This window comes from Ovis aries, chromosome 11 (genome assembly GCF_016772045.2).
Source record: "Ovis aries strain OAR_USU_Benz2616 breed Rambouillet chromosome 11, ARS-UI_Ramb_v3.0, whole genome shotgun sequence".
NCBI lineage: Eukaryota > Metazoa > Chordata > Mammalia > Artiodactyla > Bovidae > Ovis > Ovis aries.
The window spans coordinates 23,877,880-23,949,651 of record NC_056064.1 but is presented as its reverse complement, the minus strand read 5'-3'; the positions used below and the strand labels follow the sequence as shown (position 1 = coordinate 23,949,651).

The following is a 71,772-nucleotide window of genomic DNA, read 5'->3' as shown; positions in this document are numbered from 1 at the left end:
CATTGCAGGTGGATTCTTTACCACTGAGCCATCAGGGAAGTCCCCAGACCCAATACTCTGATACAGATATGCTAGTTGCTCAATTGTGTCTGGCTCTTTGCGAGCCCATGGACTGTAGCCTACCAGGCTCCTCTGTCCATGGGATCTTCCAGGCAAGAATACTGGAGTGGGTTGCCATTCCTTCTCCAGGGGATCTTCCCAACCCAGGAATCGAACCTGGGTCTCCTGCATTGCAGCCAGACCCACCATCTGAGCCACTTTACCACCTGAGCCACTAGGGAAGCCCAAAGATACAAACATATCTTATCTTAAAAAGGTGAGGGCAAACATTTTAATTAATATTTTTAATGTATTTCAACTGAACAGTCATTGAATTTTAAAAATACAACATAATCTATTTGTGTCCCACTTCCTGACCCATAGTATAATTTTCTCCCATTTATCCTTTAAAAACATATTGACATATTTATTTGGATGTGCTGGCTCTTACTTGCAGGATCTTTGATCTTCATTGCAGCAGGCAGGATCTTTAGTTGGGACTTGTGAACTCTTATTTGCAGCATGTGGGATCTAGTTCTCTGACCAGGGATTGAACCCAGGCCTCTTGCACTGGAAACATGAAGTCTTAGCCACTGGGCCACCAGGAAAGTCCCTTCTCCCATCTGTCTCTAATCCATCTTTCATCAGTTATTTAGATACTCTCTTCTCTAAGCTTTAGCCTTTCTCCCCAGTTCATGGCAAACCACATTCTACCATGGCCTGAGTTACCTACTTTCCTTCTTAGTCCACCCTTGAATATCCTCCTGCCCACAACTAAGCCTTCAGCACAAGAAAGCAGGGAGTTGCCCAAGGAGGGAGAGGCATCTTGACACCCCTGCCTTCTCACTCGGGGGGCTGCTTCCCCGTCAGCAACCTCTTCAGGGCACCCTGCACATCCGGGTTCCGGAGGCTGTAGATGAGTGGATTCAGCATGGGGCTGACGACAGTGTTGAGGATGCCAATGCCCTTGTCCTTGTCTGAGGCAGACACGGAGCCCAGGCGCATGTAGCTGAAGAAGCCGGTTCCATAAAAGATGCAGACCACGGTGAGGTGGGAGCCACACGTGGAGAAGGCTTTCTTCCTGCCCTCCACCGAGCGGATCCGCAGGACTGCGGCTGCCACGTGGGCATAGGACACCGAGATGAAGATCAGGGGGACCACCCCCATGAAGGTGGCCCCCACAAAAAGAAGCTGCCCATTCAGGTGGATGCTGGAGCAAGAGAGCTGGAAAAGGGGCGGGAGGTCACAGTAGAAGTGGTTGACCACGTTAGGGCCGCAGAAGTCCAGCACAGACACAGCCACTGTGTGGGTCAGAGCGTTGATGAAGGAGATGGAGCAGCAGACGGCCACCAGGGCTCCCTGGACGTCATGGCTCATGCGGATGCTATAGGTGAGGGGCTGGCAAATGGCCAGGTAGCGGTCGTAGGCCATGGCTGTCAGGAGGTGACAGTCCACTCCAGCCAGGAGGTGGAAAAAGAAGAGCTGTGAGATGCAGGCTGCATAGGGAACTCGGCATTGGTGGGTTAGGAGACAGACCAGCATGGGAGGAACGGTGACAGTGATGCACCCAATGTCCAGCAGAGAAAGGTTCCCCAGGAAGTAGTACATGGGGGTGTGGAGTTTGGGCTCCACAAAGATGGCGGCCAGGATACTCAAGTTGCCCCCAACTGTGATCACATAGGCAAAGAGGAAGATGGCGAAAAGGATGGGTTGCAGTTCGATGTTCTCTGTTAGGCCAAGAAGGATGAATTCAGTGACCACAGTCTTGTTGCCCCAGGCACCTGGCTCCATAGGCCACTGCTGAGAGACGTAGAGTGAGAAAATGTGGGCCTGCTTAAAGGGGAAGCTGCTGCTGATGCTGCTAAGCTGCTAAGTCACTTCAGTAGTGTCCAACTCTGTGCGACCCCATAGACGGCAGCCCACTACTTAATCTGTGTCTGCTGGATGCTAGGGATAATGGGGCATGTACATTTATTGATGGAATGGATACTGATTAGAGCTTGAGCAGGATCCCCATGGCCCTTACAATGCTAGACATTAACTCTTGAATTTCCAGCTCAGGTTGAGATCCAGAGGATCCCAAGAAAGGGGCTGGAACAGAGGAAACTGCTCTGGGTACCCAGGACAGTGGCTGTCGATCAAAATAAGATGGAAGGGTTTCACTATTTTGACAGCTATGAAGGTTGTATCAGTGTAGAGTGACTGACCTTAGGAAATGTCATCATAGGCAGATTTTCCTAAGTTAACATTAAGGCACGCCCAATCTGGGTATGAATCAACAGCAGTGACACAGTACAGTGTCTCATGACACAGTGATAAGAGTTTAGCCTTGCTCTGAGCAGAGGTTCATCTCTCTCCTGAATGCATCTGTCTACTCCCACTTCTCCAGTCATCCCCACCCTGCCTGTCCATGCAAGCTGCAGTGTGCCTCGGGTCCTGTGGTCCAATTTGCCTTAAGTAGTTCTTTCTCTACGCAAAGACGTTCACAGTCTCTCTCTCTTTCTTTCTCCTTCCCTCCCTTCCTCCCCCCTCCTCTCCTTCCTTCTGTCTCTCTCTCCCTTTCTTTCTCCTGGTATATAAGGACAACTCAGCACAGTGGAAAGAGCTGTGGAGTTAAGAGTCTAGATGCTTGTGTTATAAACAAGCTTCTACTACTAGCATCAGGACATTGGAAAAAGGATAACAGAAGGGGAAAAGAAGATAAAAGGAAGGGAGGAAGGAGACAAAGAAAGGAGGAAAAAATAGGAAGCCAACATTTACTTGAATATAAACTTTTTGTGAAATATTTTACTCCATTTAAATTTCACAGAAATTCTTGAAGATAGCTAATCATTTTAAAATGAGAAAAGGAAAGCTCAAAAAAAGATATCCTGTTTTAAGTTCACATGTGTAAGAGTTTGTTCTGGAGAACTTGTATTTTGTGCTTTTATTTTTGCCAACCCCTTTGCCAATATCTCAGTATCTATCATCTATCTATATGTCCATCCATTTTCCCTTCTGCAATATGAAAGGCTATATTGTATTATCTCTAGGTTTACTTAGAGGTATTTGTTGTTCAGTCACTAAGTCGTGTCCAACTCTTTGTGACCTCATGAACTGCAGTACGCCAGGCTTCTCCGTCTTTCACTATCTCCCAGAGTTTGGTCAAACTCATGACCATTGAATCAGTGATGCCATCCAACCACATCATCTTCTATTGCTCCCTTCTCCTCCTGCCTTCAATCTTTCCCAGCATCAAGGTCTTTTCCAATGAGTCTGCTCATCGCCAAAGTATTGGAGCTTCAGCTTTAGCTTCAGTCCCTCCAATGAATATTCAGGATTGATTTCTGTTAGGATTGACTGGTTTGATCTCCTTGCTGTCCAAAGGACTCTCAAGAGTCCTCTCAAGCATCACAATTTGAAACCATCAATTCTTTGACACACAGCCTTCTTAATGGTCCAGCTCTCACATTCATACAAATACTGGAAAAACCATACTTTGACCAGACAGACTTTTGCTGGCAAAATGATGTCTCTGTTTTTTAATATGCTGTAAGACACTATAAATATTTATTTCTCTGCCCTGATCAACCTAAATACCCACCCTTGCCTCTCCCCAGACTTTTCATTTCCCCATTCTTGACCCTAATCTCTTCCCTCTAACTTCCTCTACTTGCCAGCTCTGACCTTCATCCTTCTTGTCACTAAGAGTAGAGAACGCCACCGTTGCATTTCACTGCCACCCCCTGAATCCGATGATGGCTCAGTCCTTTATTCTCTAGCACCAAGGGAAAAGCTACCTGAAGATCATGTGGGCTCTTCATCCACACTTACTCACGAAGGATGGAAATTAGCAGTCCTGGTGCAGAGACACTTACCTTTCTACTCCGAGTTCCCAGATGGCGGTTCTTGTAGAGAGGGGAGTGAGTGCCAAGCTGACCCAAAGTGGCCCGTCTCCAGATGCCTTATAGAGAAAGTGGCGCCTGGAATGGCAGAGTGTGTCTTGGTGTTCTCTCTGTATTTGGGAGCTAACAAGCCCGTAGGGGCCCTAAAAATGACACACTCCCCAGGGATTGCACCAGAAGCCAGAGGCAGACAAACAATCTCAGTCCTTCAGTCCTTAAGGGTTTCTCTCATCTGCCTAGCATTTTGGACTTTATTAAAGGAACATTAGAGTCACAACTTCATTCCAGGCTCCTAATGCTCCTGAGAAAGGATACAGGTTCCATATTACTGATGGGAAAAATAAGAACTAGAGGGCTCAGTTGACTTGGCAAAGCCAGAGAGGGTGTCCCTAGTGGAGCTCAGGCTGGTTTCCAGATTCACTGATTCTGGTACTGTTTCTCTCATTTATTTTCTACGCTGGGTTTTTTAAGGTACAGCTTTTAAAAGTTTAGGGTCAATATGTACACACTGCTTATTTAAAATAGATAACCAACAAGGACCTACTGTACAACACAAGGAACTCTGGCCAATGTCGTGTGGCAGGCTAGATGGGAGGGGAGTTTGAGGGGAGAATGGATACATGGCTGGGCCACTTTGCCATGCACCGGAAACTATCACAACATTTTTAATTGGCTATATTCCAATATAAAATAAAAAGTTAACAAAATCATACAAACATAAAGAAGCAATTACAAAATTACAGAGCTGAAAAAAAAGTTAACTAAAGTATAGCTTTAATTGTGAAGTCTGATGAGCTTTGATAAAATATATAGTCATGTGTCTACCACCTCCATCAATATATGGAACACTTCAACTGCTCCAAAAACTTCCCTTCTGCACCTTTGCAGGCAATCCCCTCTCCACATCATAGCAATGGCAACCTCTGATCTGATTTCTTTCCCTGTGGTTTTGGTTTTTACATAGTGTCACATAAATGAAATCACACATTATGTAGACTTTTTAAATAATTGGATTCATTCTATTAGCATGATCCTTCGGAGATTCATGCCTGTTGGTTGTAGTAGTACATTTCAGCAAGTCATATTCCACGTACTGCAATTTGCTAAGGTATTTATCAGTTAATGAATATTTGGACTGTTTCCAGATTTTAGCCATTACAAATAAAGATACAACTATGTTCAGACAATTCTTTGTGTGGAGACATGTTTTCATTTCTCCTTGGAATATGCCTTGGAGTATAACTGCTGCTGCTGCTGCTAAGTCGCTTCAGTCGTGTCTGACTCTGTGCGACCCCATAGATGGCAGCCCACCAGGCTCCCCAGTCCCTGGGATTCTCCAGGCAAGAACACGAGTGAGTTGCCATTTCCTTCTCCAGTGCATGAAAATGAAAAGTGAAAGTGAAGTCGCTCAGTCATGTCCGACTCTTAGCTACCCCATGGACTGCAGCCCACCAGGCTCCTCCATCCATGGGATTTTCCATGCAAGAGTACTGTAGTGGAGTGGGGTGCCATTGCCTTCTCCAATAACTGCTGAAACCTACTTAAGTGGATGTTTAATTTTAAATGAAACTGTCAAACTGTTTTCCAAAGTGGCTGTACCATTTTGAATTCCTCCCAGCAATGAATGAGATTGCCAGTTGTTCATCAACACTTAATATCATCAGTCTTTTTAATATTAAACCTCTCTATTAGGTGTGCAATAGTATCTCATTGTGGTTTAACTTTGTATTTCCTTAATGATATTCAGCATCTTTTCATGTGCTTATTTACCATCTGTATGTCATTGATCAAGTATTTAAATAATTTGCTCCCCCTCAATAGAAATTAGTTGTTTTTCTACTTCTTATTTTAAAAAATATATTTTATTAAATATAAAGGATACTAGCCTTTAATCCATGTTTTGCAAATAGTTCCCCAGTCTGTGACTTATATTTTCATAAACAGTATCCTTTGAATAATGGACATTTAAATTTTTGATGATATCCAATTCATCAATTTTTTCTTTTATGATTCATGACTTTTGTATCTTATCTATGAAATTTTTGTGTTGGTTTGCAAACTGGCGCCACACAGAGAAGGCAAGCAGAGACCAGAGAAAGAGGCAGACCACTCCGGATTGGCAGGTAGTGTTTTTCCTGCTACATTTTAGGTACTCTATGAAAGTTTTTGGAATCAATTAATACTTTAACAAAATTATACTTTTATGGACATAGGTCAGGTTTTGTTTAGTGTCAGGTCCAATTTAGTGACAAGTCTGTGCCTCTTTTCTTCTCCCTAGATAGTGCCTAACTGTTGAGACCATCTTCCCTAAAATAAGACAATGTGTGTGTGTGTGTGTGTGTGTGTGTGTGTGTGTGTGTGTGTGTGCGCGAGCGCGCGCGTGTGTACTCAGTCGCTCAGTTATGCCTAGCTCTTTGTGACCCCATGGACTGTAGTGTAGCCCATCAGGCTCCCCTGTCCATGGGATTTTCCAGGCAGGAATACTGGAGTGGGTTGCATTTCCTTCTTCAGGGTTTTTTTCCCAACCCAGGGATCGAATCCACTTCTCTCGTGTCTCCTGCATTGGCAGGCAGATTCTTTACCACTGAGCCACCTGGGGAACCCCCCAGATTAGACAGTGATTCATCCTATTGATAATACTTGAGTGCCTTATGTGCTAGTAGAATTTCCTATAAGTTGAGGGTTCAGAAAGAATCAGAAAATTCTAGGAAACACACATACATTGCAGATCAAAGCTTTTTTCAGCAGTGACGAAAGCAGAACATCAAATGTCTGGATCAGGGATAACAAACTGCTGTGCCTACAAGGGCAAGACAAAGGGTGTGGTGAGTTGGAAGCCTGGCAAATTGGAGGTACTGGCCCTCTCTAATGAGGTGTATAGAAATTTAGCCCTAGATGATTGCTGACAAAGAAGGATGTGGGTCCACTGTTGACAAATTTCATTCTGTAAGAGCTGAAAAGCATGTGTTCTTAGTTGCTCAGTCATGTCTGACTCTGTGTGACCCCATGGGCTGTAGCCTGCCAGGCTCCTCTGTCCCTGGGGATTCTCCAGGCAAGAATATGGAGTGGGGTGCCATGCCCTCCTCCAGGGGATCTTCCGAACCCAGGGACTGAATCCAGGTCTCCCTTATTGCAGGCGGCTTCCCTTATTGCAGGCAGCCCCCAGGGAAGCCTCCTGATTACTTTCAAGTCTTATAAACTACATGTCTGTGCTTCAGGTACAGCTGGGAGTCTAAAAACCGGCGAACTCAATAAAGCACACAAAAATGTTTCCTTTCCATTACTTTTCTAAGTGTAAATATTCCTGACTATCAGAATAATAAATTCACATAGAACCTTTTTCCCAAGGTTCCAAGTGGTGTGTGTAAGTATCAGCGACTCTCCAGAGCCAGCTGCAGTAATTTGAGCATACACTCACTAACCCCTATCTGTGGGACATGCCTCTTTGGCCTCCTGAAGCACTCTGGACAAATCTGCCTCCTGGCAAGGGAAATTTAGCTTTCTGTTTCACACAATTCTATTATTAAAAAAAAAAAAACAAAACACTCTTAAGCTATAAAATAAGACTTTAGTAATTAAAGCAATATACCTTGTTCCAGATTAGGAAAATCAGTAATACAAAGGTGTCAGTTCTTCCTAAATTTATACATTGACACTCTGTTAGTAGAAATTTACAGATTTTCAAAATTAATTGGAAGAATGATTATAAGTAGTTGCAAGAATGAGTATGGCAAAGACAGACCAACGCCAGGGAAATGAAAGTAATAAGAAATACCTTAACAACTACATATTAACTTGTGTTTTAATACCATAATGATTAAGAAAAGCAAAGGAGAGTCTAACAACAGACCCCAAACTAGAAGGATATTAGGTCGATAGTGAAAGGGTGATTTTATATCAGCGGGGAAAGAATCAATGAATTTATTCCTTTGAAAATTAAATAAAGGTTCTTTCTAGGTTCATTGCAGCACTCCATCCAACAAGATTATTTCAACCAAAGCACATTCACTAAGAGAAAGTTGTAAAGTCCATTTTATTCTATCCATTCAAAGGAATGCTATGCAATCTAGAAAAAAATGAGTAAGATCTCTATTGAATGTCATGGAAAGATATCCATCTATGTTATTCTTTTATTAATATGTTATCACTATGTTATTAAGTGAAAAAAGCAGGTTATTCTATTTTTACAAATATAGATTAGGTACAAGCTTTTTAAACAATTATAGACTAAATATCAAAGTGATTATCTCTGAAATGAACTTATGAGTAATTTTATTCTTTTCATACTTCCTAATTTTTTATTAAGCATGCATTTTTATTGCATTATATAAAAAGATATTTAAAGCTATAAATGGAATAAATGAAGTGGTTTTCTCCTTTTAGCAATGCAGAAGGAGAGTTTGGTTCTGGTTTATGTCCAAGAAAGCAAAGGTCTGCAGTCAGTCGGTCAGGGAGACTTTTTCAGGTGAGCTGAAACTCTTTAATTAGTGTTATTACACATATTTTTTGTTATTGTCAGCCCAATATTCTACCTCATCTCTATGGTTTTTCTAAACAATGCCTTGCCCCTTGGATTTTGGTTTTAAACTTTGTTCTCTTTGTGTTGGTTTATTTGCTAAAGTCAATCTCCAGCAATTCCTCTACCAGCCTCTTCCAGCTGCTGTGGAACAAACTGTAAATTTATTAAAGAAACAAAACTTCTTACTCCATGTTTTTATTTTCTAAAAAATATTTTTCCTATAACACTGACCTTCCTTTTCTTTTATCCCTTCTTTCTTGTCTGTCCCATCCATCCCACTTTACAGATACCCTTCTTCTTTGGAATGATGTATTACTTTTAAGAGGCAGTAGAGACAGTGCCCACCTAGATTTAAATCACAGCTCTGACATTCTTTAGCTGTGTGACTTTGGGCAAGGTACTTAACCTCTCGGAGGTTCGGTTTCCTAATCTGTAATTTGTAAATCTGTGCCTGCTTCATAGGGTTGTTCTGAGGGTTAAATGGCTTAATAGCTGTCAGTCACTTAGAAGAGTGGCCTGGCGCATGGTAATCATGATACAAGTAACAGCTACTGTTGTTTTTATTGTACTTTCCTTCCTAAGCCAGATTCTGATTTGATTTCACCATGTTCACATTCCATTTGCACTAATCGCAGTACCTCTTGGAAGCAGTTAGTGGAGCCATGATATTCTTTAAAGCCAGAGCAAGAAATCTCATGTGGGGGGTTGTCTCCCTGTGAACACCCGTCTCAGGGCGCCCTGCACGTCGGGGTTTCGGAGGCTATAGATGACAGGGTTCAGCATGGGGCTGATGACCGTGTTGAGGATGCCAATGCCCTTGTCCTTGTCTGAAGCCTCCCCCGAGCCCAGCCGCATGTAGCTGAAGACACCTGTGCCATAGAAGATGCCCACCACGGTGAGGTGGGAGCCACACGTGGAGAAGGCTTTCTTCCTGCCCTCCGCGGAGCGGATCCGCAGGACTGCAGCTGCCACGTGTCCATAGGACACAGTGATGAGGACCAAGGGGGCCACACCCATGAAGGCTGCTGCTACAAAGAGCAACTGCTCGTTGAGCTGGATGCTGGAGCAGGAGAGCCGGAAGAGCTGCGGGAGGTCACAGTAGAAGTGGTTGATCACATTGGGACCGCAGAAGTTGAGAGTAGATACAGCAACAGTTTGAGTCAGCGCGTTGGTGAAGGAAAAGACACAGGACATGCTGGCCAGGGCTCGCTGGATTCCCCAGCTCATGCGGGTGCTGTAGGTGAGGGGCTGGCAGATGGCCAGGTAGCGGTCGTAGGCCATGACGGTCAGCAGGAAGCAGTCCACTCCAGCCAGGAGGTGGAAGAAGAAGAGCTGGGAGAGGCAGGACCGATAGAGAATGCTTCTGTTATTGGACAAGAAATGCCCCAGCATGGCAGGGACAGTGACACTGATGCACCCGACATCCAGCAGGGACAAGTTCCCCAGGAAGAAGTACATGGGGGTGTGGAGTTTGGGTTCAGCGAGGATGGCAGCCAGGATGCTGAAATTGCCCCCCACAGTAGCTACATAAGCGAGAAGGAAGATGACGAAGAGGATGGGCCGTAGAGCTGGGGTCGTCGTGAGGCCCAGCAGGACAAACTCAGTGACAACGGAATCATTTCCTGAGGTTTCCGGATCCATGACTCTCTCCTACTGGCAGTAGAACCAAGTAAAGCTAGACGGTGCCGATGGTGACAAATGGAGAATCAGACTTTTTTTTTTTTTAAACTGGAGTATAATTGCTTTACAATGTGGTGTAAGTTTCTGCTGCACAACGAAGTGAATCAGCTGTATGTATACACATATCCCCTCTCTCTGGAGTCTCCCTCCCACTCCACCCCCCACCCACCCCTCTAGGTCATCACAGAGCACCAAGTTTGGGCTCCAAAGTATTGACCTTCTACGGAATAAGAAAAATGTAAAAGCAGCCTTTGAGCAGCATAAGTTTCCAGGCTTCAGATCCAGGTCGGGTGAGTGGATACCCAACTCAGCCGCCTCCCTGGATGCCCAGTTGAGCTCTCAGGCCAGAGAAGCAGACACCAAGACTCCAAATTCTCTTCTCCAACTCCACTGCCACTTGGCTTCTTGCTCTTCTGTCTCCTGGTTCTAACTGCATATCATCCAACACACACACTGTCGTGGACCTGGTGGCCACATGAGGCTAAAGACTTATGGTGCTGTGCCCTGCCCGCATGCTTGATCACTGACATAATGTCTTCCTTTCCCCACCCCTGGGTGGTCACACTAATAACACAGAGTGATCCACCACAACCTCTGGCTCAAGGATGGATACTGAAGTCACTCACATGAAGTCTACTTCAAATGGGAAGAGGCTGGAGTTGGAGCTTCCTGAGCCAGGGGTGGGGGGTAAGATGGGGGTGGGAGGTGGGCCAAAGGCATAAGGCATGAGCAGAGGAAAATGTTTTCTAATGATTAACGTTGAGAATAAAGTCAAGTCCACAACGGATCAACCTCCGTCTAATGATCTGACCTTTTCTGCATGGACGTGTTCTGACCATCAGCTCCATCTCTCCAGAAAGGAACTGGTTTTCATTCTAAATCTGCTCTGGACTTAACTATCTGGTAACAGCCTTGCTCCCCTCCAAGTTAGTGAGGCTTTAAACCTTGGTTAAAACTGACTTCTCCCTGTCTCTAACCTTTACATTCTAGGGACTGAGTCCCACTGGTTTTTTTCAGGAGAAGGGAGAAGCTATTATTTGGCCTGTATGAAATCCAAGTTGGCAGCATGCAGTGAGGGGTCTTGGCACCCACCCAGTCAAGGGGATGAACACATCCTGGGCAAACAGCAGGGGACAGTCATGCTGGCCCAAAGACCTCCAAGTGGGGATAGCTTATGAAGGACACAGAGACAAGGAGGTAAACAACTCACGTGACATCACCCTCACAGTGGGATTTTTCTCCTCCCAATTGTTACTCTGGAGGCGTCAGAAATTAGACTCTCCAGGGGGAGCCAAAGCTGGATAAACAGACATAATGATCTCTAGTATCTTTAAAACGTTTTGAACTTTTCTGAAAATGTTTCCAAGTATGACCTTCATGGACGTGGCAACACTCATTCGTTTAACAAAAATATTTTTGAGCAATTACTGTGAACTGACATTCTTTTTAAGTCTCCCCCTTTTTGGTAAATTTTAAACTTTTAATTTTATATTGGAATACAGCCAACTGACAATGTTGTCATAGTCTTAGGTTCACAGCAAAGTGACCCAGCCATATCCATTCTCCCCCAAAACTTCCCTCCCATCCAGCTTGCCACATGACGTTGAGCGGAGTTCCCTGTACTATATAGTAGGCCCTTGTTTTGTTGCCATTTTAAATATAGTAGTGGGTATGTGTTGATCCCAAACTTCTGCTTATCCTTTCCCCCCATCCTTCTCCCCCTTGTAACCATCTCAGTACTTCATGGAGTTAAAATAAATCTCAGAGAGTCTTAAAAGGCAGTTAAGCTTACACTGCGCTGGAGGTGGAGTTGGGACTTTGGATTTCTGATTTAGTCCAGCCTATCATCTTGGGAGAGGGAGAGCAGTGACTTGTGACATCCTAGCCTTGCCTGCCACGTGGGGCTGGGGGCGGGGGTAGTTGGAGCAGGATTTGCTCCTATCTCATCCCCTCCATCATTTCAAAGGTTGCCTCACACATCCTGTCACTACTGCCATCCTCAAACCCGGCTCTTCCTCTAGTCTCAAACAAATATCTTGCCCTTCCTCCACTCCTGTACCTTACTCCAGACCCTCCACTGTCCTGACCCTAAACGTTTTCTAGCTTTGTGCCCTCAACCTCATGAGTGAAGATAAAGGTTTGGAGTATCTTCTAGACCAGGACCACTCTACTTTTGCTCCTAAAGTGGCTTGAGGTATTTAAAAAATATTAATGATTCCTGATAATGTCAGAGTCACTTCTTTCTCGGTGAGCTATTGGAGATATTTAACTTCCCAAGGAGCACTCTGGTGTGGTGGACCAGCCCTCTTCTTGCTATGTCTCAGCAGTTTAGGACATCATTTTCACTTCAGTTACTTCTAATGCCAGCTGGCTGTTGAGTCTGACTTCATTAGACCACTTTGGTGATGAAATAAAGTGATCTGGATCTCAATTTTGACTCAGAAAAAAAAAAAAAGAAAAGAAAGAAAGAAAGAAAAAAAAAGAGAGAGAGAGAATGCTTTCCCACTGGCTCTCATTAGCGAGTTTGAGAGAAGTTCTTTGCAGGATCAACGGAAGAGCCTCGCAGTGACTCAGGACTGCCAGAGGCCAAGGAGACATTGACAGGGAATTAGAATGAGTTGACATCTCTGCTGACAGCTGACAACAGAAGGGAACTTCAAGATTCCAGGACCCAAACTGAACCTTTTACTGCCCATTACTATCTTGCTACAAGTCTAGACTTCAGCTCCCAACTAGATAAAAAATGCTATAATGTCTCTCTTTCTGATTATTTTTTTATTTCATTAATAATACTTTGGGCATTCATTTTTATTTTTAACATGTTTCATAAATAAAATGCTTATATAACAATGTTGCATAAGCAGTGGTATTCTCAGTTTGAGAATGAGTTATTTCACCTTAGAAGTTAGACAAATATGGCAATGACGGAAGGTCTTACTGAGGTCAGTTTGCATGAGGGATGGAAGAGCCTCCCAGAAGAGGGTGCAGGGCATTGACATGTCCAAGTCTAAGCATAACGGGTAGGATATCAGTGGAAGTGTGTGCAGGCTCAGTTGTGTCCAACTCTGCAACCCCATGCACTGTAGCCCACCAGGCTCTTCTGTGCCTAGAAGTTTCCAGGCAAAAATGCTGCAGTGAGTAGTCATTTCTTACTCCAGGCCATCTTCCTGACTAGGACTGAACCCTCATCTCCTATGTCTATTGCTTTGGCAGGCAGATTCTTTATCACTGTGCCACCTGGGAAGCCCCTTAGAATATCAGAAGGAACCTCATCTCCTGATGCCATTTCCTCCCTAGCGTCACCTCCAGACGCACACTGGGTCAAGGAAGAGCATTTCAATCAATAAAGGGATGGTGAATATAAAATTTTCTTGATTATTCCCTTATGGTTAGATAAGTTAAAATTTCCCCTTATTATGGCTTTTGTACACTTAGAACAGATTCCTAGAAGTAGTTTGAAAAGTAATAAAAACTTGTATATTTGATAGCAAGATATTTAGCCAGATCTTCTCTTTAATGACAGACTGGGACATCCCTGGTGGTCCAGGGGTTAAGACTCCACTTTCTAGTGCAGGGGGTGAGGGTTCAGTCCCTGACTGGGGAGCAGAGAGCCCACATGCCTTTCGGCCAAAAGCCAGAACAAAAACAGAAGCCATTTTGTAACAAATTCAATTAAGACTTTGAAAATGGTCCACATTAAAAAAAAAAGATCTTTAAAAAAATGACTGTTTTCCCCTAATATTTTATTATAAACATTTTAGAGCACATTGTAAAGTTTAAAAATTATACAGTGAACACCAATATCATCTAGACTTTACCATTATATTTGGTCTTTATATAAATGGGGTCCTTCAATAGTTATTCTTCTTTGACTTGTTTATTTCACTATTATGTTTGTATGATTCTCATGTTAGTGTCTACAACTATTGCTCATTTATTTTTTTAAGGCTGTATAGCATTGTAGGCTATTAATACACCAAAGGTTATAATTTCTTTCCTGTTTCAAGGTATTTGCTTCTGTGAACACTGTTGTGTATATTTCTTGGTGCATACATGCAAGAACTTCTCTATGATTGTTAATTAGAAATAGAGTTTGTGCATCTTCAGATTTAAAGGATAAATTCAAATTGTTTCCCAAAGGACTTATACCACTTTAGGGTCTTAGCAGTTGTATATAAGATTTTTTAAAATTCTATATTCTCATTAAAACTTGCCGTTATCTCATTTCTTTATTTAGACTGATACAGTGTGAAATGGTGTCTCAACTGTGATTTTAATCTGCTTTTGGTAGATCACAAATAAGGCTGAACTTCCTTTCCCTGGCTATTTGTGTTTCCTCTTTTGTTCATATCCTTTGTTTTCTATCAGATCCATTGTATTTTTTTTATTGAGTGCAGAAGTCTGGAAATATTTTGGATACTCTAGGAGAGTTATATACGTATTGCAAGTCTCTTTTACTTTTTAAAACATTTTTATGTATGTATTTATTTTTGGCTGTGCTGGGTCTTTGTTGCTGTGTGGGCTTTTATTTGGTTGCCGCTAGCTGGGGCTACTGGCAGTAGCTGCTCATTGTGGTGGCTTCTCTTGCTGCAGAGCATGGGCTCTAGGGCACCTGGGCTTTAGTAGTTGGTGTATATGGGTTTAGTTGCCCTGAGGCATGTGGAATCTTCCCAGACCAGGGATCGAACCCATGTCCCCTGAATTGGCAGGCGAATTCTTAACCTCTGGACCACCAGGGAAGTCTACAAGTCTCTTTTAATTTGTAACGGTATTTTCACTTTTAAAAAGTTATCCTGTGATGTGTAGGGATTTTTACATTTTAATGCAGGCAAATCTCTCAGTCTTTATCCCAAAGAAAGGCAATGCCAAAGAATGCTCAAACTACCACACAGTTGCACTTATCTCACATGCTAGTAAAGTAATGCTCAAAATTCTCCAAGCCAGGCTTCAGCAATACGTGAACTGTGAACTTCCTGATGTTCAAGCTGGTTTTAGAAAAGGCAGAGGAACCAGAGATCAAATTGCCAACATCCACTGGATCATGGAAAAAGCAAGAGAGTTCCAGAAAAACATCTATTTCTGCTTTATTGACTATGCCAAAGCCTTTGACTGTGTGGGTCACAATAAACTGTGGAAAATTCTGCAAGAGATGGGAATACCAGACCACCTAACCTGCCTCTTGAGAAATCTGTATGCAGGCCAGGAAGCAAGAGTTAGAACTGGATATGGAACAACAGACTGGTTCTAAATAGGAAAAGGAGTACGTCAAGGCTGTATATTGTCATCCTGCTTATTTAACTTCTATGCAGAGTACATCATGAGAAATGCTGGACTGGAAGAAGCACAAGCTGGAATCAAGATTGCCAGGAGAAATATCAATCACCTCAGATATGCAGATGACACCACCCTTATGGCAGAAAGTGAAGAGGAACTAAAGAGCCTCTTGATGAAAGTGAAAGAGGAGAGTGAAAAAATTTGACTTAAAGCTCAACATTCAGAAAACGAAGATCATGGCATCTGGTCCCAACACTCCATGGGAAATAGATGGAGAAACAGTGGAAATGGTGTCAGACTTTATTTTTGGGGGCTCCAAAATCACTGCAGATGGTAATTGCTGCCATGAAATTAAAAGACGCTTACTCCTTGGAAGAAAAGTTATGACCAACCTAGATAGCATATTCAAAAGCAGAGACATTACTTTGCCGATTAAGGTCCGTCTAGTCAAGGCTATGGTTTTTCCAGTAGTCATGTATGGATGTGAGAGTTGGACTATAAAGGAAGCTGAGCACCAAAGAATTGATCCTTTTGAACTGTGGTGTTGGAGAAGACTCTTGAGAGTCCCTTGGACTGCAAGGAGATCCAACCAGTCCATTCTGAAGGAGATCAGCCCTGGGATTTCTTTGGGAGGAATGATGCTGAAGCTGAAGCTCCAGTACTCTGGACACCTCATGCGAAGAGTTGACTCATTGGAAAAGACTCTGATGCTAGGAGGGATTGGGGGCAGGAGGAGAAGGGAACGATCCAGGATAAGATGGCTGGATTGCATCACTGACTCAATAGATGTGAATCTGAGTGAACTCAGGGAGTTGGTGACAGACAGGGAGGCCTGGCGTGCTGTGATTCATGGAGTTGCAAAGAGTCGGACACAACTAAGCAACTGAAGTGAACTGAACTGAAAGTTTTTTGGAATTCTTTCTTTAAAATCTTCTTTTTTAAAATTATTTTTTGGCCATACCATGCAGCATTTGGTATCTTAGTTCCCAGACCAGGGACTGAACCTGCATCCCCTGCATTGGAAGTGTGGAGTCTTAACCACTAGACTGCCATGGAAGGCCCTTTTGAACTTCTTTAAGAATGACTGAACTCCTAGAAGAGCATGAATGTATTCCATTGACTATTTTTACAATTTGAACATCTTTAATCTTCAATATAAGAATCTCATCCTCCTGAAACTAAGGAGTAAAGACAGAAAGACAGTAATGTCATTTTTCCTGTGGCTATCTGATTACCCCAGCATCATTTATTGAAAGGCATGTCCTTTTCCTGCTGCTCTGTTGGCTGCCCACGTCACATACCAAACCCCCACATATTATTTTCAGACTCTCTAATTTGTTCTTTTGCTTCATTTCTCTGATGTGCTTGGTTGGCTCAGTCATGTTTGACTCTTCTGTGATTCTTTGGACCATAGCCCGCCAGGCTCCTCTGTCCATGGGATTTCCCAAACAAGAATACTGGAGTGGGTTACCATTTCCTTCTCCAGGAGATCTTCCTGACCCAAGGATTGAATCTCTGTTCATCTACTGCCTTGTAGGCAGATTCTTTACCTACTGAGCCATCAGGGAAGCCAATTCTCTTGTTTTGCTCAGATACGGCACAATCTTCATTATTGTACCTTAAAAAACATGTTGAGATGCCTTGTAGGGCAGGCAGGAGCAGTTTAGTATGACAGTAAGAGAGTCATACCATGGCTGGCAGCAGCTTTTAGCTAGAATTAGGGGCCAGAGTTGAGAACAGGGGTTGGGCAAAAAGAGCACAGCTTGGACAGAAAGCCTCAAGCTCATCCATGGCGTGACAGGTACCAGGCAATTGTGAGATGGACAGCAAGCATCGGAAAATGAAATATGCCCACAAACACTTGCAAATGGCTAATATCCTGTAAGCAGAGGCATCATGTACAGTTGACCATGAAGGAGCTGAAAAAGGTTGGCACCAACATAAGGGTCCCTCTCGGCAGCAGAGACAGAGTCAACGGGGCATATGACAAGGCGGTAGGTGATTTTTGAAGAAGTTGGGAGAAGAGAGGGCTTCCCTGGTAGCTCAGCTGGTAAAGAACCTGCCTGCCAATGCAGGCAATACAGAGACATGGGTTCAACCCCTGGATCAGGAAGATCCTCTGAAGAAGGAAATGGCAACCCACTCCAGTAAGGATGGAAAGTTTTCTAGAAAGTTGTTAAAACCATATTATGGGGTTTGAGATCCAGCTCTGTTACATCCTAGTTGTGTATAGCATCGAGCAAATTACTAAACCTCACTGAGCCTAAGTCTCCTCCTCTGCATTGTGAGGCAAACAACAAAGTTACATCAGAGTTATTGGGAGGATTAAGGGAGATAACACATTAAAATGTAGAAAATATTAGTGATTGCTATTATTATTATTATTATTACTTGATCCCCAGGTTCCCCAGGGAATTTAATTACATTAATTTCATTTAATTCTCAGACTAGCCCTCCCTCAGTGGTCAAGATATTGTCCTCATTTTACAGATGAGGAAACTTCAGAGTTCTTCAGCAGCTAGTCCTAAGTCATACCATTAAGAACTGGAGAAGTGAGTCCATAGACCACATCCATGCTTTTCATGCTGCATCAGGTTGCCCTGGGAAAGCATGAGGACCAGGGGTTCTACAGTTAAACCAGTGCAAGCTCTCCATTATGGTGGGCATGAAGAAAGAAAAGTGAAAGTGCTAGTTGCTCAGTCATGTCTGACTCTTTGTAACCCCATAGACTGTAGCCCACCAGGCTCCTCTGTCCATGGGATTTCCCTTCTCCGATGTATCTTCCCAGCCCAGGGATCAAGCCTGGGTCTCCGACATTGCAGAGAGATTCTTTACCGTCTGAGTCAAGGGTGGGCATAATACAACTCAGTTTTTCTATTGCTACTTCCAGAATCATTATGGGACCCTCCAAGATGCAATCCTAGTGGCCTCCACTAACAAGTCTTGAGGGAGAAGGCAGTGCATTCCTGAGGACTCTTTAGGAAACTGAGTTTGCAGAAGGCTTCTCTCCTTTGCCTCCTTTCTTGTGCTTCTTCTCATCCCCAAGTCAAGGCAAGCCTGGGAAGTCGGCTGCACTCTGCTCAAAGCTCTCCTTCTGGGAGAGCAAGTCTCTCAGTCTGGACTCTGGTTTCATGCCAGCTCTACCATTAGCTCCATGGGTGACTTTGGAAACCTCTTTGGACTCCAGTGTCCTTGAGTGATAAATAGGATTAATAACATTCCCCAGTCACCCCATGGCAGCCACATGAGAGGTGGAGCAAGGAATCAGATGGGAGATCATTTTGAGGAAATCAGAAGCATCACAAAGTTGTAAAGCATCATTACTGGGCTCAGCAGAGACTTGGGTTGCTTATTGGTCTGTGGCTCCCCAAACCCCAAACCTTCCTGGGAGGGCTAATTTCTGAGGGCCCCAGGGGTGATACGCAGTGGGTAGCACCTCACAACACAGGTGATCTCATCTCTCCTTCACCTGTTTTCTTATATATGGCCCTTTCCTTGCTCTCCGGGGCCAGGGCCTGCACAGTGCTGCCCCCTCTTCACCAGGAACCTCCCTGGCTTCTGTACCTGTAACAAGGTAAGTATTCTCCAGGGTTCCCCTCTGCTCCCTAGTAATGGAGAAGGCACTTGAGTTGTTATCAAGCAAGTCAGATCTCTTTCACAGAGGATTCAGTAGAGAAAGAATCTTAACTCTGGGTAACACATCAGGGGAGGGGAAGAGCTGGCACTTCCCATTCCAGGCCACTTTGCCAATGCTTGTCATTCTTGGATGAAGCCAGCTTTCTGTTTTCATTGGAGTGAGCAGGAGGGCATTCATCAAATCCAATTTTCCTGCTGGACCCATTCATCAGGCAACCATGGACCAGACCCCTCCATCAGAGGGCCTGATTGAGCCTTCCTTATCAGATGCATAAAGGGTTTAGTTGGAACATCATAGCAGGGAGCCATAAACACTCAGTATGGACAGACTGGGGCTCACTTTGAAGACCTGAGAGTCATAATCTAGGAGAACCTCTTCAGTTAAGGTCATCATGGTGATCTTGTTTAAGATGGACTCCTTAGATGAACAGCCCAGTGACCATCCTGAAATCTTGGTAGCAGTAAGTAAGCTTCACCACTAAGAGTGAGGATTCCATGGCATCTCTGTGAGGTATACTCTACTCCTCCTCCAGGGGATCTTCCTGACCCAGGGATCAAACCTGCATATCTTACATCTCCTGCACTGGCAGGCAGGTTCTTTATCACTAGCACCACCTGGGAAGCATGCTTTTTGTCTAGCCTTATTTATTCACCGGGTCTGACCCTCCTGATTTTGGGGCTATTTCAAGAAAAGATATGTGTCAGTGACCAGGATTGTTTTAACTACTGCTTAACTGACTTCCCTGGTGGTTCAGATGGTAAAGCGTCTGCCTACAATGCAGGAGACCCATATTTGATCCCTGGGTTGGGAAGATCCTCTGGAGAAGGTCTGACGCGACTGAGCGACTTCACTTTCACTTTAATTGTTCCTGATGTCCAATCTAGCTAAAGAATTGGCAATTCCCACAGTAGTATTGCTCTGCCTTTCACTAAAATCCATATCTCTTTCAAATCATATCAACCTTTCATTTTCTTGCATAAATTCCAGCTCATTCAGAAATCCTTTCCCAACTCCTTGGTGTTGGTTGCCAAATTCATTTATTTACTTATTTCAGAAATGTTAAGCATCTACTGAATGCAAAGTGTGATGATAGGCACTGAGAATACAAAGCTGAGTCAGGCCTAAATCTGTCCTGAAGCCATTTATAGTGAATAGAATAGTGGAACGCTCTGTAGAGAAATGACCACGCAGGAGGATAACAGAGTTAACCTCCAACACTACAGTTCAGAAGCATCAATTTTTTGGCACTCAGCTTGCTTTATATTCCAACTCTCACATCTATAAACGACTACTGGAAAAACCATAGCTTTGACTAGACAGATCTTTGTTGGAAAAGCAATGTCTCTGCTTTTTAATATGCTGTGTAGCTTTTCATAGCTTTTCTTCCAAGGAGAAATCATCTTTTAATTTCATGGCTGCAGTCACCATCTGCAGTGATCTTGGAACCCAGAAAAATAAAATCTGTCACTGTTTCCACTGTTTCCCCATCTATTTGCCGTGAAGTGATGGGACTGGATGCCATGACCTTAGTTTTCTGTTGAGTTTTAAGCCAACTTTTTCACTCTCCTCTTTCACTTTCATCAAGAGGCGCTTTAGTTCTTCTTCACTTTCTGCCGTAAGGGTGGTGTCATCTGCATATCTGAGGTTATTGATATTTCTCCTGGCATTCTTGATTCCAGCTTGTGCTTCATCCACCAGGCATTTTGCATATAAGTTAAATAAGCAATATACAGCCTTGATGTACTCCTTTCTCGATTTGGAACCAGTCTGTTGTTCCATGTCCAGTTCTAACTGTTGCTTCTTGACCTGCATACAGACTTCTCAAGAGACAGGTAAGGTGGCCTGGTATTCCCATCTCTAAGAATTTTCCACAGTTTGTTGTGACCCACACAGTCAAAGGCTTTGGCATAGTCAATAAAGCAGAAGTAGATGTTTTTCTGGAACTCTTTAGCTTTCTCCATGATTCAACGGATGTTGGCAATTTGATCTCTTGTTCCTCTGCCTTTTCTAAATCCAATTTGAACATCTGGTAATTCACAGTTCACCTTCTGTTGAAGCCTGGCTTGCAGAATTTTGAGCATTACTTTGCTAGCATGTGAGATGAGTGCAATTGTGTGGTAGTTTGAACATTCTTTGGCATTGCCTTTCTTTGGGATTGAAATGAAAACTGACCTTTTCCAGTCCTGTGGCCACTGCTGAGTTTTCCAAATTTGTTGGCATATTGAGTGCAGCACTTTCACAGCATCACCTTTTAGGATTTCAAATAGCTCACCTGGAATTCCATCACATCCACTAACTTTGTTCGCAATGATGTTTCCTAAGGCCCACTTGATGTCACATTCCAGGATGTCTGGCTCTAGGTAAATGATCACACCATCGTGATTACGTGGGTCATGAAGATCTTTTTTGTATAGTTCTCCTGTGTGTTCTCGCCACCTCTTCTTAACCTCTTCTTCTGCTTCTGTTGCATTATAGCTATATATTTTCCTTTGACAAAGAGAAGCTGGCCCTTTTAACTAAAAATTTCCTCCTGGTAAGATTACCTTGGTACAGTTTAAAAAGTTGTAAACAGTTGGCTCTTAGTATCCATGGATGCAGAACCCATGGACACAGAGGGCTGACTGTGCTAAGTCATTTTATATAAGGGACTTGAGCACCTTGAACCTGGTGGAAATATGATGGGAGGAACTACTGAGCTACTACTGCTGGCCTTTAAAGATCTCTGGAATTTAGATAAATAGAACATTGAAAGATACATTATTATGAAAGTAATCTGATTCATTTTGTAAGATTTCACCCTACAATTAAACTTTTGAGTTTTATAGCTGACTATTGTTGGCATGTGGGCTTCTCTGTTGGCTCAGGTGGTAAAGAATCTGCCTGCAGTGCAGGAGACCCAGGTTCAATCCCTGGGGTCAGGAAGATCCCCTGGAGAAGGGAATGGCAACCCATCCCAGTATTCTTGACAGGAGAATTCCATGGACAGAGGAGCCTGACAGGCTGCAGTCCATGGGGTCACAAGGAGTCAAACATGACTGAGCAACTAACCCTGACTGACTTTTGTTGGTGTGTAAGGAATCTATTGACTTGTGTATAATTATTTTTTATTTAACTTGCTAATATCTTAATAAATCCACAAGTTTCCAAGTTTTTTCTTTCTTCTATTGAGGCAATATTATTGTTCTCAACTTACTCTTTTCTTTTTTGTTTTTATTACCTAAGCATTTTATTTTCCTTTGCCCAAAACTTTTAGAATGAGAAATATTTGAAGTAGCAAAGGCCATAGCTTTACTTGCTCCTGATTTTAATACAAATGTCACTACTACTCTGCCATTATGAATGATTCAGATTTGCAATAGATATGCTCTATAACATAAAGTGATATATTTTCATTTCAAGTAACTACAAGTGTGTTTTTCTCTTTTTTTTCTTTTCTCTATATATCCAGTATATGTGTGTTTAAGAATTGCCTCTATAAAATTTTCCTCTTTTTAAGCCAATTAATATGCTATAATATATTAATAGATTTACCAATATTAAACCATCCTCTGCTATGAAATCTACTAGATAATGGTGGATTCATGTATTGTACTTAAGGTTTTTACATACATAGTATTAAACAAGGGTAGTGTAGAATAATTCCTTTTTTGCTGCCATTGTTACATTTTAATATCAGGATTTGCTAACTTTAAAAATATAAATTTGGAAGGCTTTCATATTTTGTAATTTAAGAACAGTTTATATTATAAGTATTAAAAAAATAATTGGTCCAAGAAGCATATGAGCCTGGAGCCTACACATGGAAGTACATTATCAATCACTTTTTCCATTTTTCGGTTGGTTTATTTGGTTTAGGGACTACTCTTGAATTGATTGTTCAAACTTAGGAACAAATAGTGTTCCATTTCTATTTTATTTATTTTTGGCCCTTTTAACTCCTAATTTTGTGTACCTTTATATTTTTCTCTTTTAGATGTTGGCCAGATATTTATTTCTTTGTAATATATTTATAAGGGCAATTATAAATTATAAAGTCCTTATAAATATGGTCAATTCTGGCTTCCCTGGTGACTCAGTGGTAAAGATCCCCCCAGGGAAGAGGGTTCAGTCCCTGGATTAGGAAGATCTAGAGAAGGCAATGTCAACCCACTCCAGTATTCTTGCCTAGGAAATCCCACGGACAGAGGCTGGCGGGCCACAGTCCATGGGGTTGCAAAAGAGTCAGATGTGACTTAGCAACTAAACAACAACAACAACATGATCAGTTCTGTTCCTTTCTATTTTACTGTCTGTTTACTATCTATTTTACTATCTGCTCAATTTTACTTCAGCATTATGTTTTCCCCAAATCTTCTCATATGGGTTGTTGGTGGTGGGAGGGCCTCCTTCCTTGGTTCTAGGGATCCAAGGAAGAAAGAGATTTTTATATTTCACGAGGACGAGGTGAAGACCAATGTAGTTATGGCAGCGGGTGACTCACCTGGACGCTGGGTAAGAACACTGAGATGAAGACAGAGAAGGTTAATGAGTGAGGTGTGGCCTGAAAGAGAAAATACCCACTAGGACACTTGGGAATTAACTCTGAGGCGTGACATCTGAAAGCGAGTCAATATATTTCTACTGATCAACTAACTTGGAAAGACTGATCCCTTCCCCTGTGGGATATCTTCCTACAGGAACTCATGGAACCAGCATCTGGGGTCAATGGAACAACTGTTACTGAATTCATCCTGCTGGGGTTGGTGGAGACGCCAGGGCTGCGGCCAGCTGTCTTTGTACTCTTCCTTCTTGCCTACCTTGTCACTGTCGGGGGCAATCTCAGCATCCTGGCAGCCATCTTGGTGGAACCCAAACTCCACACCCCATGTACTTCTTCCTGGGGAACCTATCAGTGCTGGACATTGGGTGCATCACCGTCACCGTTCCCTCGATGCTGGGTCGTCTCTTGTCCCACAAGCGCACAGTTCCCTATGCGGCCTGCCTCTCACAGCTTTTCTTCTTCCATCAGCTGGCTGGGGTGGACTGCTTCTTGTTGACAGCCATGGCCTATGACCGATTCCTGGCCATCTGCCGACCGCTCACTTACAGCACCCGCATGAGCCCGACAGTCCAGAGGATACTGGTGGCTGTGTCCTGGGCTTGTGCCTTCTCAAATGCACTGACCCACACTATAGCCATATCCACACTCAATTTCTGTGGTCCCAGTGTGATCAACCACTTCTACTGTGACCTCCCGCAGCTCTTCCAGCTCTCCTGCTCCAGCACCCAGCTCAACGAGCTGCTGCTCTTTGGTCTGGGTGTCCTCATGGCAGGTGCACCTGTGATTCTCATTGTCACCTCCTACATCCATGTGGCAGCTGCAGTCCTGCGGATCCGCTCAGCAGAGGGCAGGAAGAAAGCCTTCTCCACATGTGGCTCCCACCTCACCGTGGTGGGCATCTTCTATGGCACAGGCGTCTTCAGCTACATGCGGCTAGGCTCAGTGGAGGCTTCCGACAAGGACAAGGGGGTTGGCATCCTCAACACCATCATCAGTCCCATGCTGAACCCACTCATCTACAGCCTCCGGAACCCTGATGTGCAGGGTGCCCTAAGGAGGGTGCTCACGGGGAAGCGAGCCTTTGCATGAGGGATGTCTCAAGAGGGTGAAACTGTAGCAAGTGTCCCTGTCCTTCCTAGATCTTGAGCAAGTTGACTTTTGTTAGGAAGTGAGGCTTCTTGTTCCTCAAGGAGGTTCGAGCTGATAATAGATGTGTAGGTTCTGTAGACCAGAGCCCTTGACTAGTTGCCATTTGGTCCTAGCTACCCTTCACACTCCAGATGGACATGGAACCCAGGTAGTTCTATATTCTGGAAGGCTCATGACCCTATAGGAAGAACCTTTAGTTTTTTCCTGCTGGGGTTCCCCAAAATACTCCAGCAGAGATTCTATCTAGACTGGAATATGGAAAGTCACAGCCTGGTGCCAAGTATTAGCACATCCTCCTGTCAGGCTTGCTCTGAAAGCAGCATTCCCAACCTGCTTTTACACAAGGATCCAGACCTAGTACAGTATAATTTGAGACCCTGATTCCCAGTACCCTGCCTATACTTCAAGATTCTAGGGTTTTTAACAGTGGAGAATTTATATTTCCTTTGGCATTTCTTTCTATTTTTCTAAAATAGAAATATCCATTGATTTAAAATTTTTCTTAGAAATCATGTTTATAGAAACAAAAACAAAATTTTATGAGTGTAAAATCAGAACCTTTATCCTCTCTGTCCTCACTCTTCATAATGCAGTTTTCCAGAAGAAACTACTGTTAAGAATTTGGTACTTACCTTTTTAGTTTTTTTATACATTCATAAATATATTTATGTATTTTTATATCAACATAAACATAGTTATCTATATTCATATCAGTAGAGGCATATATGCCATGTTTTATGTTTACACATTACACAGTAGACTTTTCTACATGCTAAATATCTGAAAACTTACTTAATCCATTGTAATGACTGCCTAATGTTAATTTATCAGCTAATCATAATTTGCTTAACCATATTCCTTTTGATGGAGTTTAGATTGTTTCTAGATTTACTGCAATTACAATCAATGATGTAAAAACTATTCTTTACAGATGAGTTTCTATTATCCTCTAACATTTCCACAAGTTCTAATTAATAAAATTCCTGAGTTGACTAAAATAAAATTTTAGATTTTTTCTATGTATTTCACTGTTGTTCTACAAAATATTTGCACTATCCTGTTATTCCAATAGTGAGTGAAATCACTTCATCCTCATAACTTTGTCAACTGCTATAAATAAATGCTTCTAATTTATCACAATATAAAGGTTGACAATTACCAATGAGTGTTTCAATATTCATCTCTTTGATGTTCACATTAAATTGAATATATTTTCAAATGTTTAATATCCATGATGTGGACTGAATTGTGTCTCACCAAAATTCATCTGTTGAAGCCCTAAAACTCCCAATGTGCCTGTATCTGGTGATAAGGTCTCTAGAAAGTAATTAAGGTTGAAGTGAAGTGAAGAAGTGAAGTCGCTCAGTCATGTCCAACTCTTTGCGACCCCATGGATTGTAGCCCACTAGGCTCCTCAGTCCATAGCATTTTCCAGGCATGAATACTGCAGTGGGTTGCCATTTCCTTCTCCAGGGGATCTTCCTGACCCAAGAATCGAACCTGGGTCTCCCGCGTTGTAGGCAGACGCTTTACTGTCTGAGCTACCAGGGAAGCCCACAATTTAGGTTAAATGAGATTAATTAGGGCTTCCCAGGTAGCACTAGTGGTAAAGAATCTGCCTGCCAATGCAGGAGATGCAGGTTTGATCCCTGGGTTGGGAAGATCCCCTGGAGAAGGGATTGGCGACCCACTCCTGTATTCTTGCCTGGAGAAGTCCATGGACAGCAGAGCTTGCCCTCAAATTCTACCCATTTTGTTACAAGTGACAGGCATTCCTTCCTTTTCGTGGTGGAATGATACTCCTCTGTGTACATTTTCTTTATCCAATTATCTGCTGAAGAACATTTAGGTTGTTTCCGTATCTTGACTATTATGAATACTGCTGCAGTGAACATGGGAGCACAGGTATCTCTTTACTAATGATTTCATTCCCTTTGGGTGTGTAACTTGGCTTCCCAGGTGGTGCTAGTGGTAAGATACCTGCCTGCCAGTGCAAGAGACATAAGAGACTCAGGTTCGATTCCTGGCTGGGGAAGATCCCCTGAAGAAGGAAATGGCAACCCTCTCCAGTATTCTTGCCTGGAGAATCCCATGGACAAAGGATCTAGACCATATGGCAGTTCTACTTTTAATTTTTTGAGGAAACTCCATACTGTTTCCCATATGGCTATACCAATTTATATTCTCACCAACAGTGTGTGAGGGCTCCCTTCTCTTCACATCCTCACCAACATTTGTTATTTCTTGTCTTTTTGACAGTAGCCATACTAACAGGTATGAAGTGATACCACTGTGGTTTTGACTTGCAGTTCCCTGATGACTAGTGATGTTGAACACCTTTCCATGTACTTGTTGATCATCTGGATGTCTTCTCTGGAAAAATGTTTCTATTGAGGTCTGTTGCCCATTTTCAAAATTGGACTTTTTGCTTTTACTTGGTATTGTGTTGTATGTGATCTTTATAGATTTGGGGTATTAACCTTTTATCAGATACATGGGCTTAGTTGCTCAGTTGTGTCTGACTCTTTGTCACCCTCATGGACTATAGCCCACCAAGCTCCTCTGTCTGTGGAATTCTTCAGGCAATAATACTGGAATGGGTTGCCATTTCCATCTCCAGGGGATCATCCTGACCCAAGAAGCGAGCCCTCGTCTTCTGTGTCTCCTGCATTGCAGATGGATTCTTTACCCACTGAGCCATCTGGGAAGCCACCAAATATGGTTTTGCAAACATTTTCTCCCATTCTGTAGGTTGCCTTTGATTAATTACTTCCTTTGCTGTGCAGAAGCACATTAGTTGGCGTAGCTTGTCCTACTGAAGTCAATGTTGGCAAAAACTGTGGAGGTCTTTGGTAGCCAAAACTGTGGGAGCCCTATAGGTGACCATAGTAGCCTATCGGGGTCCTGGGTGCAAAGGCTGCAAGTATCCTCCTGTTCCGTTTTGCCCGTAGGGGGAAGCTGTAGCTGAGGGGATCCCTCTTGGCACCAGGTCTGGTGGGCTGACACTCAGTGTGGGAGAGAAGCCGGGGCCCTGGGGTAAGGTGCACTTGTTGTTATTGGATTGGAAGAATCGATATTGTAAAAGTGACTGTTCTACCCAAGGCAGTCTACAGATTCAATGCAATCCCTATCAAATTACCAATGGCACTTTTCACAGAACCAGAACAAAAAATTTTTCAATTGTTATCTCATAGGATTGTTGTAAGAGTTGGTTGAGATTCCGTGTATATAAAGCTCATGGTGTAGTGTCATGTACACAGTGTATTAAATGTTATTATTATGCTACTAACATCATCAGTGGTCTCCTAATAAGAACTTTATGTGTGTTACTTTATTTAATTTTCCCAGAAACCTTGAGAGAATATTACCCATTTTCCAAATAGGGAAACTGGGGCTCAATGGGGTTCAGGAGCTGTTCATAACTGGATGAGCAGGTCTATTCCTTTACAAAGTCCAGCAGGCACCTACAGAGAGTGTGCTGTCATAGGGGCTGTGGTGTAATTGAGAAGGACATGAGAATCCAGGGGTTGCATTACACAGCCTCTCCAACTTTCAATCTCTGTCATCTCTAACAGTAGACTCTCATTTTTGAAAGACTTGGCCCATAAAATTATGGCGGGGGGCAACCTCCTAGGGGGATCCTCAGCTTCTACCACCCTCAGGATCATTATAGGATCCCCAAGAGTGTGTGTCCCTTGTTAATAAGCCCCAGGTGGGAATGTATTTTCTTTCTGAAGATTTTTTACAAATTTGAAGTTGGAAAAGGAGGCTTTGGCTTCTTTCTTGGGTTTATTCCTCATTGAGGGGTTCAGGAGTTGGCTGGTCTATACCTCCAAGGTTCTGTTTGGACCAGACATCTGGGAAAGCAAAACTTCCAACCTGGGACCCCAGATTCAATCCTGGCTCTGCCTCTAGTTCCCTCATGACTTTGGGAAAGCCGATAGCTCCCTACGTCCCCGTCTGTTAAACAGAGTTATCAGGACAGCTGCCCTAACCAGCTCCATAAATTAATATGAGGGATGGCGATGAAGATGTTTGAAAAAATTCTAAGTCAACAGAGTCATGAGGCACCACTGATTTGCCACTGCAGTATTTATTAGGGCTTGTATTGTGTTCCTGTCCTTAGCTCTCCACATTGCCTCCTTCGCCTTCCTGGGCCAATTTTGAGGTCTCAAGGGGACAACACCATGGTGGAGAAGTCCCATGACAGAGATGGCCTCAGCCTCTCTTTGTCTCATTTCTGTATATATGGCCCCTTTCTTTCCCCCAGAGTAGCGGAGGACTGAGTTTGTACAGATTCTCATCCCCTTTTTACAGCCCTTCCCATGAAACCTCGCTGGGCTCTGTGCCACAGCAAAGTGACTTCTTACATGACCCTCTGCTCCCATGTAACAGAGAAGGGACTTCAGTGGTCACTAAGTCAAGCTTCCTGGTTTTACAGATGCAGCAACCAAGGTCTCAAAAGCAAAAATAAAGAGACTTTCACAGGATGACATATCAGGTGAGTGGAAAAGCTGGGACTATGATCCAAAGCTTGAGGTTTCACTTCCAGGCACCGTTACCAATTCTTCCTTCTTTTTAAGATAAAGCTTGTTTTCTGATTTTATTCAGTGTTCAAGTCCCTGCCCAGAACTCAATCCTTACTGGGCAATTTGACCAGATCCCTGAGACCAACCCTATAGCATGAAGGACCTACTGGAATTTCAGAGCAGGGAGTGGTCACAGCATAATGAGGGAAACCCAGGACTCATATGGATCCCCAAGAATGGTGATCTAGAAGGGTCACGTCATTAATGGATTACATCTGTGATTTCATCAGCCACTGAAGCCCTGGACAGCTAGTCTGGTGAACAACCAGAATTTAGGAGACTGAAAGTTTCGTTCCTCGTTAATTGAGGGCTGGACAGAAGCTACTAGAAGAGCATAGTATTCTGGCTCATGACTTACTTGCTTTTGAAAAGTCCCTCTTCTGATTGTAGAAAATGTGTGGGAAGTTCATACAAAGAGCTATCTGTAAATGCATGGATGCTACGACCCCTGCATGCCTATCGAGACAAATGGAGGAATCAACCCTGTCCCTACAGCAGTCATCCTGTGCCTTTCGCTAGACTCGAGTTCCTCCAAATCGTGTCTAGCACAATTCACACTTGTCCACAAATCCTTTCCTCACCACCTTAGCCCACAATGAGGCCCCTTTGGCCAGAAAACCTCTTTGTCAACCAGTGCGGCTATTCATTTATTTACAAAATGATGCACAATTACAATGAGTTTATGCATGTAGTTCCTAAGGTTGAGTCAGCAATGAATCTCATCCTTAAATTACTAAATGATTAAATCACTAAATGACTGTGCTGAAGGCACAGTGCTTAGTGCCACGTAGAATACAATTAAAGTGTAACGGGAATGTCGAAGATGTAAGTATCACTTTAAAATGGGCACAGATCAGGGCAGCGTTTCTGGAGGAAGACAGCATTTGAGCTGAGTCATGAAGATTTTGAACATATGACATTGGAAGAAAGACATTCAATACAGAGAAAATAGCATAAGCAAAGGTGGGAATCTAGGAACTCACAGAGTTTACAGTCTTAAGACATGGTTTAAAATAAAAAGGGAAATTAGGGGGCAGCTGCTGACCGTGGCCATGATTCATCCAAGGCACTGATTGGGAGTTGAGCTACTACAGCCTACAAGGCAAGACTGGGATTTACAAGGGCACAGCTATCATGAGTATGAGAGTAAGTCTTTGAGTCATAAGAATGGGTCAGAAATACATTGAGAGAGAGAGAAAAAAAGAAATACATTGAGAGAGAGTTGAATGAGAAGGACATGGCTTTATGATCCTTGAGGTGTCCTGATGGTATGTGTAAATCTTAAGAACAGGTTAAAAGTCAGCATATCCTAGTTAAGACCTTGCCTTCAGCCACTTGCTATATGTGACTCATGTTCTTTCTGTAAAACGCAGATTAAAATGGTATCTGTTTCATAGGGAGGTTGTGAGGAATAAATGAGCTAACCACACGCAAAGCACTTAAAACTATGCACTGTTGTAGCCCGGGGTAAGTCTCCTTGTAATCATTAGCACAGAATGCTTCCAAGGGAATTTTGTCAGTTCAATCCCTGGGTTGGGAAAATCCCCTGGAGAAGGAAATGGCAACCTACTCCAGTATTCTTACCTGGAAAATTCCATGAACTGAGGACCCTGGCAGGCTACAGTCCATGAGACCGCAAAGAGTCGGGCACGACTGAGTGATTGAGCACACACTTCACGCAGTTAAAGCATATAGTTCAATTCATATTCACAGAGTTGTGGGGGTCTTTTAACTTTTATTTTTAGTTGAAGGATAATCGCTTTAAATGTTGTGTTGGTTTCTGCCACACAACAAACAAAGCATAGTATATGGTATATGTATTCTACAAGCTGTGCTTTACATTTAATAATACTGCTTTGATATCTTTCAGATCTGCACAGATAGAGCTCTTTCCTACAGCTGCAGAATATTCCTTTGGAAAAATATTCCATAATCAACTTAGTAAGCCCTTTAATAATGAACAGATAGATTATTTCTAATTATTTGTTATTACGGACAATGCTGCAACAAATAAGCTCACACAGACATCATCTCTGTGTGACCATCATTTCTGTGACCATATATCTGTTGGGTAAATTTCCAGGCATGGAATTGTCAGGTAAAAAGAAAAATACATTTATAATTTGAAAGATGTTGCCAAATTGTCCTTTTTCCTTTTCACTTCTGTCTTACAAATATTATGCAAAATCCCCTTGTGGCCAACCCTAATCTAGAAGCATGCAGAGAATGGGCTTTGGGAAGAAGCGGGTCCATTTAGCCAGTTGGCAGAATTTTATTTTATTTTATTTTATTTTATTTTTTTTTAGTTTTTATTTTTTAAATTTTACAATCTTTAATTCTTACATGCATTCCCAAACATGAACCCCCCTCCCACCTCCCTCCCCATAACATCTTTCTGGGTCATCCCCATGCACCAGCCCCAAGCATGCTGCATCCTGCGTCAGACATAGACTGGCGATTCAATTCACACGATAGTATACATGTTAGAATGTCATTCTCCCAAATCATCCCACCCTCTCCCTCTCCCTCTGAGTCCAAAAGTCCGTTATACACATCTGTGTCTCTTTCCCTGTCTTGCATACAGGGTCGTCATTGCCATCTTCCTAAATTCCATATATATGTGTTAGTATACTGTATTGGTGTTTTTCTTTCTGGCTTACTTCACTCTGTATAATCGGCTCCAGTTTCATCCATCTCATCAGAACTGATTCAAATGAATTCTTTTTAACGGCTGAGTAATACTCCATTGTGTATATGTACCACAGCTTTCTTATCCATTCATCTGCTGATGGACATCTAGGTTGTTTCCATGTCCTGGCTATTATAAACAGTGCTGCGATGAACATTGGGGTACATGTGTCTCTTTCAATTCTGGTTTCCTCGGTGTGTATGCCCAGAAGTGGGATTGCTGGGTCATAAGGTAGTTCTATGTGCAATTTCTTAAGGAATCTCCACACTGTTCTCCATAGTGGCTGTACTAGTTTGCATTCCCACCAACAGTGTAGGAGGGTTCCCTTTTCTCCACACCCTCTCCAGCATTTATTGCTTGCAGATTTTTGGATCGCAGCCATTCTGACTGGTGTGAAGTGGTACCTCATTGTGGTTTTGATTTGCATTTCTCTAATAATGAGTGATGTTGAGCATCTTTTCATGTGTTTGTTAGCCATCCGTATGTCTTCTTTGGAGAAATGTCTATTTAGTTCTTTGGCCCATTTTTTGATTGGGTCGTTTATTTTTCTGGAGTTGAGCTGCATAAGTTGCTTGTATATTTTTGAGATTAGTTGTTTGTCAGTTGCTTCATTTGCTATTATTTTCTCCCATTCAGATGGCTGTCTTTTCACCTTGCTTATATTTTCCTTTGTTGTGCAGAAGCTTTTAATTTTAATTAGATCCCATTGGTTTATTTTTGCTTTTATTTCCAGCATTCTGGGAGGTGGATCATAGAGGATCCTGCTGTGATTTATGTCTGAGAGTGTTTTGCCTATGTTCTCCTCTAGGAGTTTTATAGTTTCTGATCTTACATTTAGATCTTTAATCCATTTTGAGTTTATTTTTGTGTGCGGTGTTAGAAAGTGATCTAGTTTCATTCTTTTACAAGTGGTTGACCAGTTTTCCCAGCACCACTTGTTAAAGAGATTGTCTTTACTCCATTGTATATTCTTGCCTCCTTTGTCAAAGATAAGGTGTCCATATGTGTGTGGATTTATCTCTGGGCTTTCTATTTTGTTCCATTGATCTATATGTCTGTCTTTGTGCCAGTACCATACTGTCTTGATGACTGTGGCTTTGTAGTAGAGCCTGAAGTCAGGCAAGTTGATTCCTCCAGTTCCATTCTTCTTTCTCAAGATTGCTTTTGGCTATTCGAGGTTTTTGTATTTCCATACAAATCTTGAAATGATTTGTTCTAGTTCTGTGAAAAATGTGGCTGGTAGCTTGATAGGGATTGCATTGAATTTGTAAATTGCTTTGGGTAGTATACTCATTTTCACTATATTGATTCTTCCAATCCATGAACATGGTATATTTCTCCATCTATTAGTGTCCTCTTTGATTTCTTTCATCAGTGTTTTATAGTTTTCTATATATAGGTCTTTAGTTTCTTTAGGTAGATATATTCCTAAGTATTTTATTCTTTTCGTTGCAATGGTGAATGGAATTGTTTCCTTAATTTCTTTTCTACTTTCTCATTATTCGTGTATAGGAATGCAAGGGATTTCTGTGTGTTGATTTTATATCCTGCAACTTTACTATATTCATTGATTAGCTCTAGTAATTTTCTGGTGGAGTCTTTAGGGTTTTCCATGTAGAGGATCATGTCATCTGCAAACAGTGAGAGTTTTACTTCTTCTTTTCCAATTTGGATTCCTTTTATTTCTTTTTCTGCTCTGATTGCTGTGGCCAAAACTTCCAGAACTATGTTGAATAGTAGCGGTGAAAGTGGACACCCTTGTCTTGTTCCTGACTTTAGGGAAATGCTTTCAATTTTTCACCATTGAGGATAATGTTTGCTGTGGGTTTGTCATAGATAGCTTTTATTATGTTGAGGTATGTTCCTTCTATTCCTGCTTTCTGGAGAGTTTTTATCATAAATGGATGTTGAATTTTGTCAAAGGCCTTCTCTGCATCTATTGAGATAATCATATGGTTTTTATTTTTCAATTTGTTAATGTGGTGAATTACATTGATTGATTTGCGGATATTGAAGAATCCTTGCATCCCTGGGATAAAGCCCACTTGGTCATGGTGTATGATCTTTTTAATGTGTTGTTGGATTCTGATTGCTAGAATTTTGTTGAGGATTTTTGCATCTATGTTCATCAGAGATATTGGCCTGTAGTTTTCTTTTTTGTGACATCTTTGTCAGGTTTTTGGTATTAGGGTGATGGTGGCCTCATAGAATGAGTTTGGAAGTTTACCTTCCTCTGCAATTTTCTGGAAGAGTTTGAGTAGGATAGGTGTTAGCTCTTCTCGAAATTTTTGGTAGAATTCAGCTGTGAAGCCATCTGGACCTGGGCTTTTGTTTGCTGGAAGATTTCTGATTACAGTATCAATTTCCGTGCTTGTGATGGGTCTGTTAAGATTTTCGATTTCTTCCTGGTTCAGTTTTGGAAGATTGTACTTTTCTAAGAATTTGTCCATTTCTTCCACGTTGTCCATTTTATTGGCATACAACTGCTGATAGTAGTCTCTTATGATCCTTTGTATTTCTGTGTTGTCTGTTGTGATCTCTCCATTTTCATTTCTAATTTTATTGATTTGATTTTTCTCTCTTTGCTTCTTGATGAGTCTGGCTAATGGTTTGTCAATTTTATTTATCCTTTCAAAGAACCAGCTTTTGGCTTTGTTGATTTTTGCTATGGTCTCTTTTGTTTCTTTTGCATTTATTTCTGCCCTAATTTTTAAGATTTCTTTCCTTCTACTCACTCTGGGGTTCTCCAACTCTTCCTTTTCTAGTTGCTTTAGTTGTAGAGTTAGGTCATTTATTTGACTTTTTCTTGTTTCTTGAGGTATGCCTGTATTGCTATGAACTTTCCTCTTAGCACTGCTTTTATAGTGTCCCACAGGTTTTGGGTTGTTGTGTTTTCATTTTCATTAGTTTCTATGCATATTTTGATTTCTTTTTGATTTCTTCTGTGATTTGTTGGTTATTCAGAAGTGTGTTGTTCAACCTCCATATGTTGGAATTTTTAATAGTTTTTCTCCTGTAATTGAGATCTAATCTTAATGCATTATGGTCAGAAAAGATGCTTGGAATGATTTCGATTTTTTGAATTTATCAAGTTTAGATTTATGGCCCAGGATGTGATCTATCCTGGAGAAGGTTCCATGAGCACTTGAAAAAAGGTGAAATTCGTTGTTTTGGGGTGAAATGTCCTATAGATATCAATTAGGTCTAACTGATCTAATGTATCATTTAAAGTTTGCGTTTCTTTGTTAATTTTCTGTTTAGTTGATCTGTCCATAGGTGTGAGTGGGGTATTAAAGTCTCCCACTATTATTGTGTTATTGTTGATTTCCCCTTTCATACTTGTTAGCATTTGTCTTACATATTGCGGTGCTCCTATATTGGGTGCATATATATTTATAATTGTTATATCTTCTTCTTGGATTGTTCCTTTGATCATTATGTAGTGGCCTTCTTTGTCTCTTTTCACAGACTTTGTTTTAAAGTCTATTTTATCGGATATGAGTATTGCCACTCCTGCTTTCTTTTGGTCTCTATTCGCGTGGTATATCTTTTTCCAGCCCTTCACTTTCAGTCTGTATGTGTCCCTTGTTTTGAGGTGGGTCTCTTGTAAGCAGCATATAGAGGGGTCTTGTTTTTGTATCCATTCGGCCAGTCTTTGTCTTTTGGTTGGGGCGTTCAACCCATTTACGTTTAAGGTAATTATTGATAAGTATGATCCCGTTGCCATTTACTTTATTGTTTTGGGTTCGGGTTGATACACCCTTTTTGTGTTTCCTGTCTAGAGGATATCCTTTAGAATTTGTTGGAGAGCTGGTTTGGTGGTGCTCAATTCTCTCAGCTTTTGCTTGTCTGTAAAGCTTTTGATTTCTCCTTCGTATTTGAATGAGATCCTTGCTGGGTACAGTAATCTGGGCTGTAGGTTATTGTCTTTCATCACTTTAAGTATGTCTGCCATTCCCTCCTGGCCTGAAGAGTTTCTATTGACAGATCAGCTGTTATCCTTATGGGAATCCCCTTGTGTGTTATTTGTTGTTTTTCCCTTGCTGCCTTTAATATTTGTTCTTTGTGTTTGATCTTTGTTAATTTGATTAATATGTGTCTTGGGGTGTTTCGCCTTGGGTTTATCCTATTTGGGACTCTCTGTGTGTCTTGGACTTGGGTGATTATTTCCTTCCCCATTTTAGGGAAGTTTTCAACTATTATCTCCTCAAGGATTTTCTCATGATCTTTCTTTCTGTCTTCTTCTTCTGGGACTCCTATAATTCGAATGTTGGAGCGTTTCATATTGTCCTGGAGGTCTCTGAGATTGTCCTCGTTTCTTTTAATTCGTTTTTCTTGTTTCCTCTCTGATTCATTTATTTCTACCATTCTATCTTCTATTTCACTAATCCTATCTTCTGCCTCTGTTATTCTGCTATTTGTTGCCTCCAGAGTGTTTCTGATCTCATTTATTGTGTTATTCATTATATTTTGACTCTTTTTATTTCTTCTAGGTCCTTGTTAAACCTTTCTTGCATCTTCTCAATCCTTGTCTCTAGGCTATTTATCTGTGTTTCCATTTTGATTTCAAGATTTTGGATCATTTTCACTATCAATATTCGGAATTCCTTCTCCGGTAGATTCCCTACTTCTTCCTCTTTTGTTTGATTTGGTGGGCAACTCTCCTGTTCCTTTACCTGCTGAGTATTCCTCTGTCTCTTCATCTTGGTTATATTGCTGCGTTTGGGGTGGCCTTTTTATATTCTGATAATTTGTGGAGTTCTCTTTATTATGGAGCTTCCTCACTTTGGGTGGGGTTCTATCAGTGGCTTGTCAAGGTTTCCTGGTTAGGGAGGCTTGTGTTGGAGTTTTGGTGGGTGGAGCTGGGTTTCTTCTCTCTGGAGTGCAGTGGAGTGACCCGTAATGGGTTATGAGACATCAAAGGTATTGGGATAATTTTGAGCTGCCTGTGTATTGAGGCTCAGGGGAGTGTTCCTGTGTTGCTGGAGAATTTGTGTGGTATGTCTTGTTTTGGAACTTGTTGGCCCTTGGGTGGAGCTTGGTTTCAGTGTAGGTATGAAGGCTTTTGATGAGCTCCTATTGCTTAATGTTCCCTGAATTCAAGAGTTCTCTAATGTTTTCAGGCTTTGGGTTTAAGCTTCCTGCTTCTGGTTTTCAGTTTTATTTTCACAGTAGCCTCTAGACTTCTCCATCTATACAGCACCGATGATAAAACATCTAGGTTAAAGATGAAAAGTTTCTCCACCTTGAGGGACACTCAGAGAGGTTCACTGAGTTACAAGGAGAAGAGAAGATGGAGGGGGTAGTTAGAGGTAACTGGAATGAGATGTGGTGAGATCAAGAGAGGAGAGAGCAAGCTAGCCAGTAGTCACTTCCTTATGTGCGCTCTATAGTCTGGACCGCTCAGAGGTATTTACAGAGTTATACGGGGAAGAGGAGACGGAGGAAGTAGACAGAGGTGACCAGGAGGATAAGAGAGAGGAATGAGTAGGAGAGAGACAAATCCTGCCAGTAACCAGTTCCTTAGGTGTTCTCTACCGTCTGGAACACACAGAGATTCACAGAGTTGGATAGAGAAGAGATGGGGGAGAAAAGAGACAGAGGCCACCTGGTGGAGAAAAAGGAGAGGCCAGAGGAGGAGAGAGTGGACAAGCCAGTAATCTCGCTCTCAGGTAAACTTGGGTAGTGAAGTTTGGGTTTTTAAATGTACAAAATTGACAACAAAGATTAAAAATCTGGAGTAGAGGTTGGATTTTCAAAGATACAATATTAAAGAGAAGCAGAAGGAAAAAGGAAGAAAGAAAAAAAAGAATTATTAAAAAACAAACAAACAAAAAAAAAAAAACAAAACAAAACACCAACAACCATCCAAAGAGTATATATGGTGTTTGCCTTAAAAAAAAAAAAAAAGTCTTTTTTTTTTTTAAATAGTAATACTAGGTTATAGAAATAAAAATTAGAGGAGAAATAGAAGATTTAACAATTAAAAAAAAGCTCGGAAAAAAGGAAAAAAAATGCAAAAGGCAAAAAAAAAAAAAAAGAATGATTTTAAAAATATTAAAAAATTAAAAATATATCTGGCTCTTCTCTGATGTTATGGGCCGTGTGGGCTCACTTCCAAGGTGGTTCCCTCTGTTTAACTTCTTCTGTTTGCTGGTTTTTAGGCTCACTAGTTCAGTCGCGCTGTGGGGAGGGGGGATGCTGCAAACAAATAGCACTGTCGTGTGTACACAGTATCTCTGCCCCGCTTGACCTGTCCTTCCTCGCGGTGCACAAACCACTCCGGCTCTACGATGCTCAGCCGGGAACCGTCTGGGGCCGGCCCTAGGCTGCGTGCACTTCCCTGGTCCAAGCCGCTCAGGTTCGGCCCTCAGGCAGCCCTCAGAGGCACAAATGCAGCTGGGACTGCGCTTTGTGCCCTTCCCAGGTCCGAGTAGCTCAGGAGTTTGGCGAGCGCAATTGCCGCGGCTTGTCACCTTTTCCACCGCTGCCGCTCAGCTCTCTGGTTGGACCGCTGGCGCACCCCGTGAGGCAGACTGTGACTGTCCAGCACCCCCAGAAGTCTTAGCAAAGGAGCCTGCTTGCAGTTAGGTAAGTAAAGTCTCTCCGGGTCTGCAATTGCCCCTTTCCAGTCCTTACGGCTCTGGCTGCCTGTCCCCGGCGGGGAATGGTCTGCAGCCGGCTTTTTCCGTTCAGTCGTTTGTTCTGTGCTGGGTCCTGGCGGTGTCTTATGTTCGAGCTTTTCGCGTGGTAGCTATCCCACAGTCTGGTTTGCTAGCCCAAGTTAGATCGTTCTGGTGGAGCGTGGGGCGTTCCTGCCCGATTCTTACAAAGCTCTGCAGCCCGCGCCTCCCGCGCGTCCCTGCCCTGCCCCCACTTCCCAATGGCGGATGCAGGCGTCTGTGCTGCTTTTCCGCTGGGGGAGTTACTGGTGGGCTTGTAATCTCTTGGTTTTAATTATTTATCTATTTTTCCTTCCTGTTATGTTGCCCTCTGTGTTTCCAAGGCTCGCCACCGACTCGGCAGGGAGAGTGTTTCCTGGTGTTTGGAAACCTCTCTTCTTAAAATTCCCTTCCCGGGACGGGCTTCCCTTCCCGGGACGGAGCTCCCTCCCCACCTCCTTTGTCTCCTTTTTCGTCTTTTATATTTTTTCCTACCTGATTTTGAAGACAATGGTCTGCTTTTCTGGTTGCCTGATGTCCTCTGCCAGCCTACAGAAGTTGTTTTGCGGAGTTTGCTCAGCGTTGAAATGTTCTTTTGAGGAATTTGTGAGGGAGAACGTGATCTTCCCGTCCTATTCCTCCGCCATCTTTCCCTCCCTCCAGAATTTTAAAATAATTAAAACATTACTTTTGACTATTAAAATGTTTTCTATATTTTGAGTTATCCTTGCACCACTACTATTAAATTCTCCATTTCCCCAATAACTTTGTGGTTTAATACTTCATTTAAAACTTTGATCCATTTAGAATTTATTTTTGCAAGATATATGAGGTATGTATATGACTTATAGTTTTCCAACATAGCTATATTATTGCCCTCGTAAGTACTTATTGAATAATACTTGTTCCCATTCCTTTAAGGTGCTGCTTGTATTATATACTAAATTCCTATATTAGTTTAGGTTTATTCCTCGACTTTTCAGTTTTTTTAAGCTTATAAAATGCTACTTTTTTAACCTAATAATCAACAAGTAAAACTGTCAAAGTATAACATGATCATTTGATATATGTTTACATGGTGAAAGGATTCCCATGTAGCTGAGAATGTTGTAGCAAATGTAGTGAGTTAACAAGTGTGGTGTGGACTGGATGGTGGGAAAGTCCTTACTTGGAAAGGGGGAACTTAGTAGAGGGCTCAGGACATAGAAGTCTATTTCTTCTTTTTGAATATATCGAGAGGAATTATTCCTTATCTTCTTGGATATTTCCTTGCAGGAACTAATGCAGCCAAAACCTGGGGCCAATGGAACAGCTGTTACTGAATTCATCCTGCTGGGGTTGGTGGAGACGCCAGGGCTGCGGCCAGCTGTCTTTGTACTCTTCCTTCTTGCCTACCTTGTCACTGTCGGGGGCAACCTCAGCATCCTGGCAGCCATCTTGGTGGAACCCAAACTCCACACCCCCATGTACTTCTTCCTGGGGAACCTATCAGTGCTGGACATTGGGTGCATCACCGTCACCGTTCCCTCGATGCTGGGTCGTCTCTTGTCCCACAAGCGCACAGTTCCCTATGCGGCCTGCCTCTCACAGCTTTTCTTCTTCCACCTCCTGGTTGGGGTGGACTGCTTCTTGTTGACAGCCATGGCTTATGACCGATTCCTGGCCATCTGCCGACCGCTCACTTACAGCACCCGCATGAGCCCGACAGTCCAGAGGATACTGGTGGCTGTGTCCTGGGCTTGTGCCTTCTCAAATGCACTGACCCACACTGTAGCCATATCCACACTCAATTTCTGTGGTTCCAGTGTGATCAACCACTTCTACTGTGACCTCCCGCAGCTCTTCCAGCTCTCCTGCTCTAGCACCCAGCTTAACGAGCTGCTGCTCTTTGGCGTGGGTTTCATAATGGCAGGTACCCCCCTGGCTCTTGTTGTCACCTCCTACATTCATGTGGCAGCTGCGGTTTTACGAATTCGCTCAGTGGAGGGCAGGAAGAAAGCCTTCTCCACGTGTGGCTCCCATCTCACGGTGGTTGCCATATTCTATGGTTCAGGTATCTTTAACTACATGCGACTAGGTTCAGCCAAGCTTTCAGATAAGGATAAAGCTGTTGGAATTTTTAACACTGTAGCCAACCCCATGCTGAATCCAATCATCTACAGCCTCAGGAACCCTGATGTTCAGGGTGCCCTCTGGCGGGTGATCAAGGGGAGGTGGTCACTGGCGTGATGAGGTCTTGTGTCAGTTTCTCCCTTTCTCTTTTTGGACTAAAGGAAAAATTCTCTGGGGGCAGTAATTGGGACAAATGGTCTGGAACCTTCTCTATCTCCCTGAGCTTTTTTTTTTTTTTTTTGTAGGGGATAATATGCATAGGAGCCCTACCCAATATAGGCAATGGACAGGTAGATTCTGCCAGGTCAGTCTCCTTGACAAATTACAACTTAAGTCACTGTACGCTCCTTTTCTGGGTGGAAGTGAAACCCAGGAAGCCTTCAATGCCTTCAGGTGCATGTCTCATAGGGAATGACTCTTCCGTTGCTTATACCAAGAATATCCCAGTAACTTCCCAGGTGGTCTTATGACTTCTTCAAGTTCAGGAATGGTTACCCTTTTACAAAACATAGGCCTAGAGATCAGGATGACTCTATTTCTCCCATCAGGCTTCTACAAGCCAAAAAAAGCAGCTCATTCCTCGCCCATCACACAAGATATCAATACCACAGGATACGGAGGGAACAGATGGGAAACTGTATGGTCATGTATTCTTGAGTAACTCGGGAAAGCATGACACCTCTGTGAAGATTTTTACAACTTAAATTTTTGTTTTAATTTCAAAACTTTAACAAATATGATCACTCTCAAAATACAAGAATGAAATTTCCTCATATATCCACATGTTTCAAATCTTTTGAAAAGATTATACCCTAAATATTATTTAAATATTAAAAAAAACAGAATAATCAACATGAAATTCTCCTCTGAATTCTCCCTCTCAGTCCCCAAAGCTCCTAGCTAAGACAATCTGTTTCTGTAAATACAAGTCACATGGTGATATGTGCTACTAGCCTTTAGTCCTGTCATTATCTAGCTATATTTTCCTTCTAGAGCCCCTTTTATTTTCTGACCACACCACGTGGCATGGGGGATCTTAATTCCCTGACCAGGGATGGAACCCACACCCCCTGCATTTGAAGTTTGGAGTCTTAACCACTGGACCACCAGAGAAGTCTGCTAGGGTCTCTTTTAGATTAATTGCCCATTCCTGGCATTTCTACTGTGCCACTGGTGTTTTCTGACTAATTTCCCTAAAACTTCCCCTTGACTTGCACCTGCAGGATTGGTTTCTCATGATACTTTCTAGGGATGAAGGGACTGAAAGGACAGGAGGGAAGGAAGCAAAACAAGATTGGATGGAGGCAGAGGGCTTGTGGGAAATGAAGATGAAAAATGAGGAACAGGGAGAAACATAATTGCAAGCAAAAGGATTTGAGAAGCAAAGATAGAGGTATCACGTGTATGCTCAGTCGTGTCTGTCTCTCTGTGACCCCATGGACTGTAGCCCAACAGGCTCCTCTCATCCGCAGTGTTCCTAACTTTGATTGGGTCCTTTACTTTCCCTGGGCCTGAACTTGACAGAGGCCCAAGATAATGGTCATATTCTTTCACCTCTAATGTTCTCTGATTTGGAATGAACAGAAAGACTGTCTCACTGTTAACCTTGAAGAAACACAACAAATTCCACCATCACTTCTTCTACCTATAGCAAATAACAGAGCTAGTGGCAAAACAGAGCTAGTTGTTTACTCCCCGGAATTCCTGTGCCTCTGGCCTTGTCCCATCTGAACACTCATCTTAAGTCACATCAAGGGATAATTCTGAGGGATAATTTTGTGTGACGTCATCCCCAATGCATCAGCTGGTTCAGCATCATAAAGGATGACCACGGACACAGGTTCCCAGCACTCAGGAACATAAGGTTTCTTTAACAATTGGGAGATTTCCTTTCCTTTGGAATTTGTCATGTCTTTTTTATTCCAACCTGGGAATCTCTTTGCTACTTAAAAATGTATCACAGTGGGTTGGCCAAAAAGTTTGTTTGCTTCCATATGCTGTTAAGGAAAAACTCAAATGAACATTTTGACCAACCCAATATATCGTGTTGTAAAGGTTTAAACAATACAGGATGTCATTATCTCTCTTTGACATCATGCCCACAACAACCCTATTCTTGAAAAGGAACAGGGCTTCCCTGGTGTCTCAGAAGTAAAGAATTCACCTGCCACTGCAGGAGACACAGGTTTGATCCCTGGTCCGGGCTCCTCTGTCCATGGGATTTCCTAGGCCAGAATACTGGAGTGGGTTGCTATTTGCTTTTCCAGGGGATGTCATCGACCCAAGGATTGAACTCACATCTCCTGCACTGGCAGGCGGATTCTTTACCACTATGCCACCAGGGAAGCCTGATGTTACAGATATATAATAGCAGAAAAGAAGAAGAGTTTCCCTCACTCATATTCCTCCCTTAGAAACAATAATTTGGATAAAAAGTGCCTTTGTGGGAGCTTTGAGATCTAGGTAAGAGATTATGAGATCCCAGTGGAGTCAAGTCCAAAGAGGGCTATTTTGAGAAGACGAGACTGTGCCCAGCTGGCAGACTTGCAGACAGGAGTCCTGGATACAGGCCTGGAAACAGCCCTGTGGATTCAGCTACAGCCCCCTCTTGGCCTTGATTCTGTCACCAACAACATCTGTCAAGAAACCTAGCATTAGTCAGGGCCACTTGTGCCCTAGATAATGAGGGCATCAACCTCAGCCCTGGCTGTGGATGCTGAACTGGCCTATGGTCCATTCCCAGGCCCTCTTAGCTGCCAGTTCTGCTCACCCAGGGACAAGGCAGGTGATGCCCATCCATGCCTCTAAGACACACTGTCCAATCTTGGTCCAGCTGCAGATGCTGACACAGTCTTGTAACTTGGCCGAGCACCTTGTAGGCGTAGGTCAAGAACACACCTGCTTGTCCAGGGACCCATCAGAAAACACAGTCTTCTGTGCCCTCAGAGGCAGGCCCACTGACTTCTGTCTGACTGCAGATCTTGAAGTGACTCCATAACCCAGCTTCTACTCCTTGAAACCACAGCCTGGAAATACTTCCGCTAACCCAGGGACCTGGAGGAAGACACCTTCCCAGATGTAGTCCAGCCAAACTTGGTCTGATGGATCTTTTTTTTAAAAATAATAATAATATTTATTTTTGCTAGTTATTTATTTATTTGGCTTCCCCAGATCTTAGTGGCATTCAGGATCTTTAGTCGTGGCATGCAGACACTTAAATGAAGCATGTGAGATCATTCCCTGACCAGGGACCAAACCCAGCCCCCCTGCACTGGGTGCGTGGAGCCTTACCTACTGGACCATCAGGGAAATACCCATCTGCCAGACATTGAAGAGGCCCTATAACCAACACCTTGGCAGTCTATTACAATCAGCCTCAGGCACCCTTGCCTGGATGTTAAGTCCTGAATCATGACAAGTGATCCCATGTCAATGAACTCTCCCTGTTCAGCCTTATGCTCTACCCCACTCCTTGGGCCCTCACGATCCACTCCCACACTGCTCTTCTATAAACTGGAGGAAATTCCAGTTCCTACCAGGATATATTGGCCAGTATATTCATTCCCTGTTGCTGCTGTAACAAAGTGCCACAAATCTAGTGACTTAAAATAACAGAAATGTATCTTCTCAGGGTCCTGGAGACCAAAAGTCAAAAATGAGTCCTACAGGGTTAACTTCACGATGTCAGCAGGAAGAGTTCTCTTGGGAGGCTCCAGGGGAAATCTATTCCATGTCTTCTCCAGTTTCAGGTGGCTTCCGGCATTCCTTGGCTTGTGGCCACATCACTCCAGTCTCCATGCCTATCATCACATTGTCTTTTTCTTTTTTTGGCCACGGTCTGTGGCATGTGGGCTCTTAGTTCCCTGACCAGGATTCAAACCTGCACCCCCTGCAATGGAATCTCAGCATCTTAACCACTGGACTGCCAGGGAAGTCCCCACATTGCCTTTTTCATTTCTGTAGTCAAATATCTCTCCACCTCTCTCTTAAAAGGACTCTTATGATTGCACATCACATAGGGCCCACTTGGATAATCCATGATAATCTCCCCAGATGAAGACCCTTAACAATCACATTTACAAAGTCCCTTTTACATGATTTAAAGTCGATTTCAGCGATTAGTACCTGCATATCTTTGGGGCCCTACCACAGCCAGGTATGGGAATTATTGTTAATGAATAAGTTATTTCTTTTTGGACATGAATGGTATTTCCTTTCTCAGAGTATGCTGAGACCTAACCAGGAGTCCTTCAAGCTCAACATATGTCTTTTTTTTTTTTTTAAGTGAGTCAAACTTTAAAACATAAATTTATTTATTTATTTTTGACTGTGCTGGGTCTTCATTACTGTGCACAGGCTTTTTCTAGTTGCAGTGAATGGGAGCTGCTCTCTTACTGCAGAGCGGGCTTCTCCTTGCTCTGGCTTATCTTATGGAGCAGCGGCTCTAGGGTGTGAAGTCTTCAGTAGCTGCAATGCATGGGCTCAGTAGTTGTGGCTTCCGGGCTCTAGAGCACAGGTGCAGTAGTTGCAGCACACAGGCTCAGTTGCTCCTCGCCATGTGGGATCTTCCCCAACCAGGGACTGAACCCATGTCCCCTGCACTGGCGAGCAGATTCTTTACCTCTGAACTACCAGGGAAGTCCCTCAACATACCTCTTTTACCAGCACTTCCAGAATCATTACAGGATCCCCAAGACACAGTCCCAGAGGCCCCACTAATGAGGCTCTGAGGGAGGAAGCTCCACATTCTTGAGGACTCATTAGGAAACTGGATTTGAAGAAAGCTTCTCCCTCTTCCTCTCTGCTGGGGCTTCCTCCACATCCCCAGGTCCACAGCAAGTCTGGAAATTAGCTGCTCTCTGCTCATAGGCCCTGCTTGGGGCTGACATCTGAGAAAGAAAACTGTTCCCTCAGGAAACCCATATCTAGTCTCAATTACACCTCTAACTTCCTGGGTGACTTGGAGAATATGGACAAGTCCTGCAGACCTCAGCAACCCCACCATTAGTGGACTATGTATCACTTGACCTAATGACCTGCCATAAAGCCAAGGCTAGAGATAACTTTTTTTTTTCCTCAAGGAAAGTCTAAATACGAGAAGGTATGAGGCATTGTTGCTATATTTATGAAAAGCTTGAGTTGTTTATGAAACAACTTGTCTCTCTCCCCCATTTGTCTCTGCTTTCCTGGGAGGGCTAATTTCTGAGGCCGCTGGGAGATACCATTGAGAAGACAGTCCTATAATTTCTTTCATTTTCTTGTACAAAGCCCCTTCCTGGATTTCTGGGTGGATAGGTCTGCAGAGCTGGTGTCTATGCCTGTGCCAGGGTGAGAACTCACTCTGTAAGAGTCCTCACTTTGTAAGAGCAGGTTTTTCCTCTGCTCATACAAAACAGAAAGGAGCTTCTGCTGCCATCAGCTCAAACTGATTTTATACTTGGTGCAACTGATGTCCCTGAAGCAGGGAGCCTTTTTAGAAGATTTGGAACTGTAACCCAAAGATCTTGGCTCCTTTTCTGGGCCCTTTTGTCCATGTCTCCTTCTTTTGGATGAAGCCTGCTCTCTGCAATGCTTGTGCTGTGCTTAGTCACTCGTCCTGCTCTTTGTGACCCCATAGACTATAGCCTGCCAGGCTCCTCTGTCCATGGGGAGTCTCCAGGCAAGAATACTGGAGTGGGTTGCCGTTCCCCCCTCCAAGGGGTCTTCCCAACCCAGGGATTAAACCCAGGTCTCTCGCATTGCAGGCAGATTCTTTACTATCTGAGCCACCAGGGAAGCCCAAGCATACTGGAATAAGTAGGCTATCCCTTCTCTACGGGATCTTCCCAATCCAGGAATCCAATTGGGATCTCTTGCATTGCAGGCAGATTCTTTCCCAGCTGAGCTACTATGGAAGCCCCTGCTTAACACCTACCCCTCTTAGGAGTTTATTAAGGGATTCACTGAGTCCAGTCTGCTGCCCAGGACCCACTTCATCAGGTAGTTAGAAACTTGACTCCAGTCAGAGGCCTTGCTGAACTGTTTCATCACTGGAATCTCGGAGGAGTTGGGTGGAATTCCAGAGTAGGAGTTAGTCATGGCTTAGTAGGGAGAAACCGGGGCTCATTATGAAGCCCTGAGAGCGGTAATCCTCAGTGATGGGCATGATAACCATCAGGCACTCTAGATGTCTCTGGAAGATCTGAGTTCGTCCCAGAATCTCACTGATTTCAAACAACCTGCATCTCCAGCCAACTGAGGGTTGTCAGCAGCTGTTTTGTTGCTCTTCTATCCCTGGCCATAACTTGCTTGTCTGTAAGGTATACCTCTCCTAAGGGCCTTATTATTATGAGTGGTTTACATGACAAGGAACATGTCATCATAGATTTCTATCTGTTTGTCCCATCAAAACCAAAGAAATCAGTAGTCCTTGCAACAACCTTGCACATGCACCTGCCCCTGTTACTTCCTTAAACTATACTAATCCATAAAATTCTTACCTGGAGAACCCCATGGAGAAGGAGCCTGGAGGGCTGCAGTCTATGGGGTTGCAAAGAATCGGATACAATTGAGCAACTAAGCATGCACACACATAAAATTCTATCCCAGAGTCCAATATAACCAGAGACTCTTCCATGACAACTCTAGCTCATACTGATATTTTCTTTCTCTGAAATCCTATGAACATTTGACTGATCCATTCTTTTATTTAAAAATATTAAGCATATACTATAAGGGAAGTATTGTGCTAAGTACTGTTACTGCAAAACTGAGTCAAACATGTATTAATATTTTTGTCCTCAATTAGCTTACAGAGAAGTAGGGGAGATATACTTTATAGGAAAATAACTTAGCTAGAAGGGAAACTGTAATAAGTTCAATAAAATAATGTGTAGTGGAAGTTTAGAAGAGACAGAGCTCCTTTTGAGATGGAGAAGTTTCCAGGGAGGATTCATTCAGAAGTGAGCATTGGAGTCAACTCTTGAAATACCTGGGCATGCGGAGTTGGAAGGAAGTCATCACCAGTACAGAAAACAGCATGAGAAAGGAGGTTAGAAAACCACAGGGTTACAATCAATGTTTGGGTCAAAATGGACTCCAAAGCAAAAACAGAGAGCAGGTCATTGCTCCTTAATATAATATATGAAAAGAACTACTTTCCATCCAGGGATTTGCCTATCTGTATTTATCAATTATCAATTTCATCAATGATGATCAGGCCTGAAGATGATCCTCATATCTCACCAATCATGTGATCTCAGAATTTTAAGGATATCTTCAGTTCAGTTCAGTCGCTCAAGTCATGTCCGACTGTTTGCGACCCCATGAATTGCAGCGTGCCAGGCCTCCCTGTCCATCACCAGCTCCCAGAGTTCACTCAGATTCACATCCATCGAGTCAGTGATGCCATCCAGCACCTTAGAGATCACCATATCCAATTTTCACCCAAGCTCAGGCTCTCATCACCCTGTCCCTTCTGTTCTGACTTCCCAGCCTCTGATCCAGTGCATTCTATGCAGGGAAACAATGTTACTCTTAGTGAAGCCCTGGCTCTGCTTATTCCATGGGCAATAGAGAGTCGTGGATTTTTTTTAAATCAAGAATTTATTGTAAGATCTGAAAGACTTAGCTCAGTCTGGTTCTTTATTATGCACGTGCATAATAGGTACAGTATTCTTACTTGGGAAATCCCATGGACAGAGGAGCCTGGCGGGGTACAATTCAAGAGGTCACAAAGAGTTGGCCACTACAGAGCCTGCACACATGCCGTTAGAGCTACTGGTCAGTCTACCATGCCTGAAACAAGGGTAAGTGGAAGATGCAACTTGCTGTGCAGAAAACTAACTGCATCTAGTAGCAACCAATCCGCAGGTCATGCTTAAAATTTTGATTCCAGAAGCAAGTAGATGATACTATGAAAAGAAATTAGTTTAAAATAAGCCATTATTCAAAGTCTCATGTAAGGGAATAATTAGCAACAATACTAGCAAATAATACTAGCAATTTATTGACATAAAGATTTTTTATTTTATTCTTCAGACTATGTCCCCCACCTTGGAGAAAGGGCTGGAGTTCCTCATAGCCACAGTCACGGGTATCTTCCTTCTGACTCTTGCCATACCTTAGCTTGATCATCATTACTTCTAGGAGTCTTGGAACCTAGGTTGTGTTTTCAAATGCTTGCTAGATATTTCTCTCCAAATACCATTAATTTTTCTATTTTGAAATCTGTTTGTTGGTTTGGGCTGATCCCTCAGAGTAAATTGGGGGATTTACATTTTAGTCTCACTGTATTCAAAGAGGAAGTTTGCTTTTATCTGAATTTATTTTCCCAAGTATTCTAACATTTTTCAACTGGGAGAAGATGGGAGGGACAAAGTTCTGGTGGTTTGGGGCATCTAAGCCATGAGTAGGGTAAAAACATGGAGGGATGAAGGTAGTCAGTGAGTGAGGTGTAAGTGACCCTGGGGAGTGGGAAAACCATTACTCGGACAGCTAGGAACTCACCATGGGGCTCTGAACATATGTGGTTTAAAATATTTATGTTGAAAAAGTACATTAAGTAGATTGAAACTTCCACTCTTGTGACATTTCCTTACAGAGACTCATGCAGCCAGAAGCTAGAACCAACAGGACAGCTGTAACTGAATTTATTTTACTGGGCTTAGTGGAAACAGAAAACCTACAGCCTATGGTCTTCGTACTCTTCCTCCTTGCCTACTTGGTCACTGTCGGGGGCAACCTCAGCATCCTGGCAGCCATCTTGGTGGAACCCAAACTCCACACCCCCATGTACTTCTTCCTGGGGAATCTATCAGTGCTGGACATTGGGTGCATCACCGTTACTGTTCCTGCCATGTTGAGTCGTCCCCTGTCCCACAAGCGCACAGTTCCCTATGCAGCCTGCCTCTCCCAGCTCTTCTTCTTCCACCTTCTGGCTGGGATGGACTGCTTCCTGTTGACAGCCATGGCCTATGATCGATTCTTGGCCATCTGCCAACCTCTCACCTACAGCACTCGCATGAGCCAGACGGTTCAGAGGATACTAGTGGTTGTGTCCTGGGCTTGTGCCATCACCAATGCACTGATTCACACTATTGCCCTAAGCACCCTTAACTTCTGTGGTCCCAACGAGGTCAACCACTTCTACTGTGACCTCCCGCAGCTCTTCCAGCTCTCCTGCTCCAGCACCCAGCTCAACGAGCTGCTGCTCTTTGGCATGAGTTTCATAATGGCAGGAACACCTGTGGTTCTCATCATCATCTCCTACATCCATGTGGCTGCTGCAGTTCTACAAATCCGCTCAGCGGAGGGCAGGAAGAAAGCCTTCTCCACGTGTGGCTCCCACCTCACTGTGGTCTGCCTCTTCTATGGGACTGGTATGTTCAACTACATGCGCCTGGGTTCAGAGGAGGCTTCAGACAAGGATAAGGGAGTTGGAGTTTTCAACACAATTATCAATCCCATGCTGAACCCACTTATCTACAGTCTTAGAAACTCTGATGTTCAGGGTGTCCTTTGGCGGGTACTTGTAGGGAGGCAATCACTGACATGAGGGGTAATAGGGTCCCTCCTTTTCTGCCTTTTCTGAGTTGAAGGAAATTTCCCACGAGGGCAGTAACCTGGAAAAATAGTTTCTCTACTCTGTCATTCCCAAAACTGTCCATGGCTACGCCTGGAGCGTGTCTTCTTTGTAATCTCTTCTTGGAGTTGAGAAACTGGAAGGATAGGCTGAGATAAAGATAGGAAGAAAAGGTATAAGAGTGAGAAGTAGGAAAGACTTGGGAGTGGAGGACTGAAGATGAAAATGAGGATATGTGGAGGGATGGGACAGGGTGGTGAGCAAAAGAAATAAGCAGGAAAAATGGAAATTAGGAAAAGGACATGAGAGGATGGGAGATGAGAAAGGATGAGAGAATTAAGGGTATCAAACTAGATGCCTAAGGAATGCTGATGAGGTCAAGGATGGGTGTAGAGAAAATGAAGAATGAATAGGAGGGGAGATAAGAATAAAATTCATCTATAGAATCACTTCCTATTAGCATATGGCCATGGAATAACTAGCACCTTTGATGTTACTGTTGGGCCCCACCCCTCCAACCAGGAAAAGAAAAGTTTAAGTTTTGATGAAGGTGTAATGATAGAAAGCAGTTTAGGTATTCCTCTTCTGCTTCCTCTGGCTAGGAGATGATCCTAGAAAGACAGAGGGCAGGACTGACAGATGGAGAAGAGCGTGGGAAGATGTGTGTGCTGAGGCTTCATCCTCCATAACCACACTGGGCCGTCAAAATCAACAGCCTCCTTGCCTCTGGGTGCAGCACCTGGTGACAGTCTAAAGAACACAGATGAAATCGGTCTCTTTCCTGATACTCTTGGGTCTCCAGACACTTTGGGGTTAAAGAGAATGAGCTTCTCTCAACGGGAAAAATTCTTGAGAATGACAACCATGAGTGTGGGCTGTAACCACCGCTCTATGACCTTAGAAAGTGCTTCTCTATGGCTGGACTTGTTCCATAAAGAACTGGGACGCGATCATCTCTCCAGGGTTCTTCACATTAAATGACCTTTGATATAATTTTCTAGGTGAACTTTTTTGTGAGGATGAACCCAGAAAACATTTTGAGAACTTTACACCACCACTTCCACCACTCTATCTACCCCATGACACTTAGCACTAATTTGTACATCCACTAAGTTATGACAGTGTCTGTTTACCACGTCCCTTTCATAAAGAGTTGTTATAAATAAATAAATACCTTTAATTTTTACAAACTGAAGGTTGAGAAATGGCAGTATTTTTATTTGGATTTTCAATTCCAGTTAAAACTGAAGTTGAATATCTTTTCACATATTAACTGGCCAGTTGTATTTCTTCTTTAAGAAGTGGATTTTGACAGCTTTTCTCCCTTTTCCGGAGAAGGCAATGGCGACCCACTCCAGTACTCTTGCCTGGAAAATCCCATGGATGGAGGAGCCTGGTGGGCTGCAGTCCATGGGGTCACTGAGAGTCGGACATGACTGAGAGACTTCACTTTCGCTTTTCACTTTCATGCATTGGAGAAGGAAATGGCAACCCACTCCAGTATTCTTGCCCGGAGAATCCCAGGGACGGGTGAGCCTGGTGGGCTGCCATCTATGGGGTCGCACAGAGTCAGACATGACTGAAGCGACTTAGCAGCAGCAGCAGCAGCCCTCTTTTGGAGGGCTGGATTGTTTATTAGGAAATCGTAACTGGCCAACCTTCACAAACGATGAAACTCAGCTTTGAATCAGCTCAGGTCCAGATTGAACAAAAGTGATCTAATCTTAGTGCCTAATAGATGCAAAATTAAATAATTTTTGGAGAAGAAGGTATCATCCAGAGCCACGCAATAGAAACTTAATCTGAGCCATATACATAATTTAAAATTTTTTAGAAGCCTCATGGGGACAAGACTGTTTCTGAGTCTGTAGCAAGGACCATTTTAAAGCTAAAGTAAGCAAGTGAAATTAATTTAAATGATTCATTTTTTTATTCATATATCTAAAACATTATCATCTCAACATATAATCAATATTATGAAATAAGTGAGATATTTTACATTCTTATTTTTCATACTGTCCTTAGAATCATATATATTTTAAACTTCAGAACCTCTCAATACGGATGCTAAATCTCATCAAAAATACTTGACCTAGTCCTCTTGCAAGGCTACGATCAAGCCATCAGCCAGTGGTGTAACTGTCTCCAGGCCTGACTGAGGAAAGGAAAGCTTCCACATTCATTCACATGGTCACTGGCAGGACTCAGTTCCTTGCAGGTTAGGGGACTGAGGGCCTCAGGACCTCACTGGCCTGAGGTTGGAGGCTGCCTCAGTTCCTTGACCCTAGAGCATCTTAAAATGTGGTGCCTTCCTTCCTCAGAGCTAGAAAAGAACCATAAAGAAAGATTGAGAAAGAAAGCACATAGGAGGTCCTCTGCTTGTGTGCCCTCAGCAACAACCACTTAGTAGCCATATGCAGACAAATGTACTGCTTCCCTGATAGCTCAGTTGGTAACAAATCCATCTGCAATGCAGGAAGCTCTGGTTCAATTCCTGGGTCAGGAAGATCCACTGGAGAAGGGAGAGGCTACCCACTCCAGGATTCTTGGGCTTCCCTTGTGGCTCAGCTGGTAAAGAGTCAGGAAGGGCAGCGGGAGGAGATACCCCTCATCCAAGGTAAGGAGCAGCGGCTGTGCTTTGCTGGAGCAGCCATGAAGAGATACCCCACGCCCAAGGTAAGAGAAACCCAAGTAAGATGGTAGGTGTTGCAAGAGGGCATTAGAGGGCAGACACACTGAAACCATACTCACAGAAAACTAGTCAGTCTAATCACACTAGGACCACAGCCTTGTCTAACTCAATGAAACCAAGCCATGCCCGCGGGGCAACCCAAGATGGGCGGGTCATGGTGGAGAGGTCTGACAGAATGTGGTCCACTGGGGAAGGGAATGGCAAACCACTTTGGTATTCTTGCCTTGAGAACCCCATGAACAGTATGAAAAGGCAAAATGGTAGGATACTGAAAGAGGTACTCCCCAAGTCAGTAGGTGCCCAATATGCTACTGGAGGTCAGTGGAGAAATAACTCCAGGAAGAATGAAGGGATGGAGCCAAAGCAAAAACAATACCCAGCTGTGGATGTGACTGGTGATAGAAGCAATGTCCAATGCTGTAAAGAGCAATATTGCATAGGAACCTGGAATGTCAGGTCCATGAATCAAGGCAAATTGGAAGTGGTCAAACAGGAGATGGCAAGGGTAAACGTCGACATTCTAGGAATCAGCGAACTAAAATGCACTGGAATGGGTGAATTTAACTCAGATGACCACTATATCTACTACTGTGAGCAGGAATCCCTCAGAAGAAATGGAGTAGCCAGCATGGTCAACAAGAGTCCAAAATGCAGTACTTGGATGCAATCTCAAAAACGACAGAATAATCTCTGTTCGACTCCAAGGCAAACCATTCAATATTACAGTAATCCAAGTCTATGCCCCAATCAGCAATGCTAAAGAAGCTGAAGTTGAATGGTTCTATGAAGACCTACAAGACCTTTTAGAACTAACACCCCAAAAAGATGTCCTTCTCATTATAGGGGACTGGAATGCAAAAGTAGGAAGTCAAGAAACACCTGGAGTAACAGGCAAATTTGGCCTTGGAATGCGGAATGAAGCAGGGAAAAGACTAATAGAGTTTTGCCAAGAAAATGCACTTGTCAGACTCTACACATGGACATCATCAGATAGTCAACACCGAAATCAGATTGATTATATTCTCTGCAGCAAAGATGGAGAAACTCTATACAGTTAACAAAAACAAGACCAGGAGCTGACTGTGGCTCAGATCATGAACTCCTTATTACCAAATTCAGACTGAAATTGAAGAAAGCAGGGAAAACCGCTAGACCATTCAGATATGACCTAAATCAAATCCCTTATGATTATACAGTGGAAGTGAGAAATAGATTTAAGGGCCTAGATCTGATAGATAGAGTGCCTGATGAACTATGGAATGAGGTTCGTGACATTGTACAGGAGACAGGGATCAAGACCATCCCCATGGAAAAGAAATGCAAAAAAGCAAAATGGCTGTCTGGGGAAGCCTTACAAATAGCTGTGGAAAGAAAAGAAGTGAAAAGCCAAGGAGAAAAGGAAAGATAGAAGCATCTGAATGCAGAGTTCCAAAGAATAGCAAGAAGAGATAAGAAAGCCTTCTTCAGCGATCAATGCAAAGAAATAGAGGAAAACAACAGAATGGGAAAGACTAGAGATCTCTTCAAGAAAATTAGAGATACCAAGGGAACATTTCATGCAAAGATGGGCTCAATAAAGGACAGAAATGGTATGGACCTAACAAAAGCAGAAGATATTAAGAAGAGATGGCAAGAATACACAGAAGAACTGTATAAAAAAGATCTTCATGACCCAGATAATCACGATGGTGTGATCACTCATCTAAAGCCAGACATCTTGGAATGTGAAGTCAAGTGGGCCTTAGAAAGCATCACTACGAACAAAGCTAGTGGAGATGATGGAATTCCAGTAGAGCTATTTCAAATTCTGAAAGATGATGCTGTGAAAGTGCTGCACTCAATATGCCAACAAATTTGGAAAACTCAGCAGTGGCCACAGGACTGGAAAAGTCAGTTTTCATTCCAATTCCAAAGAAGGCAATGCCAAAGAATGCTCAAACTACTGCACAATTGCACTCATCTCACATGCTAGTAAAGTAATGCTCAAAATTCTCCAAGCCAGGCTTCAGCAATACATGAACCGTGAACTCCCTGATGTTCAAGCTCGTTTTAGGAAAGGCAAAGGAACCAGAGATCAAATTGCCAACATCCGGTGGATCATGGAAAAGCAAGAGATTTCCAGAAAAATATCTATTTCTTCTTTATTGACTATGCCAAAGCCTTTGACTGTGTGGATCACAATAAACTGTGGGAAATTCTGAAAGAGATGGGAATACCAGACGACCTAACCTGCCTCTTGAGAAATCTGTGTGCAGGCCAGGAAGCAACAGTTAGAACTGGACACGGAACAACAGACTGGTTCCAAATAGGAAAAGGAGTATGTCAAGGCTGTATATTGTCACCCTGCTTATTTAAGTTCTATGCAGAGTACATCATGAGAAACGCTGGACTGGAAGAAACACAAGCTGGAATCAAGATTGCTGGGAGAAATATCGATAACCTCAGATATGCAGATGACACCACCCTTATGGCAGAAAGTGAAGAGAAGCTAAAAAGCCTCTTGATGAAAGTGAAAGAGGAGAGTGAAAAAGTTGGCTTAAAGCTCAACATTCAGAAAAGGAAGATCATGGCATCTGGTCCCATCACTTCATGGCAAATAGATGGGGAAACAGTGGAAACAGTGTCAGACTTTATTTTTTTGGCTCCAAAATCACTGCAGATGGTGACTGCAGCCATGAAATTAAAAGATACTTACTCCTTGGAAGGAAAGTTATGACCAACCTAGATAGCGTATTCAAAAGCAGAGACATTACTCTGCCGACTAAGGTCTGTCTAGTCAAGGCTATGTTTTTGCCTATGGTCATGTATGGATGTGAGAGTTGGACTGTGAAGAAGGCTGAGCACTGAAGAATTGATGCTTTTGAACTGTGGTGTTGGAGAAGACTCTTGAGAGTCCCTTGGACTGCAAGGAGATCCAACCAGTCCATTCTGAAGGAGATCAACCCTGGGATTTCTTTTGGAAGGAATGATGCTAAAGCTGAAACTCCAGTACTTTGGCCACCTCATGGGAAGAGTTGACTCATTGGAAAAGACTCTGATGCTGGGAGGGATTGGGGGCAGGAGAAGAAGGGGACAACAGAGGATGAGATGGCTGGATGGCATCACTGACTCGATGGACGTGAGTCTGAGTGAACTCTGGGAGTTGGTGATGGATAGCGAGGCCTGGTGTACTGCGATTCATGGGGTAGCAAAGAGTCAGACACGACTGAGTGACTGAACTGAACTGAACAATGTGGGAGACCTGTGTTCAATTCCTGGGTTGGGAAGATCCCCTGGAGATGGGATTGGCTACCCACTCTAGTATTCTTTCTTAGAGAATTCCATGGACTGTATAGTCCATGGGGTAGCAAAGAGTTGGACACAGCTGAGCAACTTTCACTTCACTTCACTTTATGCAGACACAAGTGGGCTTCCCAGGTGGCGCTAGTGGTAAAAAATCCACCTGCCAATGCAAGAGACACAAGAGATGTGGGTTCAATCCCTGGGTCGGGAAGATCCCCTGGAGGAGGAAATGTCAACCCACTCTAGTATTCTTGCTTGGAGAATTCCATGGACAGAAGAGCCTGGCGGGTTACAGTCTATGGGGCTACAAACAGTTGGACTTGATTGAGTGAGTGCACACACACACACACACATATTCAGACAAAGTGACTTTGTAGGGATTTGGGATCCAGGTAGAAGACTGGAAACTTGGTGGAGCTCACGACCAAGGAGTGGGGCTTCCTTGGTGGCTCAGTGCTAAAGAACCTGCCTGCCAATGCAGGAAACACCAGTTCGATCCCTGGTCCAGGAAGATCCCATATGCTGTGGAGCAACTAAGCCCAGGAACTGCCACTACTGAGCCCATGTGCCCCTACTGAAGTCCACATGCCCTAGAGCCTGTGCCCACAAGTGAAGCCACCACAGTGAGAAGCCCGGGCACTGAAACAAAGAGTCGCTGTCACTTGCTATAACTAGAGAAAAGACCTTGCACTTTCACAGAGGGAAAGAGAAGTTAAGAGGGCAGTGGTCAACAAAAGATCTATGGCTTTTCATTGGGTGAGTCCTTGCCAGGAAAGAAGAGGAGTCTTTCTTCCTCCAGACTGGCTCTGCTACAGTCACAGGGTGTGAGAACTTGGCTATCTGCTGCAAATATGAATACTTCCCCATACCATTCACCCAGTGATCTTACCTTGCCTTACTCTACTCACTTTTTGACTCATCAGCATGCCTTAATTCTTGGCTCAGCTTTTACCATCTCAAGGAAGCCCTCCCTGAATTCCCCATCACTAACAAGCCAGGTGAGTCTTCCTCCTCCTCCCCAACCCACATTGCTCAGAGCATAACCACTGCCTTCAGACACAGAAATAAGGTAGCCTCCCTCCTTGGTCCTTTATGAGGTCCTGATTCATGTTTGTAAAACAGTCTAAGCCACTAATAGGCATTCAGTCATTATCAGTGGAGCGAATTGAACCTCAGGTCAATTCAACTCTCCCTGTCTCTCAAAGTCTAGGTCAGTGCTAGCTCTGCTGATTCATCTGTAAAGGACTGCTCCCTCTTTCACACTGCCAGAGCCCAGGGACTCATCTTCTCATCAGTAACTTCTCCTTTTCTGTCCATTGCACTTGACATGAGGCTGGTGGAACCTAAGTAGAGATAGGGTCTCACAATTACCTCCCCCGCTTCTGCTTCCACCACCAATCCTGTCCATGAGCATGTGCTGATCACGCCTGAACATTTTGCTTTGAGTGCAGGGTAGAGTGGTTGCAAGGAGAGGTGGGACCATGGAGTGAGGATCAGACACAGCATAGGATAGGGTGGGCTGTTCAGGGATGAGGTCTCTCCACAGGGAAAAGGAAAATAGGGGAAAGCCACAGTCAGTATTGCTTTGAGAGCTGAGAGAGCAACACTGATGTGGATGAGGAGGGTGTGGATGAGGCCAGAGAGGACAGAGAAAGCCCAACACAAGATGAGGAGTGAAATGCAGGGCCTAGGGAATAGGTAGCCTCACCCAGGGCACCTGCAGTGGGGGTAATGCAGGTGTCTCCAAATGGCTCACAGGCAGCAGCTCCCCTAGAGCATGTCAGAGCTCAGGACCAAGAGTGTGTGAGAGAGGCCCCTCTCCAGGCCACAACTGAGTATATTATGAAAGACTGGGATGGTGGCGCTGTGTTCCTATGGTCAGATAAGTTGAAGACTTTGATCCTGCAGAATTTTAGTATTACTGTTGGAATGACCTTATTTATTGCCAAGGTTGATGAGGTCTCTGGGGACACTGGTTACACTTCGGTGTCTTTTCCTCATCACAGAGGTATGAGCTCATTTTGAGCTGGATCTACACTCTCATGGGGCTTCCTGGTGGCTCAGTGATAAAGAATCCACCTGCCAGTGCAGGAGACTCAGGTTCAGTCCCTGGGTAGGGAAGATTCCCTGGAGAAGGAAATGGCAACCCGCTCTAGTATTCTTGCCTGGCAAATCCCATGGAGAGAGGAGCGTGGCAGGCTACAGTCCCTGGGGTCGTAAAAGGGTCAGACACGACTTAGTGACTAAGCAACGAGTGTATCCTCATCACTCCTGTATCCTGCATAGGATAACGCCTCATACATGAATTGAAGCAATCTCCACTTCAATGTCTAGATTACCTCATGTCAACCTCTGGAAGGCTTTCCCTAAGAGGAGTCTTCCCAGTGCCCCATGCATGGCCTTCATCCTCAGGCTGTAGATGAAAGTGTTCATCATGGGGGTCACCACAGCATACATCACTGGGGCTACTGAGTCCTTCATGGAGTAGGTTTTGAAGGGCTGCAGATATACCATACCAAGTGTCCCATAGAAGAGGGAGACCACAGCCAAGTGGGAGGCATGGGTGGAGAAAGCTTTGTGTTTCCCAGACACTGAAGGTATCTGGAGGATGGCTCTGACAATATGAACATAGGACATGATCATGAACCCTAAAGGGGTGAAGAAGATGAGGCAGCCTGTGACAATCAACACTGTGTGACTGATGTGAATGTTAGAACAGGCAAGCTTCAGTAGGACGTACATCTCACAGAAGATGTAGCGGATCTTCCAGGACCCACAGATGAGGTCATGAGGAGGATGTGGATGAGGCCACAGAGGACAGAGAGTGCCCAACCCAAGGTGAGGAGTGAAATGCAGAGCCAAGGGCTCATGGCCATGATGTAACAGAGGGGGCGGCAGATGGTCACACAGTGGTCATATGCCATCGTGGCCAGGATGAGGTTGTCCAGAGTCACCATGGAGACCAGGAAATAGAGCTGAGTCACCACCCTCCATATGAGATGGCTTTGTTCTGAGACTGAAGGTTTACCAGCATCTTGAGGATTGTGTTGGCAATGAAGAAGAGGTCAGTGAAGGAGAGGTTGGCCAGGAAGAAGTACATGGGAGTGTGCAGGCGGGAGTCAGAGCCAATGGCCAAAATGATAAGCACATTTCCCACCACTGTGACCAGGTACATAAGCAAGAACATCCAAAACAGGACCCGCTGCTGCTCAGGATTCTCTGAGATCCCCAGGAGGAAGAACTCTGAGACTCCACTCTGGTTGCCTCCATGCATTTCTCTGACTGTCTGCAACATCAGCACCAACAAACATTTGTTTACCGTTACTGCTATTAAACAAGGACATTCATATACACAAAATCAACTATTCTCTTGGCATTAAAATATCTTGGACTAAATTTTATATTTTAATACAGATTATCAACAAAGTAATAACAGGCATAAACATATAACATGGACAATGTGCAACTTCTAGTCATTTCAGCAACTTCTCAGTTCAGTTCAGTTCAGTCACTCAGTCGTGTCTGACTCTTTGTGACCCCATGGACTGCAGCACGCCAGGCTTCCCTGTCCATCACCAACTCCCAGAGCTTACTCAAACTCATGTCCATCAGGTCGGTGATGCCATCCAACCATCTCATCCTCTGTCATCCCCTTCTCCTCCCACCTTCAATCTTTCCCAGCATCAGGGTCTTTTCCAGTGAGTCAGTTCTTCACATCAGGTGGCCAAAGTATTGGAGCTTCAGCTTCAGCATCAGTCCTTCCAGTGAATATTCAGGACTGATTTCCTTTAGGATTGACTTCCTCTCTGCCATACTTTCTAAAAAATTTATTTATTTACTTTAATTGGAGGCTAATTACTTTACAATATTGTAGCGGTTTTGCCACACATTGACATAAGTCAGCCATGGGTGTACGTGTGTTCCCTATCCTGAATCCCCTTCCCACCTCCCTCCCCCATTTCATCCCTCAGGGTCATCCCAGTAAACCGGCTCTATGTGCCCTGTCTTGTGCATCAAACCTGGACTGGCGATTCATTTCACATATGGTAATATACATGTTTCAATGCTATTCTCTCAAGTCATCCCACCCTCACCTTCTCCCACAGAGTGCAAAAGTCTGTTCTTTATCTCTGTGTCTCTTTTGCTATCTCACATATAGGGTCATCGTTACCATCTTCCTAAATTCCATATATATGCATTAATATAGTGTATTGGTGTTTTTCTTTCTGACTTACTTCACTCTGTATAATAGGCCCCAGTTTCATCCACTTCATCAGAGCTGATTCAAATGCATTCTTTTTAATAGCTGAGTAATATTCCATTGTGTATATGTACCACAGCTTTCTTTTCCATTCATCTGCCGATGGACATCTAGGTTGCTTCCATGTCCTAGCTATTGTAAACAGTGCTGCGATGAACACTGGGGTACATGTGTCTCTTTCAATTCTGGTTTCCTCGGTGTGTATGCCCAGCAATGGGATTGCTGGGTCGTATGGTCTGCCATGCTTCTTATCTGCCATACTCAATATTACAGGAATAATGTCTATGTCTTATTTTTAATTCTACCATCTTACCACATTCTTGAAGTGCTTAAAGATTAGTACATCATGATACTGAGTAGATGTTTAGTTAGCAATAATTGCACCTCAAATAAACCTCATTGGCAATGATACTGCCACTGTGCAAAGATGAACAGATTTTTAAATAATATTTAAAACAGGTTATGCACTATAAAAAGGGCTTCCCTATTGGCTCAGACAGTAAAGCCTCTGCCTGCAATGCAGGAGACCTGGGTTCAATCCCTCGGTTGGGAAGATCCCTGGAGAAGGAAATGGCAACCCACTCCAGTACTCTTGCCTGGAAAATCCCATGGACGGAGGAGCCTGGTAGGCTACAGTTCATGGGGTCACAAAGAGGTGGACACTAATGAGTGACTTCACTTTCTTTCTTTCTTATGCACTATAAGAAATGATTATTATACAACTGGACAAAGGGAGAGAGTAAAAATATTGGAAAAGAGAAGGAAAAATTATCATTTTCATTGATAGGATGATGTATTGGGGAAATCTAAGACAATCAACTGAAATGTCATTGGAAATAAAAATCAGCATCAGTAAAGTGGCCAATCACGCAATGAATAAATAGACCTCAAAACTAACAGTGGGCCCAGTAAGTCCACCTAGAGTGCAGTGATTAAGACTTAAGATGAATATTTCAGATGCTGGAACTCATTATCTGAGCTCTGTCACTCACTGTGAAACCTCAGGCCAGTTACCTGAGCTCTTTCACACTAGCATTCCCCTTGTAAACAATGAGTTGTGGTAAAATTTCGGAATAAAGTGCCGAACACAAAGTATTAGCATGTAGTGGACATACAATAAATATTATATATAGGTAAATATATTATATATATTATATTATATTATATTATATTATATTATATTATATTGTATTATATATGGCTAAGCAGTGGCTTAGATGGTAAAGTGTCTGTCTACAATGCGGAAGACCTGGGTTTGAGCCCTGGGTTGGGATGATCCCCTGGAGAAGGAAATGGCAATCCACTCCAGTACTATTGCCTGGAAAATCCCATGGACAGAGGAACCTGGTAGGCTACAGTCTATGGGGTCGCAAAGAGTCGGACACAACTGAACGACTTCATTTCATTTATTCATAGGTAAACAGATATCTGGTGAAAATACAATGTGAACAATATTATCAGCAAAATAATCTAAGCTTTAAAATGTTAACAAGAATTGAGCAAGACCTTCCAATTCTCCCCCTGGAGAAGGGAATGGCAACCCACTCCAGCATTCATGCCTGGAGAATTCTATGGGCAGTTCATGAGGTCAAAAAGAGTCAGACACGACTTTCACTTTCCAATTCTCCATTTCTCTATTTAAATAATAAATGGGTAAACTCACTAATTTCTAGATATAAAGATGAAGTGTTGCACATGTGTGTATTCTCCTGAATTAATCTAAGATTTATTTAACCTATCCAAGTCAAAATCATAACAGGACTTCCTGGAAACAATGACTATTTGAAGTTTCATCTAAAAATAAACATGAGGGACGTCCCTGGTGGTCCAGCTCCGAGATGGACCTAAGACTCTGAGTGCCCAATGCAGTTGGATCCCTGTTCAGGAAACTAGATCCCACATGCCACAACTAAGTCCCAGTGCAGCCAAAGAAATTAAAAAAAGATTTTTTAAATTATTTTGGACAATGTTGAGAAGAGTGCTAGAAAGGGAACATTTTTTCTGTCAAACACAAAAGCAGTGTGGTGCTGGTGCCAGAGTGAACAGACCAGTGGAGCTAGACAGCACTTGGGAAGCAGAGCCAAGAAGGCCTCAGGAAAACGAGGGTAATAGTCAGAAATTATACTGACAGTTATTGAAGATACTTGAGAGCCAAGAACTTCTGATTTTTTTTTAGTGGCCTTTAAACTCCTGTGTTCAGTTTATTTATTGATTTTTATTTTACTTTACAATACTGTATTGGTTTTGAAGTACATCAACATGATTTTTATGCTAGAAATTATTATAATAGTGCTGAACATTGAAGCAAATGTCAGACTACTTGTCCTTGGTCTTCTACTTTTTATAAATTTAATTTTATATTTCTTGAAGATCATAGACATATGCTATAAAAATCCATATTCACACACACACACGGTTGTTCTTGAAAAATATTTTCTCCATATAACTGAGTATTTCTTCGTGCATACCAAACAAGAGAAAAATACATGCTCAACTCTGTCATTTTGTAACTTTGGAAATAAACAGAAAGGACATGCTTTTTATTAAGAAAATTCTAGTTCTAGAAATTCACCTTAAGAATATAATCAGACAAAATGTAAGAAACTGTATTATCTTAGAGGTTCATCAGAGCCTTATTAACAAGAGTAAAAATGTAGAAACAACATAAACATTCAATATTAGAGGTTTTCCTTAAAAATTACAGAATATCTAGGAAATGGCAACCCACTGCAGTATTCTTGCCTGGAAAATTTCATGAACAGAGGAGCGTGGTGGTCTGCAGTCCATGGGGTGACAGATAGTAGGACATGACTAAGGGACTAAGTACATAGGAACAGTAACAGACTTGTGGTTTCTAGCAAGGGAGAAATAGGAGTGACTGAACGGGTATGGTGAGTGATGAAAATGTTCTAAAGTTAGATTGTGATGACAGTTGTACAGTTCTGTAAATATATTAAAACCATTCAATTGTGTGCTTTAAATGGGTGAATTTGATGCTTTCCAATATACATTAAGTGCAGACAAACACTGTTTGATTCTACTTACACGAGACACTTAGAAGAGTCAAATTCATAGTGTCAGAAAGTACACTGGTAGATGCCAGGGGCTGGGGGGTTGGGGAGGTGGAGATTGGGACTGGGAAGTGAGTACTTAAGGGGACAGAGTTTCAAGTTAGGAAGGTGAAAACTTCGGGAGATAAATGGTAGTGAGAGTTGCACAGCAATGTGAATGTACTTGGTGCCACTGAACTGTACAGTTAAATATGATTAATATAGTATGTTTTATACTATGTGAGTTTTACCACAATAAAAAAATTAAAAAATACATCATCAACATTAATCAGCCACAGGCATACATATATTCCCCTCCACTTCTTGAACTCCCCTCCCATCTCCCACCCCATCCCACCCCTCCAGGTTGTCACAGAGCACTAGGCTGAGTTGTCTGTGTCACACAGCAAATTCCCACTTGCCATCTATTTTACATATGGTAAATAAATGGGTGAATTTTAGGGGTATTGGTTTATATCTCAGAAAGTTATTTTTTAAAGTATATAACCCATTAAATCAGTGGAAAACTCTGAATCTATCATAAATAATGATGTTTAAATTTTTTCATTTATATTTGGAAAGTTTGTAACAACTGATAAATTAAAATTTCAGTTTGCTGTTATGCAATAAAATAGAAAATCTGCAGTTTACCCCTACTTGATACTAGCGAGACCTGCTCAGTGTTGCTGTTATGAGGAAGAGAAACAAGGAAATACATCAAGTGCTCAGCACTGGCTGAGCCCCTTCCCTAACCAGCTGGGTCCTGGTGCTCAGAGCTCTCCTGACAGAAGAATGGGTGGGAGGTAGGTAACAGGCTGGGAAAAGCCAGAGGACACTGCAGGACACTGGCCCATCTACTTTCTTGTCCTCAAGGCAAGTGTCCCCCACACTTTGACATGCATCAGAATCACCTGCAATTCTCATTTTAAAAAACAACAAAAAAAAAAAGAGAGAGAAAAGAAAAGTAACCTCCTTGCCACCCCTACCGAGTAAGGGAATAACCGATGGATGAAGCAGTTGGTTGAGAGATTGATGGGTAACTTCACAATGGAGGGATCAGAATGAACTCATTGATTTCCTATGCCTCCAGGTTCTAATATGCTGACCAGACTTCTGATGAGGTTATCTTGCTATAAAGAGTCGAACTTGGCTCTAATTAGGCTTCTAGAAGGTATTTCTATTTGTAGGTATTTAAGAAATCAAAGTAAAAGTTAAATCACACTCTAAGGGAGAAAACAGGTCTCCCAGGAGCAGAGTTTGACCCTAGGATTCTCTTTTTGAGAGCAAGTGCTCTCAAAAGAAACCTACAGGAAAGTGAGAGAGGCAGGGTAGAATAGGGAAAGAAGCTAAGAAAATGAATGCTTTCAACAAAAGAAACCAGAATTGAAAGAGACACATGTACCTCAGTGTTCATTGCAGCACTGTTTACAATAGCTAGGACATGGAAGCAACCTAGATGTCCATTGGCAGACGAATGGATAAGGAAGTTGTGGTACATATACACAACGGAATATTACTCAGCGAAGAAAAGGAACACATTTGAGTCAATTCTAATGAGGTGAATGAAACTGGAGTCTATTATACAGAGTGAAGTAAGTCAGAAAGAGAAACACCAGAGGGAGGGAAAGATGGCGGAGGAATAGGACGGGAAGATCATGTTCTCCCTCACAAATTCCTCAAAAGAACATTTCAACGCTGAGCAAACTCCACAAAACAACTTCTGTAGGCTGGCAGAGGACATCAGGCAACCAGAAAAGCAGACCATTGTCTTCAAAATCAGCATCCCCCCTCCCCACAGCGCGACTGAACTAGTGAGCCTAAAAACCAGCAAACAGAAGAAGTTAAACAGAGGGAACCACCTTGGAAGTGAGCCCACACGGCCCATAACATCAGAGAAGAGCCAGATATATTTTTAATTTTTTAATATTTTTAAAATCATTCTTTTTTTTTTTGCCTTTTGCATTTTTTTTTCTTTTTTTTCCGAGCTTTTTTTTAATTGTTAAGTCTTCTATTTCTCCTCTAATTTTTATTTCTATAACCTAGTATTACTATTTAAAAAAAAAAAGACTTTTTTTTTTAAGGCAAACACCATATATACTCTTTGGATGGTTGTTGGTGTTTTGTTTTGTTTTTCTTTTTTGTTTGTTTTTTAATAATTCTTTTTTTTTCTTTCTTCCTTTTTCCTTCTGCTTTTCTTTAATATTGTATCTTTGAAAATCCAACCTCTACTCCAGATTTTTAATCTTTGTTGTCAATTTTGTACATTTAAAAACCCAAACTTCACTACCCAAGTTTACCTGAGAGCGAGATTACTGGCTTATCCACTCTCTCCTCCTCTGGCCTCTCCTTTTTCTCCACCAGGTGGCCTCTGTCTCTTTTCTCCCCCATCTCTTCTCTATCCAACTCTGTGAATCTCTGTGTGTTCCAGACGGTAGAGAACACCTAAGGAACTGGTTACTGGCAGGATTTGTCTCTCTCCTACTCATTCCTCTCTCTTATCCTCCTGGTCACCTCTGTCTACTTCCTCCCTCTCCTCTTCCCCGTATAACTCTGTAAATACCTCTGAGCGGTCCAGACTATAGAGCACACATAAGGAAGTGACTACTGGCTAGCTTGCTCTCTCCTCTCTTGATCTCACCACATCTCATTCCAGTTACCTCTAACTACCCCCTCCATCTTCTCTTCTCCTTGTAACTCAGTGAACCTCTCTGAGTGTCCCTCAAGGTGGAGAAACTTTTCATCTTTAACCTAGATGTTTTATCATCGGTGCTGTATAGATGGAGAAGTCTAGAGGCTACTGTGAAAATAAAACTGAAAACCAGAAGCAGGAAGCTTAAACCCAAAGCCTGAAAACATTAGAGAACTCTTGAATTCAGGGAACATTAAGCAATAGGAGCTCATCAAAAGCCTTCATACCTACACTGAAACCAAGCTCCACCCAAGGGCCAACAAGTTCCAAAAGAAGACATACCACGCAAATTCTCCAGCAACACAGGAACACTCCCCTGAGCCTCAATATACAGGCAGCTCAAAATTATCCCAATACCTTTGATGTCTCATAACCCATTACGGGTCACTCCACTGCACTCCAGAGAGAAGAAACCCAGCTCCACCCACCAAAACTCCAACACAAGCCTCCCTAACCAGGAAACCTTGACAAGCCACTGATAGAACCCCACCCAAAGTGAGGAAGCTCCATAATAAAGAGAACTCCACAAATTATCAGAATATAAAAAGGCCACCCCAAACGCAGCAATATAACCAAGATAAAGAGACAGAGGAATACTCAGCAGGTAAAGGAACAGGAGAGTTGCCCACCAAATCAAACAAAAGAGGAAGAAGTAGGGAATCTACCAGAGAAGGAATTCCGAATATTGATAGTGAAAATGATCCAAAATCTTGAAATCAAAATGGAAACACAGATAAATAGCCTAGAGACAAGGATTGAGAAGATGCAAGAAAGGTTTAACAAGGACCTAGAAGAAATAAAAAGAGTCAAAATATAATGAATAACACAATAAATGAGATCAGAAACACTCTGGAGGCAACAAATAGCAGAATAACAGAGGCAGAAGATAGGATTAGTGAAATAGAAGATAGAATGGTAGAAATAAATGAATCAGAGAGGAAACAAGAAAAACGAATTAAAAGAAACGAGGACAATCTCAGAGACCTCCAGGACAATATGAAACGCTCCAACATTCGAATTATAGGAGTCCCAGAAGAAGAAGACAGAAAGAAAGATCATGAGAAAATCCTTGAGGAGATAATAGTTGAAAACTTCCCTAAAATGGGGAAGGAAATAATCACCCAAGTCCAAGACACACAGAGAGTCCCAAATAGGATAAACCCAAGGCGAAACACCCCAAGACACATATTAATCAAATTAACAAAGATCAAACACAAAGAACAAATATTAAAAGCAGCAAGGGAAAAACAACAAATAACACACAAGGGGATTCCCATAAGGATAACAGCTGATCTGTCAATAGAAACTCTTCAGGCCAGGAGGGAATGGCAAGACATACTTAAAGTGATGAAAGACAATAACCTACAGCCCAGATTACTGTACCCAGCAAGGATCTCATTCAAATACGAAGGAGAAATCAAAAGCTTTACAGACAAGCAAAAGCTGAGAGAATTGAGCACCACCAAACCAGCTCTCCAACAAATTCTAAAGGATATCCTCTAGACAGGAAACACAAAAAGGGTGTATCAACCCGAACCCAAAACAATAAAGTAAATGGCAACGGGATCATACTTATCAATAATTACCTTAAACGTAAATGGGTTGAACGCCCCAACCAAAAGACAAAGACTGGCCGAATGGATACAAAACAAGACCCCTCTATATGCTGCTTACAAGAGACCCACCTCAAAACAAGGGACACATACAGACTGAAAGTGAAGGGCTGGAAAAAGATATACCACGCGAATAGAGACCAAAAGAAAGCAGGAGTGGCAATACTCATATCCGATAAAATAGACTTTAAAACAAAGGCTGTGAAAAGAGACAAAGAAGGCCACTACATAATGATCAAAGGAACAATCCAAGAAGAAGATATAACAATTATAAATATATATGCACCCAATATAGGAGCACCACAATATGTAAGACAAATGCTAACAAGTATGAAAGGGGAAATCAACAATAACACAATAACAGTGGGAGACTTTAATACCCCACTCACACCTATGGACAGATCAACTAAACAGAAAATTAACAAAGAAACGCAAACTTTAAATGATACATTAGATCAGTTAGACCTAATTGATATCTATAGGACATTTCACCCCAAAACAACGAATTTCACCTTTTTTCAAGTGCTCATGGAACCTTCTCCAGGATAGATCACATCCTGGGCCATAAATCTAAACTTGATAAATTCAAAAAATCGAAATCATTCCAAGCATCTTTTCTGACCATAATGCATTAAGATTAGATCTCAATTACAGGAGAAAAACTATTAAAAATTCCAACATATGGAGGTTGAACAACACACTTCTGAATAACCAACAAATCACAGAAGAAATCAAAAAGAAATCAAAATATGCATAGAAACTAATGAAAATGAAAACACAACAACCCAAAACCTGTGGGATACTATAAAAGCAGTGCTAAGAGGAAAGTTCATAGCAATACAGGCATACCTCAAGAAACAAGAAAAAGTCAAATAAATAACCTAACTCTACAACTAAAGCAACTAGAAAAGGAAGAGTTGGAGAACCCCAGAGTGAGTAGAAGGAAAGAAATCTTAAAAATTAGGGCAGAAATAAATGCAAAAGAAACAAAAGAGACCATAGCAAAAATCAACAAAGCCAAAAGCTGGTTCTTTGAAAGGATAAATAAAATTGACAAACCATTAGCCAGACTCATCAAGAAGCAAAGAGAGAAAAATCAAATCAATAAAATTAGAAATGAAAATGGAGAGATCACAACAGACAACACAGAAATACAAAGGATCATAAGAGACTACTATCAGCAGTTGTATGCCAATAAAATGGACAACGTGGAAGAAATGGAAAAATTCTTAGAAAAGTACAATTTTCCAAAACTGAACCAGGAAGAAATAGAAAATCTTAACAGACCCATCACAAGCACGGAAATTGATACTGTAATCAGAAATCTTCCAGCAAACAAAAGCCCAGGTCCAGATGGCTTCACAGCTGAATTCTACCAAAAATTTCGAGAAGAGCTAACACCTATCCTCCTCACACTCTTCCAGAAAATTGCAGAGGAAGGTAAACTTCCAAACTCATTCTATGAGGCCACCATCACCCTAATACCAAAACCTGACAAAGATGTCACAAAGAAAGAAAACTACAGGCCAATATCTCTGATGAACATAGATGCAAAAATCCTCAACAAAATTCTAGCAATCAGAATCCAACAACACATTAAAAAGATCATACACCATGACCAAGTGGGCTTTATCCCAGGGATGCAAGGATTCTTCAATATCCGAAAATCAATCAATGTAATTCACCACATTAACAAATTGAAAAATAAAAACCATATGATTATCTCAATAGATGCAGAGAAGGCCTTTGACAAAATTCAACATCCATTTATGATAAAAACTCTCCAGAAAGCAGGAATAGAAGGAACATACCTCAACATAATAAAAGCTATCTATGACAAACCCACAGCAAACATTATCCTCAATGGTGAAAAATTGAAAGCATTTCCCCTAAAGTCAGGAACAAGACAAGGGTGTCCACTTTCACCGCTACTATTCAACATAGTTCTGGAAGTTTTGGCCACAGCAATCAGAGCAGAAAAAGAAATAAAAGGAATCCAAATTGGAAAAGAAGAAGTAAAACTCTCACTGTTTGCAGATGACATGATCCTCTACATGGAAAACCCTAAAGACTCCACCAGAAAATTACTAGAGCTAATCAATGAATATAGTAAAGTTGCAGGATATAAAATCAACACACAGAAATCCCTTGCATTCCTATACACGAATAATGAGAAAGTAGAAAAAGAAATTAAGGAAACAATTCCATTCACCATTGCAACGAAAAGAATAAAATACTTAGGAATATATCTACCTAAAGAAACTAAAGACCTATATATAGAAAACTATAAAACACTGATGAAAGAAATCAAAGAGGACACTAATAGATGGAGCAATATACCATGTTCATGGATTGGAAGAATCAATATAGTGAAAATGAGTATACTACCCAAAGCAATTTACAAATTCAATGCAATCCCTATCAAGCTACCAGCCACATTTTTCACAGAACTAGAACAAATAATTTCAAGATTTGTATGGAAATACAAAAAACCTCGAATAGCCAAAGCAATCTTGAGAAAGAAGAATGGAACTGGAGGAATCAACTTGCCTGACTTCAGGCTCTACTACAAAGCCACAGTCATCAAGACAGTATGGTACTGGCACAAAGACAGACATATAGATCAATGGAACAAAATAGAAAGCCCAGAGATAAATCCACACACATATGGACACCTTATCTTTGACAAAGGAGGCAAGAATATACAATGGAGTAAAGACAATCTCTTTAACAAGTGGTGCTGGGAAAACTGGTCAACCACTTGTAAAAGAATGAAACTAGATCACTTTCTAACACCGCACACAAAAATAAACTCAAAATGGATTAAAGATCTAAATGTAAGATCAGAAACTATAAAACTCCTAGAGGAGAACATAGGCAAAACACTCTCAGACATAAATCACAGCAGGATCCTCTATGATCCACCTCCCAGAATTCTGGAAATAAAAGCAAAAATAAACAAATGGGATCTAATTAAAATTAAAAGCTTCTGCACAACAAAGGAAAATATAAGCAAGGTGAAAAGACAGCCTTCTGAATGGGAGAAAATAATAGCAAATGAAGCAACTGACAAACAACTAATCTCAAAAATATACAAGCAACTTCTGCAACTCAATTCCAGAAAAATAAACGACCCAATCAAAAAATGGGCCAAAGAACTAAATAGACATTTCTCCAAAGAAGACATACGGATGGCTAACAAACACATGAAAAGATGCTCAACATCACTCATTATTAGAGAAATGCAAATCAAAACCACAATGAGGTACCACTTCACACCAGTCAGAATGGCTGCGATCCAAAAATCTGCAAGCAATAAATGCTGGAGAGGCTGTGGAGAAAAGGGAACCCTCCTACACTGTTGGTGGGAATGCAAACTAGTACAGCCACTATGGAGAACAGTGTGGAGATTCCTTAAAAAATTGCAAATAGAACTACCTTATGACCCAGCAATCCCACTTCTGGGCATACACACCGAGGAAACCAGAATTGAAAGAGACACATGTACCCCAATGTTCATCGCAGCACTGTTTATCATAGCCAGGACATGGAAACAACCTAGATGTCCATCAGCAGATGAATGGATAAGAAAGTGTGGTACATATACACAATGGAGTATTACTCAGCCGTTAAAAAGAATTCATTTGAATCAGTTCTGATGAGATGGATGAAACTGGAGCCGATTATACAGAGTGAAGTAAGCCAGAAAGAAAAACACCAATACAGTATACTAACACATATATATGGAATTTAGGAAGATGGCAATGACGACCCTGTATGCAAGACAGGGAAAGAGACACAGATGTGTATAACGGACTTTTGGACTCAGAGGGAGAGGGAGAGGGTGGG

General features: G+C 42.5%; 5 protein-coding genes and 1 pseudogene across 5 annotated transcripts; 3 read left to right on the top strand and 3 right to left on the bottom strand.

The window, feature by feature from the left end:
• Positions 1–882: 882 nt before the first annotated feature.
• Positions 883–1,842, bottom strand: LOC105614242 (olfactory receptor 3A10). The gene has a single exon (XM_027975397.3). It carries the CDS (start codon positions 1,828–1,830, stop codon positions 883–885), a length of 948 nt encoding a protein of 315 aa, XP_027831198.2. The 5' UTR covers positions 1,831–1,842.
• A 7,293-nt stretch (positions 1,843–9,135) lies between these two features.
• On the bottom strand, positions 9,136–10,086 carry LOC101108585 (putative olfactory receptor 3A4). The gene has a single exon (XM_015098418.4). The coding sequence runs from the start codon at positions 10,081–10,083 to the stop codon at positions 9,136–9,138; it is 948 nt and encodes a 315-aa protein (XP_014953904.2). The 5' UTR covers positions 10,084–10,086.
• Positions 10,087–23,703: 13,617 nt separating this feature from the next.
• LOC101108324 (olfactory receptor 3A1-like) lies at positions 23,704–24,662 on the top strand. Its single transcript, XM_012185485.4, is given in 2 exon segments — positions 23,704–23,890; positions 23,893–24,662. Coding segments are annotated over 2 exon segments (945 nt in total). The 5' UTR covers positions 23,704–23,715.
• A 6,935-nt stretch (positions 24,663–31,597) lies between these two features.
• LOC101108065 (olfactory receptor 3A1) lies at positions 31,598–45,101 on the top strand. The gene is made up of 2 exons (XM_060394805.1): positions 31,598–38,591; positions 39,938–45,101. Exon 2 carries the CDS (start codon positions 39,944–39,946, stop codon positions 40,889–40,891), a length of 948 nt encoding a protein of 315 aa, XP_060250788.1. The 5' UTR covers positions 31,598–38,591; positions 39,938–39,943; the 3' UTR covers positions 40,892–45,101.
• LOC101120480 (olfactory receptor 3A2) lies at positions 45,076–51,528 on the top strand. Its single transcript, XM_060394806.1, has one exon. The coding sequence runs from the start codon at positions 49,362–49,364 to the stop codon at positions 50,307–50,309; it is 948 nt and encodes a 315-aa protein (XP_060250789.1). The 5' UTR covers positions 45,076–49,361; the 3' UTR covers positions 50,310–51,528.
• A 7,122-nt stretch (positions 51,529–58,650) lies between these two features.
• LOC101119404 (olfactory receptor 1D2-like) lies at positions 58,651–59,623 on the bottom strand (annotated as a pseudogene).
• Positions 59,624–71,772: the final 12,149 nt, after the last annotated feature.

What these genes read in the sequence shown, in the direction of transcription:
- LOC105614242 (XM_027975397.3), bottom strand. Translation starts at nt 1,830, where the DNA reads ATGGAGCCAGGTGCCTGGGGCAACAAGACTGTGGTCACTGAATTCATC.
- LOC101108585 (XM_015098418.4), bottom strand. Translation starts at nt 10,083, where the DNA reads ATGGATCCGGAAACCTCAGGAAATGATTCCGTTGTCACTGAGTTTGTC.
- LOC101108065 (XM_060394805.1), top strand. Translation starts at nt 39,944, where the DNA reads ATGCAGCCAAAACCTGGGGCCAATGGAACAGCTGTTACTGAATTCATC.
- LOC101120480 (XM_060394806.1), top strand. Translation starts at nt 49,362, where the DNA reads ATGCAGCCAGAAGCTAGAACCAACAGGACAGCTGTAACTGAATTTATT.